This window comes from Vulpes lagopus, chromosome 8 (assembly GCF_018345385.1).
Source record: "Vulpes lagopus strain Blue_001 chromosome 8, ASM1834538v1, whole genome shotgun sequence".
Classification (NCBI taxonomy): Eukaryota; Metazoa; Chordata; class Mammalia; order Carnivora; family Canidae; genus Vulpes; species Vulpes lagopus.
In genome coordinates, this window is record NC_054831.1 from 125,174,422 (window position 1) to 125,246,510 (window position 72,089).

At 37.4% G+C, this 72,089-nt stretch overlaps 1 protein-coding gene and 1 long non-coding RNA gene across 6 annotated transcripts; both read left to right on the forward strand.

Moving 5' to 3' along the window:
• Window positions 1-236: 236 nt before the first annotated feature.
• Window positions 237-32,177, forward strand: HNRNPR (heterogeneous nuclear ribonucleoprotein R). Of its 5 annotated transcripts, none has more exons than XM_041766313.1 (11): window positions 240-393; window positions 3,718-3,886; window positions 6,165-6,283; window positions 6,922-7,029; window positions 10,206-10,319; window positions 19,364-19,540; window positions 21,124-21,259; window positions 23,726-23,940; window positions 28,176-28,325; window positions 30,632-30,753; window positions 30,894-32,177. In XM_041766313.1, the coding sequence occupies exons 2-11, from the start codon at window positions 3,730-3,732 to the stop codon at window positions 31,504-31,506; spliced, it is 1,911 nt and encodes a 636-aa protein (XP_041622247.1). In that variant the 5' UTR covers window positions 240-393; window positions 3,718-3,729; the 3' UTR covers window positions 31,507-32,177. The 5 variants fall into 5 exon arrangements, with proteins under 5 accessions (XP_041622250.1, XP_041622247.1, XP_041622249.1 ...); XM_041766315.1 differs by having other exon boundaries at window positions 241-393; window positions 23,735-23,940; XM_041766314.1 differs by having other exon boundaries at window positions 241-393; window positions 3,721-3,886.
• Window positions 32,178-43,875: 11,698 nt separating this feature from the next.
• Window positions 43,876-64,877, forward strand: LOC121497427. Its single transcript, XR_005989458.1, has 3 exons — window positions 43,876-54,855; window positions 58,057-58,111; window positions 63,983-64,877. It is a non-coding gene; the product is annotated as an uncharacterized LOC121497427 (long non-coding RNA).
• Window positions 64,878-72,089: the final 7,212 nt, after the last annotated feature.

The window sequence follows — 72,089 nt, forward strand, 5'->3', positions numbered from 1 at the left end:
GCCCGGCGCCCCAGCCGCCTCGCCTCTCCCCGGGGCTCCACCACCGACCCCTTTGTGTTCCTGCCCCCGCCCCGGAGGCGCCCCAGCCGGCGGCGCTGAGCTCCCTCATTGGCTCAGCCGACGGCTTCGGCGATTGGCTCCCCCGTCGTCCAGCGTGAGCCCCTTGTTCTCGTTCCGATTGGGCGGCCGCGCCGCCCCTCAGGCCGCCGCGCGACGTGATTGCCCGGCCGCTCGGAGTCCCTGGAAGCAGTTCCGGGAAACCCCGCGTGCTGCCGGGATCGCGTCTCTGTCCATGAGGGGGGGAGGGGGTGGCGCGCGCGCCATTTCTAGTCGTTTTCAAAGCGCCTCGCGCTGATTCTCACGGGCCCGGCCGGCGGCCCCAGCTCTGCCCTGGTGAGTCTCGCGCCGGCCCGTGGGGGGAGGGGCCGGGAGCCCCGATCCGACCCGACGGGGGCCCAGCCCGGGCTCGGCGCCTCGGCCCCAGTTTCGTTTTCGCTCCGAGGCCCCAGGGTGGGGGTGGGGATGGGCTGGGGGCGGCCTCGGCCTCGTCCGGCCGCGCAGCGGAGGGCCCAGCCCCGCCGAGGCGCCTCCTCGCCCTTGCTCATCCTGCCCCCGCCCCGCCGGCCCCCGGCCCCCGCGGCCCGGCCCGCCGGGCGCCCTCCGCGCGGCCTGCCGGGGCCCGCCGCGTTTTTCCCGCCTCCGCCCGCCGCTCCACGCGGCCGGCCCCGTCCGGCGGCCTCGGAAGCCCGCGCGGCCCCGGGGCTGCCCCGCTCCGGGCCCGGAGCCGCTTCGCCGTGCTGCCCGCAGGCCGAGCCGCGAGGGGGACGTGCTGCCGACCGGGACGGGCCCGAGGGGTGGGGTGGGCCGAGGGCGGGATGCACACCCCGGGGTTACCTGAGCCGCCAGAAAACTTTTGTGCGAGCCGGAGCCCGAGGGCCGATTCGTGTAGGAAGCCTCCCTCCCCTCCCCCACTCTGCATGCTGCGAGCCGAGATTTGAAGGAAAAAATGACTATTAGAGGCCGTGAAACTTAGGCTTCAGGCGGCGCCTGAGATGCGCTGATTCCGAGGATGTCAGAGGCGCACTCCATTGGAGAGGCGATTCTTTTTCTTCTGACCGTGTTGCCAAAAACGTGAAACTTAAGGCCGAGGGGTTCTTGGAAAGGTTCAGCCCTTTCACACTGAGCTGTGAGATTTCTGCTGTCCTCGACAGAGGCTGAGTTTATGCCTCCGGAGTCAGTCGTAGGATAAGGGCTTGACGCTCCTGACCCATGAGATGACCGTTACCCTCCATCTCGTTGGTTCTTTTAAAGCCCGACTCTTCATACGGAGAATTTTGCACAGAGGTGTTCAGAAGAAGTCAGGGAGGGGCCAGTGCCGACTCCCCCCCCCCCCCCCAAAAAAAAAATCTCCCAGCAGCCCTTTAAAAATCTCATTTAAAACGTCTCTCTCTTTTTTTTTTTTTTTTTTTTTTTTTTTGCAAAAATGCTTAGATCAAATGACTCCAGTCACAGGATATTTGCTGCATCCAGAAATATGGTTTGGCTGTTGTGGCATTGTGTTCGATTGACACAAGAGTTTTAAACGTTCTCCAAAAAAAAAAAAAAAAAAAAATTATTATTTTTTAAATGAGCACATTGTATTTGGCTTGAAGAGAGAGGTTTTCCTTGATCTGAAATCTGAAAGGTTTTATTTTCTGGAATCTAATTATTTTATTTTATTTTATTTTTTTGGCTGTTGTTAAAGTTTACAAACTTTTTGACAATTTCAACCCAATTTCACAATCAACTTGTAGGAGAGCCTTTGCAACGAAATGGCAGTCATAAATATTTCTGTCTTGTGCTTAATACACAACTTGTCTTTTTGCTTTACACATACTTTAAAACAAAACAAAACATACCACCTTAGCAGGTGTTCATTGAACTTTCCTGTTAAAAATTTGCTTTCTTTCTGTGACTCATAGTATTCCCAGGTGCCATACTGTAAGGGTCTTGTGATACTGAGAACTTTTGACTTCTGATGATCTTACGGTTGTATTTGGGGGTGGGGGAGCGTGGGAAAGCAGAACTATATGTTCACAAAGAGATTTTGGACTTTAGGGTGCATCTCTATAGAAGTAGGTTGTGTTAATCAGTTAAACGTATTCATCTTACACTGTAAGTAGTTTCTTGATGAAAAGTGTGCCAGTTTCGAATGTTTTCGTTTTTGCCAGTTCATCAGAATTTGAGGCTTGCCTTGAGAAACATTTCTCCACCCAAAGTTTAACCAGAGTCTGCGTCTGTATAGACAGTAGTGGGCTATCAATCTTAATGTTTTGTAATCATAAGAAGTCATGATGTTTATCTTATTTCCAGAATAACCCTTTCTGCATTTTCCTCTCTTCCTTCTATTACCTCCTTCCCCTCAGTCTTCCTCCCTTTTTCATTAACTTCAGCTAAGTATCAGTGGACTTTGAAATGAAAAGTTGTTTTAGGTCAGAAAACTGCACCTGGTGCATTTGCACAGTGGTTATAAGCAATCTGGAAGTGTGGTTATCTTGCGAGTTTTAGTGTTTTTAGGAAGCTTGTATTTTCCTTATAGCTCAGTAGGTACCTTGAGATTCATCAAGAAAAGTCGGCTTCTTCTTGAGATCCACCTTCATGTCCTCTATTTCAATATTTGTTGCAGTGTCTTTATTCTGCTTATTATCTTCATCACATTCACCACAGACAAGTGTACTTTAATTCTCTGTCTTTTGAGGCAGTATGGAGACTGGCCTTGTATGGGTTTTTTTTTTTTCTTTTTAATCTAATCTCTCTCTTCAGGGAGTTGGTCCATTTCAGCATTGTATACAGGTTGAACATACAAAATAATTTGGGTAGGTTGATCTGAGACATCTGACCTAAGTTTACCCTAACTAGGTAATGTTTGTTGAAACTATTTGGAAAAAGTTAGCTGTCCATTCTTCAATATGTTTTTGCAGCTTTATTTTACTGATATGAAAAATTCAATATGTACTTTTTTTTTAAAGAAGCAACCTCGATTATAGCTCACTTTTTATTTTACGTGGACTTAAAACAATCGTTTAGCTTTTAAACTTGGTCATTTTTTCTTTTAAATCTGTGAATGGGAATAGTGAATTAATTTTAGAGCAAAAATTAATGTCAAGTTGTGTGTTTTTTTTGTTTGTTTGTTTTTAAGTGAGGCGGAGAAAACCCAAACCACCAGCATGTTGAACTAGAGACAGCAGAGCATTTATCTCACACCTACCCTAGATTTGAAGCAGAACTAGGAAAATTTGAAAGTCCTTAAACTTTGACTGAGTGGTCTGTGGGCGTTCATTCTGTTTCTAAATCAAACTTTTAAAAACTGTATAAGAATTGAGAGCTGATGGGCTTTTTAGGATTTTGTGGTGATTTGTTGATATGCTTGTCAGGACACAACAGCTGCTTTTGTTAATCAGCAATTCTACCTTCAGTGAATTCAAGCTTTTTTTTTTTTTTTTTTTTTTTTTTAACCCTGTGTACATGAAGTTCCTTAAAGATCTAATGCTTCCATGTACATTTTCTATGGTTTTACAGGATGCAAATTTAGGTCAGATACATCACAAAAGGCATATAATATTATTTTGATAGAGTTTATTAGCAGCATGTATACAAATTAGTTTAGATAAATCATGCATTGTCCTACAAAGTAGTTATTTCTGGCTTAATGTAATATAGCTCCTGAATTTTTTCCAGCAGCATAATAAAATGGCTAATCAGGTGAATGGTAATGCGGTACAGTTAAAAGAAGAGGAAGAACCAATGGATACTTCCAGTGTAACTCACACAGAACACTACAAGACACTGATAGAGGCAGGCCTCCCACAGAAGGTGGCAGAAAGACTTGATGAAATATTTCAGACAGGTATAATATGCATTTCTTGTTTCTGACTGGTTATGAAAGTGAGGGCAAACCACTTTGAATTTTATAGATTTTTTTTTAAGGTTAAATAATACTGTTTCTGATCTATGTAGAGCTGAATGTTTGTTACTTTCCCTTCATGGAGGGCATATTGGGTTTGACTTTGATATTCTTATTTCATTATTTTGAAGCCTTCTTAGTGTTGAATATGCAGTCTTAGTTGTTTTCAGAACAGTACATCAATTTGTCTTAGATTTACCACCAATTAAAATGTATGTTTCCACATACCAAATTTTACGTTGTTTTCTTAATTCTAAATCAGTCATCATTTTGCTTTTACTTTTCTACTTTTAGCTTCTTAAAGTGATTGTTAAATCCGCTTAGGTCTGATTAGGTGGCATAATAAGAGGACTGGTTAGACCGTATTGTCTGAAACGATAATAAATGTCAGACTCCTTGAGAGCTTGTGGCCTGTCTAGTTCCTAATAGACAGAAATCCACATCTCTCAGTAATCTGGAAGTGTTCGGTTTGTAACAGCTGCTTTTTAAAAAAAATCTCGAAGTCCTATGGATAAGTGCTTAAGCAAATTTGAATATCTTAATATGGTTGGTTGTAAGTGGTTTGAAGTTTTAAAGAGGGAGAGAAATATTTACCCTTAGGGAGTGTTGTTCATAAATAAATGTGTCCTCCCCCTTTGGGGCCATAGATGGAAACTTTCTTCCTCTGTGTTTTGTGTGCCTATCCAGATTCTGGGAGAGAGTATTGAATTGTCTCACAAATGTGTCTTAAGTACTGTAGTAACAAATGTCTTTTTTTTTTTTTGTCCTTAAATTTTTTCAAATCTGAGAAGCTTAGGATAATTTTAGACGTTAAAATGACTTTCTAAAAATGACTCCTGGGTGATGGTTCCATTTGAAAAATCAGTCCTCAGGAACTTTCTGTGACATTCTGCCATAGAGTATTGGCAGTGATTTGCTCAGAGATGCTCTCTTGTAGAGTGTTTTGTTATTGATAAGAGGCTGATGGTTTGGGTGTAGGGTTGGATTGACAGAATGGATTGATGGGTGTCCTGAGTTGTGGCTTTGGGTGGTGGTATGGAATTTTGAAGTAAGAAAACTCCAAATATTTAGGCATGCTCATTTTGAGCTGTTAAAACAAATCATGGCAACATTTTCTTAAAGTAACTTTACAAATGGCATTACAGTTTAAAAAAAATATTTATTGTATGGAATAAAGTTCTTTTTGGCTTTATCAAAATGGAGTCACTTTTGATGTTAGTTCATATGGAGTTGGGGTTTTAATCTGCCAAATATTTCTATTTTACATTGGATCAATTCTGAAATATATTCCTTAGAGAGAAATACAACAGAAACTTAACAGACTTAAGAAATTACATTTTAAACTGAGTAGATGTTCTGTGTGCAGTTAATATACTATTATGAATAGAATGCAGTGCAAATATTTTCTGTATAGTTTACTTGTAAGTCCATAGTAAAGTTCTTAATGCCATTTGAAGAAAAGTCATTATTGACAGTGTTGTGAATGCCACAGCATCTTTTAAACCTCAGCTTGACACATCAGAAGAACAAAAAAAAAAAAAAAAAAAAAAGCCTAAAAATACGACTTTCAGAATTGATTAATCAAGCTGCACTTGCATTTGTAGAAGAGTTTAAAATTATGCCTTTCCACATTCTGATTGCAGCAAAGTAGATGCTTAGATAAATGCATTTCATTTTCTCTTTGGTGCTAAGGAGGGAAAGCCTTTGATACCTTTTGGAGAGTGGAAAGAATTATTTAGTACAAGTGGTTTCTCTTTTTCTCCCACCTCTTGTGTGGTTAGCAACAACTACAACAGTCCATATAATTTGAAGATTGATCCTTGGGGAATATAGTGTATGCTTACCATTCTAACAAATCAGATTTTGTTATATTAATCCTTAATCTGTAGTACACTGTGTACATCAGATTTAACTTCCAGTTTTTCAGGAGGGGAGGGGAAATGGGACTAGGATTTTTGTGGGTTTTTTGTGGGATGTGGGGATTGAAGTTCATGTTTATAGGGCTTGAAATTCATGTTTGACATTTTATCTTTTACTTTCATATTTGTACTCTTGACGTTTCTGTAGAGTAGTTGTATAGCTGCCTATATGCATATTAAATGAAACCCTAGTTTGTTAGTAATAGTGCTGAATATAACAATTCTTGGTTAAGCGTTGATAGCACAGTTTAGGTTATCCCCTTTGTTGCAATAACATTACTCCTTTTCAATTTAATTTTTAGGATTGGTAGCTTATGTCGATCTTGATGAAAGAGCAATTGATGCTCTCAGGGAATTTAATGAAGAAGGAGCTCTGTCTGTACTACAACAGTTCAAGGAAAGTGACTTATCACATGTTCAGGTAAGGCTATTACTAGAAATGCCTTTGAACACTAATGATCTGATATTACTTTACCATTACTTTTTTCCCTGAAGACAAGGGATTTTTGTTTGTGACCACCTCTGCTTCTGTTTAAAAAAAATTAGTTTAAAGAAAAAAAGACCCACTTACAGCAGAGTTCTCAGAAACACAACTGTAGAGTAAAATCTCACCTTACTTTTTTGCAATAAGTTACTTTAAAAACTTAAAATCGAAGTCGGTTTGCTGATGGTTATTACTAGGTTTTTATGGATTTAAATTATTCAGATTTTAAACATTTTTGGGTTATCTGATCTTGTTTATTATCTTGGAGGAAAATAATGTGGGTAGGAGGAATTGTTTTTGGAATGCCTGGCAAATATAGGCCAGATGCATTTGAATATCTGCGAGTGGAAGACTGTTTTGCCAGTGTGGAAGGTAAGCTCCCGAGGTCTTGGCTATCTTACTGCTGTCTGCTCCAGTTTCTGGCACATAGTAACCACCCACCAAAATACTCGAGTGAATAAATGAGTAAATATTTTGTTAAAATACTGGTCTTTTGAAATTATAAATTAATTATATATTTGACCCTTCAGTGACTCCTGGTGATTCTTTTTCATTGAATTACTTGCCTGTTCTAGAACAAAAGTGCATTTTTATGTGGAGTTATGAAGACCTACAGGCAAAGGGAGAAACAGGGGAGCAAGGTGCAAGAGTCCACAAAAGGACCTGATGAAGCAAAGATTAAGGTAAAACTTGACTTGGGTAGTTGTAATGATAATAAGTTTAATGATGAGATTGAGTGTTTCTTTTCATGTTTCTTAGATACAGTTTTTATAGTTCCATTTTTTTTAAGCTAGTGCATGGAAATGAGATAATTTAAGGAAAATTACACAAGAATTTGGGGGAGCAAATCTTGAATTCAAATTCTTCAGTTGTATATTTGGCAGAAAACCCTAATTCAGACCCTGGCTTCATTACTTGTTCTGGCTATGAATGAATGATACATGTTTATTGATGATTCTGATAATAGCTTTTTAGATTAACTTAGTCATGTCTCTTGGTTTGGTTGTTTCTAAGCACTTTCTCTCTCTTTTTTTCTCTTTTTGGTAAAGAGGTGTTTTATAACTATTTTTCTTCTTCTGAATTTTTATTTACCTCAGTTTCATTATTTGTAAACTGGACATAGGAACAGGTACCTATTCCCATAGAGTTGTGAGGATTAAAGCAATTAAGATATTTCAAATGCTTAGAGTAATGCCTGGAATGTGCAAGAACTGTGTAACTAGCACCAATTTCTATTATTATTATTTAGATAAGCTGTTCTGCAAGGTAAAGGTAGGGCTTTTGGTGAAAGACCAGTGAACCTAATTCCTTATTTAGGTGGATATTGATGTTTTGCCACAGTGATAGACTTTTCAGATTTAAATAGCTATTTAATGAAGTTGTTTGTACTGTTTTGTTTTGTTTTAGATAGGAAATAGAACTTGTAGTTTCTGTCATATAATAGTTACATAGAGCTCCTTTGTACCTTTTCCCCTCATCTGTAAAATGGCATAACCCATTCTTATATTTTTATTTTTTATTTTTTAAAATATTTTATTTATTCATGAGACAAAGAGAGGCAGAGACACAGGCAGAGGGAGAAGCAGGCTCCATGCAGGGAACCTGACGTGGGACTCGATCCAGGGTCTCCAGGATCACACCCTGGGCTGCAGGTGGCACTAAACCGCTGCGCCACCGGGGCTATCCCATTCTTCCATTTTTAAAATAAATATGTGAAAATTCTGTTTGACATAATAGTTTTTTTTTTTTTTTTTTTAAACTTAATGTATTGAATAGGCCTATGTTACTTCCCTAAAGCTGGATCTTTGCTTTTGGTAAGGTATATATTGTATGTATGATACATGTATATTAAATTTTAGACAAGTAATGTGTCGAAATGTAATACATAGATGTTGTGTGTATATTCTATATTAGTAATTTCTGTGCTTAAAATTAGAGCAGCTCTTTTTGTGTCAAAGTTAGAAAAATAGAGAACCCTAAGGTGACTCTGGCATCTCAGGGTTTCTCCAAAGATACTTTTGAAGGCACTAAACTTGGTGATGTCTAATATCTCTTGTTGCTTTGACATTGTGTATAAATCTTCCTCATCTTAGGATGGTATTATGTCCAGATAAACCCACCCGAGGTTGATGAAATATCCTAAGTTGAAAGTCTACCTAATAACACTTAACCTGCCAAACATTATAGCCTAGACTACCTTATTATTATGTTTTTTTAGCCTAGACTACCTTAAACGTGCTTCAAACACTTACATTAGCCTATAGTTGAGTGAAATAACCTAACGCAAAGTACATTTTATAACGAAGTGTTGGATATCTCTTGTAGTTTATAAAGTTCGGTACTGACAGTGAAAAACAGTGGTAGGTATGGATAGAGAATGGTTGTAAGTGCATTGGCTGTTTACCCTTGTGGTTGATTGGGAGCTAAGCCTGCCTGCCATACCCCAGTGTCACGAGGGTATTGTCCTGTATATTGCTAGCCCTGGAAAAGATCAAAAATCAAAATTTGAAGTGTGATTTCTACTGAATGTGTATCACTTTCATACCATTCTGAAGTCGAAAAATCATAAGTTGAGTCATCTAGCTGGTTAGGGACCATCTAATTTTTTAAAACATGAAGTATAAAATTCTTGCCTTTTTAAGTAGATTTCATTTTTTTTCCCATTGTGTCTGCTCTGCGGGCCTCTCAAGGGGCAAGAGCTTTTCTTAGGGAAGAACTTTTCTCCATTCTCTCCATTCTCCTATCTCTATCAAGATATCTCTTGATATCTAATATAATGTGAAGAAGGTTGGTAATCCGGAAACATTAAGGTTTTGTTTTTTGAAACCTGAGTATACTCATTTGATAATTGGCAAATATTTTGAGTCTGTGTCGTGTGAGAAATGTGTCTGGTTCTTATAGAGCTATAGATGCAGAAGGAGTACGAAACAAAAGGATTAAACAAAATAAAGGTTAAATTACTTGACTATAATATAAAGTCATAGGAAGATGTGAGCAATAGTGAATGAGAAGCTGCATAAAGGAGGTAGGACTTTGGATTTTTTTTTTTAAAGATTTATTTATTTATTCATTCAGAGAGAGAGAGAGACAGGCAGAGAGAGAAGCGGGCTCCATGCAGGAAGCCCGATGTGTGACTTGATCCGGGGTCTCTAGGATCACGCCCTGGGCTACAGGTACAGGCAGCGCTAAACCGCTGCACCACCGGGGGCTGCCTGGACTTTTGATTTTTTTTTTTTAATTTTTTTATTTATTTATGATAGTCACAGAGAGAGAGAGGCAGAGACACAGGCAGAGGGAGAAGCAGGCCCCATGCACCGGGAGCCAGATGTGGGATTCGATCCCGGGTCTCCAGGATTGCGCCCTGGGTCAAAGGCAGGCGCTAAACCGCTGCGCCACCCAGGGATCCCGACTTTTGATTTTTTAAGGGTAGAGAACATTTTATTTGAAAAGAATCACAAGTATGGTATGTAATGGGAACAAGTGAAGGAAGGCTTTCTCATTGAAATAGAGAAGAACGCAAAATGAGGAATAATGAGTATATAAGTATGAATGGGTAGCCTGGGGCCAGCTTATGTCACATTTAATAATCCTTGCCCCATTTTTCTGTTCTCATTCATATGAAAAAGCTGTTGCGCGCTTAGAGATTTAATATGTCTACAGTTGTTTCCATTAAATATATGGAAAGGAACAGTGAAATGAAGTGGGAGCAAAATGTGTGAGTGGTACCAGTATGAATTTTGACACTATTTTATGTAACTAAGATACATAGCCTAAGATGTTGGGGTATCTTTTGGAAAAGATTAATATACTGATGTGTGATACAATATTCAAGTATAAACAGATGCATCATTATCTTTAGGCATTGCTTGAGAGGACTGGCTATACTCTGGATGTAACCACAGGACAGAGGAAGTATGGGGGTCCTCCACCAGACAGTGTATACTCTGGTGTGCAACCTGGAATTGGAACAGAAGTAAGTGTTCTTCAGCTGCTTGCCAAAATCTTTCTGGTTTGTAAATTATTCTGTCTATTGTGTGATGGAGAAGAGTACTTGATTCTTTTCAAAATTTAGCTATAATTATTTTCTTTGGATATCCATTTGTATTTTACTGTAGTCATAAGCAAGAACCATGTGACTAGTAGATACCCAAACACTTGGTAAAGGAATGTAGAGTTCTTGGAACGGGTTGCTAAAACCATGCAAACAGCAACCCTGTTTTAGGTGCTGGGGTTGAGGTTACTAAGGAGAAGCGGTTACTTTATTCTGTTTTTGTTTTGTATCAGTAATTTTGAACAGTGCTTGTCCTCCCTCCTTGGCCTTCCCCCCATCACATAAAGGGTACTCAGTATTTGCTGAGAGATTTATTGATGAAATTGGGTTACACAAGGGAAGGATGTAGAATCAGATAAAAGTTCAAGCACATTGGTCTGAGCAAAGATGCAGTTTCTCCTCCATCTATGCCTTTATGAAAGTTTCTTCATACTTTGTTAGTCAAGTCTACTTTTTTTTGGTCTTTTTTTTTTTTTTTTTTTTTTTTTTTGGAGTTCAATTTGCCAACATATAGCATAACACCCAGTGCTCATCCCATCAAATGCCCCCCTCAGTGCCTGTCACCCAGTCACCCCAACCCCCCGCCACTCCCTTTCCACTACCCCTTATTCGTTTCCCAGAGTTAGGAGTCTCTCATGTTCTGTCTCCCTCTCTGGTATTTCCCACTCGTTTTCTCTCCTTTCCCCTTTATATTCTCCAAATGAATGAGACCATATAATGTTTGTCCTTCTCTGATTGTCAAGTCTACTTTTTAAAGATTTATTTATTTTAGAGAAAGAGAGTGTGCACATGCACAGGGGCAGGGAGGGCGCAGAGAGAGTCCCAAGAGACTCATGCTAGTGCAGAGCCTGACGCAGGGCTTGATGTCACAACCCTGAGATTATGACCTGAGCCAAAACCAAGAGTTGGACTCTTAACTGACTGTACCACCCAAATGCCTCACCAATTCTAATCCTTTAAATGGTCAAAACTGTGCTAAAATATAAATTTACGGCAGGGTCTTTTCTGATCTCATGTCTTTCTTTTTTTTCTTTTTATTTAAAGATTTTATTTATTGAGAGAGAGTGCAAGCAGGGGGTGGGGCAAAGAGGGAGGACCTGGGATCTGTGAACCATGCAGGCACTCCTGGTCTGGTGTCTTTCAGGTAGCCAAAAGCAGAGATTATTATTATTATTTGTAGTTTGTGAGTAAAGACATCACCAGTTAACAGCACTTTTTAGATTTATATCAGAAATAATTCCAGTGTATTCTCTTTATATAGAGTTTACATTCCTTGGTCTTTGTTTCCTGAAATTCTTTTAAGCATTATTATAGTTAATATTCCAATTCTCAATATTTATCAGTATTAAAGGAGACTCAGAATTTTTATTTTTCATGATACTTAAATCAGCTACATATTATTGTTTCGAGTCTCTTAAAAAATATTCTAAATTACTTAATGTTCCATAATTATTGGTATATTGGTAGAGTTGGAATTGGAAGGCAAGCCATCTAAGTTTGTTAAAGGAGCAAATGTCATTGAAACATAGTATACAATAAATAGTATTTTGGTCTCTCTCTCTCTCTCTTTTTATTTTTATATTATTTTTTATTTTTAAGTAATCTATACCAAAGTGGGGCTCAAACTCACAACCCTGAGATCAAGAGTTGCACTACTGACTGAGCCAGCCAGATGCCTCAAGCCATCCTTCGTTTTTATTTTATTTTTTATTTTATTTTTATTTTTTATTTTTATTTTTTTATTTTTATTTATTTATGATAGTCACACAGAGAGAGAGAGAGAGAGAGGCAGAGACACAGGCAGAGGGAGAAGCAGGCTCCATGCACCGGGAGCCCAACGTGGGACTCGATCCCGGGTCTCCAGGATCGCGCCCCGGGCCAAAGGCAGGCGCTAAACCGCTGCGCCACCCAGGGATCCCCCCATCCTTCATTTTTTAATGTTCTGCTTAGATTTTGAACTCTTGCAGATTTCATTTACATTTTAGTTACTTTTAAACAATATATAGTTCAACTTTCTTACTCAAACTATGCCATATGTATTTTTTTCAAATGGTTTTAAATTGTTTGCTTACTTAAACCCTCTTATAAAATAAATTAAAAATGGAATAGTCTTATTTCTTTAGTTATAAAATCCTTAGGAATAAAAATAAGTCTGTGTGATATTGTTAATGTTCTTTCCAATGTCCAGCATAGCCTGGTATAAAATTAGTTGGGTGCATCTGTTTCATAATTATAAAAATAAACTTTTTTAGTCCATTAGATTTTTTTTTTTTGTATTTTTTATTATTTCTTTATTCATGAGAGAGAGACAGAGACATAGGCAGAGGGAGAAGCAGGCTTCATGCTTCGGGGGAGCCCGATGTGGGACTCGATCCTGGGACTCTAGGATCACTCCCTCAGCCGGAAGCAGACGCCCAACCACTGAGCCACTCAGGTGTCCCTTTTAGATTGGTTTTATTAATGAGCTCATTAGTGGAGACTTTTTAAGAGTTTTAAGTTTTTATTAAGATTTTATTTATTAGAGCACAAGCTGGGGAGAGAAGCAAAGGGAGAAGGAGACTTTCCTCTGAGCAGGTAACCCCACGTGTGGTGCTATCCCAGTAGGACTTGAGCCAAAGGCAGATGTTTAACTGAGTGACCCACCCCTGGAGATTTATCTTTGTTTTATATAGATAAGAAACGAGTTTGTTAGTGCTCTTTTAAGATTTCACTTAAAGCATTTGAACAATTTAATAGAACAAACTATTTTGAGTATCCAATTAGAAACAAAGTTGGTATCCTAATTGTAAAATATGCATATTTTCTTATGTTGCATTGTCTTTTTAGGAGAAAGATGCTTTTTCCTGTATGTTGATTATTGTGGCATACAGCAAATAACTTTGCAGTGAAATCCTATATGAGCCTAAACCACTCCAATCAAGCAGTTTGTTACAACCAAATCTTAGTGTAAAGGTTTGGATTCTTCCCATTAAGTTAAATTCTAGGAGATTTGGCCTATACTTTTTGGAAATTTTTTGTTGAAAGTTTTGGTTTTTTAAAGATTTATTTATTTTAGAGAGAGGGGAGCAGGTGTGCAAGTCGGGGAGAGGCAGAGGGGGGAAATCTTCAAGCCCACTCCATGACCCATGAGATCATGACCTGAGCTGAAACCAAGAGTCAGAAACTTAACTGATTGAGTTGCCCAGGTGCCCCTAAAATTAAAGTTTTAAGAAATCAGAAAAACAGGTTTTTCATATACTGGGTTGCTAATTTAATAAATAAGTTGGTTTTAGTTGGTGTCATTTTTGATGTAGTGAGGTTTAAGTTTTGTTTTGTTTTTTTTTTTTTTGAGGTTTAAGTTTTTGTTCTTTATATGTTTCACTAGTCATGTTTTAAACGATTTTATGTATTTATTTGAGAGAGAGTATGAGAGAGCATGAGTGGTGGTGGGGAGAGGGAGAGGCAGGCTCCCTGATGCAGGGCTTGATCCCAGGACTCTGGGATCAGGACCTGAGCCAAAGACAGACACTTAGCTGGCTGAGCCACCCAGGTGCCCCTATACTCACTAAAACATTTTAGCTCTTCAGTTGAGGAAGTTAAAATTAGTGTCAGTGCTTGAGACTGACAAATTATGAGAAGACCAAGGTTTCATCTTAGTAAAATCTGTAAATTAACCCTATAAAGGAGCACTTCTTTACAGAAATTGTTTCTAAGTATTGTCCTGAGATAAGAAACATACAAGAAGAAAAAAATATATAAGAAAGATAGGTATTAATTTTGAAGGTATTTTTGCATGTCTGGGCCCTCAGATATAGTTTGGTTATGGTATCTTTGTATTCTTCAGCTGGCACTATAAATCTATTTTGGTTAGCAGCCTCTGCTTTTATTTGTTTCCATTATAATAAGAAATTTTTATTTTTTAAGACTTTATTTATTCATGAGAGACACGGAGAGAGAGGTAGAGACACAGGTACAGGGGGAAGCAGGCTCCCTGCAGGGAGCCCGATGTGGCACTCCATCCCGGGTTCCTGGGATCACGCCCCGGGCTGAAGACGGCACTAAACCGTTGTGCCACCCGGGCTGCCCAAGAATTTTTTTTTTTTTTTTAAATTTATTTATGATAGTCACAGAGAGAGAGAGAGAGGCAGAGACACAGGCAGAGGGAGAAGCAGGCTCCATGCACCGGGAGCCCAATGTGGGATTCGATCCCGGGTCTCCAGGATCGCGCCCTGGGCCAAAGGCAGGCGCCAAACCGCTGCGCCACCCAGGGATCCCCTAAGAAATTATTTTTTTAAACTGCCTATCACTGATGTTTTGTAGAGGAATTCGAAGGAAATGATAGATTGAGATTTAATTCTTTGGTATTTTAACTAATGGAAGTTTTAGAGAACCAGTGTATTTAACAGAGTTGTAGAAGTATATGACTTAGTAGTACCTGAATTGAATTATATATAGGGAAGAGCTGCTGTGTTTGCAAAATAGCAAATAGGAGCTGGATAATGGAAGAGCCCTAGTAGATAGATACTCAAAAGACTAAACTGCTGCCTCTTTCCTTCCAGAGCCTCAGAGGGCTTTCTCTATTACTATTAGAGTATTTGATAGTAGACAACCAAAACTATTTTCAAGCTCTGATGCTTAGTGAGTAAAGAAAGAACTGTTGTTATGGTATTCATTAGATTCTGTTCTAATAGAGGCAGGGGGAGACTTACCTCTATATGCCTGAGTGCTTACTCTGAACAGTTCATACAGAGCCAAAATGGCTCAGGCATCAACAAGTTAAGAAAAGGAAAACATTTCTATTTTGTTTTAGTTAATTAAAAATTGAGCTTAGAAACTTGAAGGAATGATGCTTAGTTTTGAATACTGTTTATTTTTAGCCTTTTTAAGTTATTTAAGTGTCCTGTGTTAAACTGATCTTGAAATGAAGCCATATCCTGCTTCTCAGTAAACCAGTATTTTTAACCTGTTTTTTCTTGGACCCCATTGATTATAATATTGTTGACCGCAGATTTGTCGGTTTTTTTCTTAAGTAAAACAGTATTCTTACAGGGAATCTGTAAGTTAGACTTGTAACATTCAAATGATACTTTATATATAGAGTGCAAGGAGCTGGCTCTTATGCATTTTTTTTTTAAGATTTTATTTATTCATTCATGAGAGACAGAGAGAGAGAGAGAGGGGCAGAGACACAGGCAGAGGGAGAAGCAGGCTCTATGCAGTGAGCCCGACGTGGGACTTGATCCCAGGTCTCCAGGATCAGGCCCCAGGCCAAAGGCAGCGCTAAACCGCTGAGCCACCCAGGCTGCCCCTAAAGTGTAGATTTGAACCCAACGTAACTTAAAACTCAACTATTTCTCAACATCCTTCCTACTTTCATAGTTATCAACCTGTTACTCTATGCTGCCATCATCCCATGCCTGGATTGCCTTGTGAATCTGACTGGTTCCCCATAAAATCTATTTTCTACCTAGCTGCTAACCTTTGAGAACATGTCATACGTAGTCATTGGTCAGTTTAGAACTCTCCTATATCTTCCCAACACATTTGGAATAAAATGCAAACTCCTAACATGGTGTAACTTTATCTGGCCACTGTTCTCTTTCCCAACACTGTCTCCCATGTGGACCGTTTTTTCCCAGTCACTGTCCTGTTTGCTGTTGATCACATATATCAAGTGTACTTCCATCTTTGTGTAGTTGTTCTTTACCTTTGAATGCTCTTTCCTCAGATTTTTTACTTAATTTTCTGCTCTAGGTCTCAGTTCAAATTTACCTGTTCAGGGAGATTCTCCTAATTAAAATACAACCTCTTTTCATTATTCCCTTTCCTTTTATTTTTCTTAGCCTTTAATACCTCTTGAAATCATATTTATTTTTTAAAACTTTTATCTCTATATATAATGTATAAGCCTCATGAATGCTTAGACCTTGTTTGTGATATTCACTCTATCACTAGAACTTAGAAAAATACATAGCATATGTGTTCAACACATACAGGGAATTCCATGTTTCATGAAAAGTTTGGACATGTTCTATGAGTAGTTTGGAAGTTAGTTCCTGTATAAGCTAGGTATTATTTATTGGAACAACTTCAAGCTGATATTTAGAAGATTAATTGGGTATGGATAGGAATGGGAGGGATTTAAAGTATCAGAGATTTTTGTTTAAAGTATTATTTCCTTGATCATCATGAGGGATAGAGGGAGCAGCAGAAAATTAGGTTCTCCCAAGAGAAATGAGGAAATCAGAGAAACTGGTTGACAAGGGTGGGTTTTACTTATTTTGATTTTTATTTTTTTTTAATTTTTATTTTATTTTATTTTTTTATTTTATGATAGAGAGAGAGAGAGAGAGAGAGAGAGAGAGAGGGGCAGAGACACAGGCAGAGGGAGAAGCAGGCCCCATGCACCGGGAGCCCGACGTGGGATTCGATCCTGGGACTCCAGGATCGCGCCCTGGGCCAAAGGCAGGCGCCAAACCGCTGCGCCACCCAGGGATCCCTTTATTTTGATTTTTAGAAAAAAGAAACATTTGTTATAGATCTATTATGTCTATGGTAGAATATTTAGGAAATATTACAGAAAATAAAATTCATTTTTTCATGCTTTGATAAACCCATTATTAGTATTCAGATACACATTCATATCTATATGTACATATCTATATTAAACAAAAATTGGCATTGCTACTTATTGATGATTTCAGGTAAAATGAGGACAACCAAAGTCAGTTGGAAGTATAAAATCAGGTCTTTGGATGTTGTAGGTATGAGAGATGACTGTATAGATATAGATTTGAGGAATGTATATGATCCTTTTAAGTGAAGGAAATGAAGGAAACACATGGAAGATAAGGAGGAACATGAAGACTATTATTAGGTAAATAAAAGAATCACCGTAGAAAGGATAGAGAAATAATAAAAGGTGAAAAGACCAGGCTAGACCAGGGGTTCTAAAAATTGAAGAGAAGAAAATCTTTAGGAGGCAGCATCACCATTGTTAACACTTATGGAGAAGACAAGATGAGACTGAGGAAGAAAAAACTTGAATTTAGTCATTTGAAGTTCATTAGTGACATTTGGGCATACAGCTTAAGCATTAGAGGAAGAAGCCAGTGTTCTAGTAAAAGTGAGTGTAGATGCCAAGGGCCCTCCAGAGTGAGTTTTTGTTAGAAAGATGGTTCTGTAAGGATACCGCACAGATGATGCCTTAGATGTCTTTTACTTCTTTGTAGCTACACAGTGCTAAGGATATGGTAGATGTGTTGGATAACTACAGGAGTGAAATAAAACAGACATGACCATGTGTTCAAAGCATTTGAAAGTGAAAGAACAGATAAATGAACAAAGTAAAGGTTTCTTGTTTGCATATTGTTGTGTTATGGGAAATTTGGCATGTTTGGAAGGATATACTGAGCAAAATAGGGGAGGTGAAGAAATAAAAGTTGGCAATTATTTCCAGAAGAATGTGGTTAGAAGAAATGGGCTTAGCTGTTATGGTTATCAGAAACTTAATATCCAGTAATATTTGGGCATCTTTTGGATTGCTGTGTCATTAATCATTAGGTCATTTTTCAGAATATGAAGTGTTGATGTAGAGGAGTTTCACCATAATATTCATCTCTAATGCAGACACTGACTTAATCTTTATGGCTGTGTTTGGGGGCACCTAGGTGGCTCTGTCAGTTAAGTGACTCTTGGTTTTGCTCAGGTCGTGGTCTAAGGGTTGTGAGGTGGAGTCTGGCAGACTCCCTGCTCAATGAAGTCTGCTTGAGATTCTCTCCCTCACTTGCTCTCTCTCTCTCTCTCTCAAATAAAGAAATAAATCTTTATTTATTTATTTTTAATAAGATTTTATTTATTTATTCATGAGAAGCAGACAGAGAGGTAGAGACACAGGCATAGGGAGAAGCAGGCTCCATGCAGGGAGCCCAATGTGGGACTTGATCCCAGGACCCCAGGATCACGCCCTGGGCTGAAGGCAGAGCAAAACCGCTGAGCCACCCGGGCTGCCCAAGAAATAAATCTTTAAAAAAAGACTGTGTGTAGATTGCAAATGTTTTAACATAAAAGATCATCTTTAATGTTGCCGACATGATGGAAACTTGAAGAAAATTGTGGTCTGATATTAAATACTGAGAACGTTTTTGATTGTTTAATTCTAACATTGTATATTATAATTTAATCCTTATTACATATTTTTTTTAGTAATTTTTTAAAGATTTATTTATTTGAGGGGGAGAGAGAGTGTGCATGTAGGGTGGAGAGGCAGAAGAAGAGAGAAACTTAAGCAGATTCCATATTGAAGCAGAGCCCATTGCAGGACTTGATCTCATGACCCTGAGATCCCAATCTAGCTGAAATCAAGAGTCAGATGTTCTGACTGTGACACCCAGGTGCCCCTAGAGTTTAAAAAACTTGAGGAAGACCACTTCAGTCTTTATTCAGTTACTGTTTATAGGGGCACCTGGGTAGCTCAGTTAGTCAAGCGGCCTCCTTTAGCTCAGGTCATGATCCTGGGATTGAGCCCCACATAGGGCTCCTTGCTCAGGGAGGAGCCTGCTTCTCTCTCTCTCTCTCTGCCCCTCCCCCCTACTTATGCTCACTTGCTCTCCCTCTCACCCTCATTCTCAAATAAATCTTTAAAAAAATAACTGTTTTTATGAAAATGCAGATATATTTCCCAAAGATACGTACATGCCATTTATTCTGTGTTATTGTGAAAAAAAGGTAAACTATAAAAATAAAAAATTTAGTTGTACAGATTTTGCACACTCACATTAGTTTCCATTTTTCAGTGTGGAATATTGTTCTATGTTAATGATCCTGAGGTCATTATAATAAATGTTAGAGTTAACTCCTAAAGATATAAATTGTCCGCATTCCTCCTTAGCTATCTTTGTTCCCCTAGCCCCTTAGAAGTAAGGTAGTTCGGCTTTATGGCTACAAAATGCTTACTTTGGGATTCTAATACCGAGATTTTATTTCAGGTGTTTGTAGGTAAAATACCAAGAGATTTATATGAGGATGAGTTGGTACCCCTTTTTGAAAAGGCTGGTCCCATTTGGGATCTACGTCTTATGATGGATCCACTGTCTGGTCAGAACAGAGGGTATGCATTTATTACCTTCTGTGGAAAGGAAGCTGCCCAAGAAGCTGTTAAACTGGTATGTGATAAACAAATACCCACTGTCTAGTGGTAAATCACCTCAATTAAAAATGTTTGCAGTTAACATTGTTTCATTTTCTTTAGTTTTTGCTTTGAATGATTAGATGTTGATACATTTGATATGTGATCTTTGTTCTATTTTTCCTGATTATAAGAGTAAAAAGGAATGAAAATACCCAAGAAATAATGTGTTAGAGAAAATCTCCCATAATTTGAGTAAGTTATTTATTAGATTGGTTATATCTAAAGTTTCTTTTGAATATTTGGCTTCTGCAGTTCCCTCTTTAGATTTCAGGCAAAAAAGATATGAATTATTACTGTTAAACTTTAGGACAAGATTCTGAAAAGTGTAATGAAGGTTGGGATGGATTCTGGGGAACATAACTGGGTGACAGTGACTCTTAGTACACAATTCAGGAAATGATTGAGACTATTTTTGTTACAGCCTAATAATCATAGTTTATTTTCTAAGTTTTTGCCTGTTCTATCTTTTGTTTATAGGCCCTTCAGTCTTCTCTGTCTTCACTCTTTCTCTCCTTTTTTACTATTTGAGAGGCCCATCTTCTGTAATCTAGTAATTTCCTTTTACCCTTTGTACTTAATAGTATAATAGTATTAGTAGTAGTAGTACGTTGTAACAGAGTTGTGTAAATTTCTTCACACCTGTATTGGTACTACCATCTCAGTAACTTAAAATGACTGTCATTGTTTTTGCATACTCTGCATACATCTAAAAGCCTCACTTTGTCTAGTTCCAGTCCTTCTAAAATGGGTACCTCTTTCACCAGGGCTTTTGGTTTCATTAATCACTTCTCAATTAGTTCCACTTCTAGCTTAACCCAGATTTTAGTTTTTATTAAGAGCTTTTGCTTCCAACTTGTTTTTGTTGAGAAGTTTTCAAAGCTTTATTTCCTAATTTTTGGCAACACATGGATGATTTTTATTTTTTAATAATCATGTATCTTTTAGTAAGCTAATGGGTAAGTGATGTTAAAGCCTAAGAAGCTAAGGAAACTACCACCACCACCATAGTGATTTAAAGAAAGCCTTTTTTCTTTCCTGTCATTTCATATGATTTTGAAGGTATTGTGTTTGATATGCAGTTTAAAACTTTTCATGTTTACATTCAGAACACTGTGTTTTGTGTAGAATGTGAAATTTTTCTGAATTTCTCTTTATTGATTATACATAGTTATTAACTCTTCATTGTTATTTTGCTTTTGGCTTATCTGTATCTAATTTTATCTCTAAGGACCTTGAATGATCAGTCTTGAGTACTTTTTCTGAAATTCTCTGGAAAATTTTTCAGATAGATAGCATTGAAATATGACAATAAGATATTTTTAAAAATAAAATGAATAACTGAGTCATTTATGTTCAGAAGAACAGTAAAAGTTAACTAAGCTGAGAGACCATAACAAGTTTTAAAATACACATTTATATAATGGTAAGCATGAGGGAACTCGGTGAGTTTGTGAAGCAAGAAGTGTTTGACCTTAAATTGTTAAATTTTTTAGATTGAGATCAGTTGTCCTGAGTTTGGGATGGTTGTGGGGTATCTGGTTCTTTTCTTCCCTGCAGTGTGACAGCTATGAAATTCGCCCTGGTAAACACCTTGGAGTGTGCATTTCTGTGGCAAACAACAGGCTTTTTGTTGGATCAATTCCGAAGAATAAGACTAAGGAAAACATTCTGGAAGAATTCAGTAAAGTCACAGGTAAAACAAAAATGTATTTAGTAGAAGTTAGTTTTGGGAGATCTGTGGTACTATTTACAAGTACAGAAAAAGGAGGTATATATTAATCTAAAAATTCAAATCTTCAGTGTCTAAGTTGCCTCCTTTCTGCTTTACAGTGGTTTTGGTCTAAGCATGTTCCATTATATCCCTAATTTATTGGAATGTCCCTGTCTGTACCTTCATTAATCTTTAGGTTTTGCCAGAGTCTTTGTCCTGTAGCCCTCCAATGAAGGCTTCCTGACATCCATTGTGCTTTAGGGCCAAGAGGATAAATTTTTATCCTCCTTTCTGTTACCTTGTCTAGATCAGATTTTTCAAAATCTCCAGTTCTAAATCCATGGAATTGATTGAGAAGTGCATTTTACATCACAGGTCCATATACATTTATAACTGAAACAAAATTTATCAAAACTGTACTTTCACGATCTGGCGTAATTTTTCCTATTCCGTTTCATTTTTTTTTTTTTTTTTTTTTTTTTATCGTGGATAGAGATTCTCTGATGCTAGCTGTGGTTTAAAAAAAAAATGAAATACTGATTTAGACCATTACTTGCCCTCATAAAAAACACGATTTTGTCATCCATATACTGTCCATTCTCTTTCTTTGATGCTGTCACCTATTGCTCTTCTGGATTCATCTCCCATTAATCGAAGATTGCTTTTGGCTCATAGTCTTTCTCTTCTGCCCTAAATTGACTTAGTAGTACCTTTGAGATGTAAGTGGATGGACCGTCCAGTCCCCTAGCCTCCTAGTTCTAAGACTACCTCATCTCCAGTTCTTTACTTCAGCTCCCCCACATCCAGAGAACATTCTGGAGCTTGCTGCCAGAGATTCTATCCACTCCAAAATCTTGATTTCTAGTGTTCTCCTTTGTAACCACTGCCACCATCCATCGCAGTTGTGTTGGGCACATGCCTCTAATAGTGCAGTTCTTTGACCTCATCACTTTATTATCTGTCAGCTTCTTATTGGCTTCTTATCCATTTATTCATTCCTTCAGCAGGTATTTATCCAGTGCCTATTAAAGTGGTGGCATTGTGCTGTGTGCTGGGATGCAGTGGTGAATAAGATCTATTTTCTGCCCTTATAGAGCTTACATTCTGGGAAAGGAGATAAGACCAAAAATTAAATATTTACACAATGTGGTAAGCACTGAGAAGAGGGAAATAAAGGATACTTAGCTGGAGAATAGCTACTATCCCTGTTTTGATGGTTATGGAAGGCTTTTCTGATAAGATGACATTTCCAGCAAGCCCTGAAGAATGAGGAGGATGTAGCATATAAAGAGCAGAGGGATATGCATTCTAAGAGAGCAAGATGTGCCAAATCTCTGAGGCAAGAAAGAACTTGATGTATTAAAGCAACTGAGAGAAGGCCAGTGTTGTTAAAATTACTGTAGAATTAAAGGTAGAATTAGATGAAGTAGGCAAGGCTTTTGTGGACCTTTTAAGGAGTTTAGATTTTACTCTTTTAGAACAAGAAGGTATTTAAAGATCTCAAGCAGGGAGTAACATCTGTTTGATGTTTTTAGAATATTATCCCCACTGCTATATGGATAATGGTTTAGAGGGGTTTAAGTGTAGGAGCTAATCAAGCTAATCACTTAGTATCACAGTAGTTCGGACAGAAGATTGGACTAGGGTAATAGCCGTGAAGGTGGAAAGAAATAGATGGGCTTGAAATTGGGTAGGGGAGTAAAGGAAGAATCAAGAATGAGTACTCAGTTTCTTGCCTAAGAGCCAGGGGGTGGTTCTTATTATTAGATAGGAAAGTAGAGAAGACAGATTTGGGGAGTGGTGACTGCAGTTTTGGACATGTTAAATTTGAAATGTCTTTGAGTCTGGGCTTGAAATAAAATGTAAGCATTCTTAAGGATATAGATAGCTTTTTTTTTTTTTTTTTTTTTTTTGCTTTTTAAAAGTACAAACTAGCTGATACTACCAAGAAAGAACATATGTGGAAAGATGAGAACACAAGACTAAGACCAGAGGGACACCATTATTTAGCAATCGTTTTCATTCTTGGTAAAAACAGTAACTTTTAAGTTAGTCCAAGGATAATTTTTGATCATGATTACTTGGTTGAATGTAAGTTCTCTTGAATTTATATTTATAACTTGGTTTTTAAATTCCTTGGTAGTATTTTCATAAATTTTTAAGGTCATGTTATATCAAACACTCTAAAACATGGTAATATGTTACATGTCAGAATACAGTAACTGGACCTGTTTAGGGCTGTATCCTCAGGACCCTGAAAAATTAAAAAAGAACATAAAATACTGTTTTACAACTTATATCTAACAATGCTGATTTAATTGTCTACTAGGTAATTAGGGAATCATTTTGAGGCTTCTTCAGTATTTTTTGCTCTTCGGCAAATGGATTTAGGTCTGCCTAATCGCTAGATGTGTGGTGGATGCTTTTGGCTTATATATCTGGCTGTTGGTTTAACAGAGGGTTTGGTGGACGTTATTCTCTATCATCAACCCGATGACAAAAAGAAGAATCGGGGGTTCTGCTTCCTTGAATATGAGGATCACAAGTCAGCAGCACAAGCCAGACGCCGACTGATGAGTGGAAAAGTAAAAGTATGGGGAAATGTAGTTACAGTTGAATGGGCTGACCCTGTGGAAGAACCAGATCCAGAAGTCATGGCTAAGGTAAATGCAGTTGTTTGGGCTGGGGGTGAGATGGTTATTTAAATTTTGTGCTTCATGGTAAAGCTCAACTTTTAGAAGTTTCATGTTAAATATAGTTCTTGATGTTAATTCTAGGATGTACTTTTTTTTTGTTGTTGTTCATGAGAGATGCACAGAGAGAGAGGCAGAGACACAGGCAGAGGGAGAAGCAGGCTCCCCGCAGGGAGCCTGATGTGGAACTTGATCCCGGGATCACGCCCTGAGCCGAAGGCAGACGCTCAACCACTGAGCCATCCAGGCATCCCTAGGATCTGCTTTAATACCAACTTAACAGTCTGTTGGTATCTAGAAATTTCCAAATCATCCCTTTTTCCAGAGATTAAATGTACAAAAGGAACTGAAATGAAATTCCTTTAAGTATTTCCATATACACTGAGAATGTGTTTAGTGCTAGGTACTAGGAGGGCTACAGAAGTTTAAAAAAGTCAAGACAGAAGTAATGTTTTTTGGGGGTTATGAAATTGTAATCCTCATCGACCATCCTTTTATTACATGGCCATTGATTATATTTTATTTAAATTTATGGCTGATTTTTTTTCTTTCTTTTTTTAAATTTAATTATCATGTTCCCTTAGACTATTGTCTCCATGAACAAAGACAAAGGGTTATCATGCTTGCTATTATGTGATAGTGGCAAAACATACACAGTGGCAAGCCTTATATTTGCATTGCTACAATCTTTGGTAAATAATGGTGCTATGAGTCCTGATTGTTAGGCTTACCTCTGAGTGACTCCTCAGAGTGAAGAGATTCATCAGAGTTGCATCTGCTGTTTTAGTGAGATTTTTAGTATTTGGTGTGTCTCTTCCCTTGATGAGGTAGCAACTCTCTGATGACCATAAGTTAGTGGTTGAATTCTCCTAATCTGAGAAGTCTTTCTCTAAAGCTTTTTATTCCAGGTTCTGAGCAGGTAATCTTCACTCTAATTAGTTTGAAGGAGAGCCGCAGTTTATGCTAGTGTGATCTTTTTATAGGTAAAGACATCTTTGGGTTGAGACAAGATCCACTGAGAAGGAACCAGAGAAGGGCCTAGATGTGCTGCTCCTTGTCTTTTTTCTTGTATTCCTTGATTAGATTTGTGTTAAGGAAAGGGACTGGGAATTTAAATAGTATGTATTTATTTATAACTTGATTTTAATTCATTTGTTTCTTCTAATATAATTCGACTTTGGACAAACCTATTGAACTTGGATGTCCTCTATTTTATTGGAGTTGGATAAATCTCTTAACCCTTACAATTTTGACCTGCCTTATAGAAACTGAGTAGAGTTTGTATTGCTTTTTCTGTAAAAACATGTTTAAAAAAGCATAGGTATATTACACGTTAGATGAATAAAATTTCCAGAAAACCAGTGTAGCTGGTGGTTTGTTCATCAACACTATCCACGTACCTCTTAAAACCTTTCAGATTAAATGCATCCTAAACTTCTATAGGGTTAGAAAACGTCAGCATTTTATTCCAGGAACTAGTCTTCCTAGATTGTAAGTTTCAGAATGAAAAGGGGCCTTTATAAATAGTATGTTTTTGTTTCTTCTCTGAAAAAAAAAAAAAAAAGAATAAAAGATTTGTATTGAATTTTTTGGAAAAAGTAAATAAACCAACCGAAGCATGTGAAACATAGAGTTTGACCCCTATGACAACACTGTAAAAATAAAGGGGGTAGAGGTGGAGGTGGACAGTGTTAGATTTTTCCCGCCGTTGAATTAATACCTTCCTCCAAGTAATTTTTATTCATATACTCCTTTATCTGAGGCAACAGTTCAGTGGTATGTTAATTTTTTTCTTTGAATAGTTCCTTAGTTTAGAAATCAAAATTATGTAGAAAGGTATAGACAGAGAAGTCTCACTTCTACCTCACTCCGTCTACTGTATTCCCTTATCTCCAATACACACCCAGATTTAGTAGCCTCTGCTTTATTCTTTTAGTGCTTCCTTCCTTACTTAGGCAGATACAGGCAAATATGAGTATATATTCTTACTTTCTGACTTTAAATGATGGTTACAGGTAATCTGCATTCACTGATCTATATTTTCTTTATTCGTTATCCTGGATCATTAGCTCTGAGGAAGTATACCATTATTATGTGTACCACTAAGAAGTGTTTCCAATTAAATTATGACACTGCTTGCATGTCACATTGGCTGGAAGTTGGATCCCTATTTCAGAGAAGTAAAAAAGGGAAAAAATGTCTTAGTAACAGTGTATGTTGGCAGCCTCTTCATATCCACTCTTAGAGCTCTTCCTCATTTTTTTATGGCTACATAAGATTCCACTGTGTGGATGTACTATACTGTATTCAGCTGGCTGAGCATTGGTTTGTTTTTAATCTTTTATTATTACAATACTGTAATGAATGAGCTTGTGTCCTGTCAAGTTACTAAAAATGCAGATATACCTGTAGGATAGATTCTCAGAGATAGAATTGCAGGCCACAGAGTACATGCATCTGTAATTATTAAGATATTGCCATATTCCCCTGTACCATTTTACCCTCTCACCAGCAAAATATAAGAGGCCCACTTTCTTCCTCATCCTTATCAAAATAGTTTGTGATCATATTTTTGGATTTTGCCAGTCTGGTAAACCATCATAATTTGCTTCTCTTACTGTGCATGGGTTTAAGTTTTTAATATGTTGAAGGGTCATTTGTGTTTCCTTGTGTGAACCTTGTATTCATGAATTTTGTCTGTCTTTCTATTCAGTTTTCCATTGAGCTGTTTCTTATTTTCTGGAGCTCTGATAAAAAACAACAACAACAAAAAAAAAAAAAACAAAAAAAAAAACAGATTAACTCTTTGTGATAGAAGTAATTTGTCTTTGGCTCTACTTCTGGAATGTTTTTGGCATGTGAAAGCCATTTATTTCTAGTAGTTGAATTTTATTGCTCCTTTATATAATAGATTTTTTAAAAAGATTTTTTATTTATTTATGAGAGATACACAGAGAAAGAGAAGCAGAGACACAGGCAGAGGGAGAAGCAGGCTCCATGCAGGGAGCCCAATGTGGGACTCGATCTCGGGTCTCCAAGATCACGCCCTGGGCCAAAGGCAGGCGCTAAACTGCTGAGCCACCCATGGATCCCTATATAATAGATTTTAAGTCACAAAGCCTTCCTTGGAGTAGTTATGTAAAGGAATTACCTTTATTTTTTTCTAATATTTTTCTCTCCCCATCCCCACCCCTGCCCACCCCTTTAAAATTTTTGATGTATTTGGAGTTTATCCAGGTGTATTTTGAGATATGAATCCAGCTTTTTTTGTTTAGATTTTAATTTTCAATCTTTTTAAAAGATTTTATTTATTCATGAGGAAGAGACACCGGCAGAGGGAGAAGCAGCCTCCCCATAGGGAGCCCAATGGGGGACTCAATTACAGAACTCCGGGTTCACACCCTGAGCCAAATGCAGATGCTCAACCGCTGAGCCACCCAGGCGTCTCTAAGATTTTATTTTTAAGTAATCTTTATACCCGGTGTGAGGCTCAAACTCATAACCCTGAGATCAAGAGTCACATGCCTCTCTGACTGAGCCAGCCAGGCACCCCCCCCCAACTTTTATTTTTATCCAGGTGAACATTATAGTTTGTTATATCTGGTAGGGCTGGTCTCTCAATTTTGTTATTTTTTTTTCCTATTTATTTTTTCATATGAACTTTAGAATTAGCTTACTCAGTTCTAGGGGAGCAGAACTGCAAAACATGTTGTTTTAGTTGATACTTAGGGACCTCTTAAGTTTGTGGATTATGTGTCGGTTCCTTGAAGGTTCTGTTTACAGGGTTAGGTACTTTAATGACAGCAGGAGAAGGAACCAGAAATCTATGTAAATTGGTAACTGACAGAGTAATTTTCTTGGAAATTTTTATATTTTCTGTGATGCACATTTATTATTAATTTTTAAAAATTTTATTTATTTATTTGACAGAGCATGAATAGGCAGACTAGCAGGCAGAGGGAGAGGGAAAAGCAGGCTCTCCAAAGCAGGCTCTCAGTAGAGAGCCTGATGTGGAGCTCGATCCCAGGACTCTGGGATCATGACCTGAGCCAAAGGCAGACTCTTAATCAAATAAGCCACCCAAGCGCCCCTATTTAATGTTTTTGAGAAGGAAGGCCTGCAGTGAGGATAGGAAGAAATACTTTAATGTAAGACTTCAGCTAAAATTAAGTAGCCAATGCCAATTTGTGTATTTGTTGTATTAGGTGAAAGTTTTATTTGTGAGAAACTTGGCTACTACAGTGACAGAAGAAATACTGGAAAAGTCATTTTCTGAATTTGGAAAACTCGAACGAGTGAAGAAGTTGAAAGATTATGCATTTGTTCATTTTGAAGACAGAGGAGCAGCTGTTAAGGTAGAGATTTTGAAATTTTGCTTCTTGGTATTTGAATTTTGTTGTTGAAACTTGCAAACACATAAAATGACTTTAAAAACTGAAATAAAATTGGTTTTCAGCTTTTGCCGAACTCTGGAACTTTGTTTTAATAATCTGTGAAGTGATAGTAATGTAACAGGTAAGACTTTGTATTTCAAAGCCTGATTATTACTAACTGGGTTTGTGATTTCAGGCAAGTTATTTTTAATCTCTGTATTGTTTTTGTAAGCTTAAGATTTGATAGCATGATGCCCTGGAAATACTACAAGATACAGTAATTAGGTGCTGTAAATGATAAATAGGTAACAAATCATACTATAACTACTTTGTTTACCATAGTTTGTGGACCTGGAAAGATCCAGAGCAGTGTACATAACACACAGCACAGCCTATAGAATTCAGCAGATGTGTTCTGAGACAGTGGTTAGTTCTTTATAAATTTGTCTTTCTTCAGTCATTTCAGAATTCTTTTTTTTTTTTTTTTTAAGATTTTATTTATTTGAGAGAGCGAGAGAGAATGAGCAGTAGGGAGGGGTAAAGAGGGAGAGAGAGAGAGAGAGAGAGAGAGAGAGAAGATTCCCTTTTGAGTAGGAAGCCTGATTCGGGGCTTGATATCCCAGGACCTGGAGATCATGATCTGAGCTGAAGGCACTTAACTGACCGAGCCACCCAGGCGCCCCCAGAATTCTAATAGTATTAAATGTGTTGCTGGTTTCAGTAGTTGGTGAGAGATATTTGTTGCATATAGTAGTCCATTTGATGATAGAAATGAAAATTGTGGAAAAGTATTTTCATGTGGTGGCTAGAGTATAAAACCTGAATATATGTGCTGTTTTCTGCCAATAATGATCAGTATAATCTCCAATGGATTAAATTTCTAGTTTCTTGTTCCTCTCACCTTTCTTGGTGAGGGGAGAGAAGGCAAAACATTAATAAGAGCTGTTTTATGTATTTGGGGAGGTAGGTTCAAAATCCTCAGTGTCTCAGTCAGGCCTTGTCCTTTTTCTTCATGGTCTTGTGGAGTGTTGCCCCCTTTAATTTGAGCAGTTTCTGTTTTCTGCCCAGGGTATTTGCTTTATAGAATCTTTGGCTAGTTAGAATTTATTGGTTTGTCTTTTGATGAAAGCTAATTAGTGAGACAGCATTGCTTACAAAATTCACAGTGTAGTGCTGAATTTAATGTTAGTTTCTGAAATTGCCAGTGGTATGAAACACAGATAACTAATTTATACCTTCTAAGTATTCCTATTCATTCCGTTGTTACTAAATAACCGGTTGCCTCTAATTGGAAAGAAGTATAAAAACTGGTAGGGTAGTGAAGTCTGAAATTACAAAATGTCTCAGCAACTGAGAAGCTTCTGTGGACTTATTTCATTGCTTTAGGTGAAGTAGCCAAAAGCTAAATGTGGTAAAGGGGAGCAATTAGCATGTAGAGGAGAACTGATACAATCTTTGTCTAGATGCTGGTAGATAAGTGAATGCTCTATGGATAGAACATTTTATTCTGTTTGTCCAGAGAGGAAAAGGTAGTGTAGGGAAATAGAAAGAAAGGCTGTGGGGAGGAGGTGTGATATTTTGTTACTGAGTTACTTGAACTTGGAAATATGGCAGAGGCTGTTAGGTGGAACAACATATATAAAGGAGTAGAGCATAGAATGCTTTTAATGATTACTTTTCAGGGAGCACTCCAGTCTTCCTTAGTCCATGTCTGTTCTGGGCTCTGCTCTTAACTGTTCAGGTTAAGTATGCTCTAGGTGAAGTGTTGTGGGGGAAACCTAGGCATTTTTTGGTCCGTGTCTTGTTCAGTTTCACTGATAATCTCAGTGACCTCATTTGTCTTTCAAATCTTTTAAGATTTTTGTGAAAGAGCAGTTTCATATTTACATGTTGAATGCCATATTTTTATTTAAAAATTTGAGTCCTGAAAAGTTTGTGTTACTTAAGCACTTTTCCCAGATGTGGATTTGCTTCTTTGGTTTGGTTCAGCTTTGCAGGGTTAGTTATTTGGAATTAAGGAACAGTGATAGGTAACTCTAGAAGCCCTTTTATCTTTCTAAATAGTGGGACATGAGTTCTGTTTTGAATATAATTTACACATAAGTAAGATGGAGAAAAATAAGTATTTTGTATTTTTTTCTTCATGGCTAGATTTCTTTTGCCAGTTAAAATAGTTGTGAAATAAATTGTTTATTAATTGTATTAAATGCCACAGATATGTTTATGTAATTATGTTTTAAAGCACTGTCTTACTTGCAAAATAAATTTATTTTTACAATTTTATATAGGCCATGGATGAAATGAATGGCAAAGAAATAGAAGGGGAAGAAATTGAAATAGTCTTAGCCAAGCCACCAGACAAGAAAAGGAAAGAGCGTCAAGCTGCTAGACAGGCTTCCAGAAGCACTGCGTGAGTCTACATTTTAATAACTACATCTCTGAACAAAGAATAACTTGGTAATAGAGATCAAGTTAATAAAAAAATTCAGGAATAGTCTTGAAGTAAGCTAATTTGTTTTTTTCTCTTTTCTCCCTTTCCTCCATTGCTAGGTATGAAGATTATTACTATCACCCTCCTCCTCGTATGCCACCTCCAATTAGAGGTCGGGGTCGTGGTGGGGGGAGAGGTGGATATGGCTACCCTCCAGATTACTATGGCTATGAAGATTACTATGATGATTACTATGGTTATGATTATCACGACTATCGTGGAGGCTATGAAGATCCCTACTACGGCTATGATGATGGCTATGCAGTAAGAGGAAGAGGAGGAGGAAGGGGAGGGCGAGGTGCTCCACCACCACCAAGGGGGCGGGGAGCACCACCTCCAAGAGGTAGAGCTGGCTATTCACAGAGGGGGGCACCTTTGGGACCACCAAGAGGCTCTAGGGGTGGCAGAGGGGGTCCTGCACAACAGCAGAGAGGCCGTGGTTCCCGTGGATCTCGGGGCAATCGTGGGGGCAATGTAGGAGGCAAGAGAAAGGCAGATGGGTACAACCAACCTGATTCCAAGCGCCGCCAGACCAACAACCAACAGAACTGGGGTTCCCAACCCATCGCTCAGCAGCCGCTTCAGCAAGGTGGTGACTATTCTGGTAACTATGGTTACAATAATGACAACCAGGAATTTTATCAGGATACTTATGGGCAACAGTGGAAATAGACAAGTGAGGGTTTGAAAATGATATTGGCAAGATCCGATTGGCTCTAGATCTACATTCTTCAAAAAAAAAAATTGGCTTAACTGTTTCATCTTTCAGTAGCAGTTTGCTGCCATTTGTATTGGGCTGAAGAAATCACTATTGTATATATACTCAAGTCTTTTTATTTTTTTCCTCTTTTCATAAATGCTCTTGGACATTATTGGGCTTGCAGAGTTCCCTTATTCTGGGGGTTACAATGCTTTTATCGTTTCAGGCTTCATTTTAGCTTCAAAAACAAGCTGAGCACACTGTTAAAATCATGATTTTGCAGAACCTTTGGTTTTGGACAGTTTCATTTTTTTGGATTTGGGATAGACTACATAGGAGTATGGAGTATGCTGTAAATAAAAATACAAGCTAGTGCTTTGTCTTAGTAGTTTTAAGAAATTAAAGCAAACAAATTTAAGTTTTCTTGTATTGAAAATAACCTATGATTGTATGTTTTGCATTCCTAGAAGTAGGTTAACTGTGTTTTTAAATTGTTATAACTTCACACCTTTTTGAAATCTGCCCTACAAAATTTGTTTGGCTTAAACGTCAAAGCCGTGACAATTTGTTCTTTGATGTGATTGTATTTCCAATTTCTTGTTCATGTAAGATTTCAATAAAACTAAAAAATCTATTCAAAACATTACCTATTTCAAATTCAATTGTGTCCTAAAACATTATTTTATTCGTAATCCTTGCAAGGAATATTGTTTTCAAATTATAACTGCCTATGTGAGTGATCAAATTCATGCAAAATTTCTTGTCTATTCCAATATGCATCGTGGCTATCAAACTGAGGATTAGTCTAAATTCTAGTATTTATTACAAATAGCACTTTATTGATTGGTGTTCTCTCATAGTCTCTTCTAATTTTGAAATTTTATCCTTTATTTTTATAAAACAGGTTCAAAGGCTTTGAACATTCTTGCAGGCATTGGATAATTTGCGTTAAATAAAATGGGGTTGGGGAAGCAGACTGCAATTTATTTTGACCCACATTCTTTCTATAAAGGATAATTTGTTGCCTGAAGACCTTATTTGCTGGATAAATGAATGTATAACAGGAAAAAAAATGTTAGAACTGTGGCGTCAATTGCACTGCGGATTAAACTTCAGTTTTAGTATACGTGATTGTGACTACCATTTCAGTCTTGGGTTAGGAATATAATTTCTTACTGCTACATAAATTTGCTCTGAGAAGCACTTATATGCCTTATAAGAAAGGCTTAAAAATATCCACTAGTCATACTTCTGACTTTTCTGTTAATATCTCTTTTATTTTATTTTTTTTACTACTCTCCTGGCTAAAGTTTTTGTTGGCCGAGTTATAGCATCTATTTCCCTGTTTTCTTTAGAAATTTGGAATTATTGTAATGACAGTTTTACTTGAGAATAAGAGGAACAAAAGAATCCATACTTTACAGTGCACAAAAAGTCTGGATCATTTTCAAATTACCATAAAATTTTCCCTTCCGTTTTACTCCTAGGTGGGGCTAAAATGTTTTTAAATTATAAAAATAAGCCCCTTAGGGAATAATTAAAATAGGCACACCTTTATTTTGTGTTTTGTTCCTGTTTGGTGTCTTTTATGACAGCAGTAGATTTCAAAATCATAATTCCTTATGAGCATGCTTAGATTATATTTTGGGTTCCATGGCTTCTCTTTTGATTTCAAGTAAGAAAATTAGTATTTACTGATGAAAATCTGTATCTCATTTCTCTTTTTTAAAAAGTACATTTATTACATAGTTCGGTAAGTTAACAGGCCCTATTAATATTCCTTCTGTGTTTTTGGAAATTCACAAAGGAATTATGTAGTCTGTTGTATGGTAGTTCCAAATTAACATGGGTATCTTAACTTGGTAAAACTTACATGCACTTGTTTTTCTTCTGCCCATGTATGCAAGTAAAGACACCAAACATTTTTTAAATGCTGCTTTTGAACTTTGAAAATACAATTTGTGGTTAGAAGTATAAGCCTAAATTGGATTTAAATAAAATCTTGAGTTTTCTTGGAAAGAAGAAAGCATCTATAAGTAAAATTTGATTTATTTGTATTTCTTTAAAATTAGATGTTACCAGCTACAGAGTTATCAGGAAGAAAATTAGGAATGGGAAAAAAAGTGATTCTGAAAAAGTAATTGATTGTGCTTCCCCTACCCATCTTAAAATATAAAGCCTAGCAAAAACATAAGACTAAAACTTGGGTTCCATGCCAAAATCCTTTCCTTTAATTGCAAATAATATTATACTCTGACTGATGAAAATATGTCTAAGAGATGTCCCTCTAATATTGCTTTATCGGTTTTTTTGTAGCTATTTTATTTCCTAGAAAAACACAACTTTTTGAACATTAAGTCTCAGTTTAGTGCCTTTTCCCTTGTTGAGATCTTGTAAACTATTGCTGTAGCAGCATTCAGAGAAAACAGATTCAAAACTTAACTTTTCACAGAAATAAATCTAACAATCTAATACATAAATCTGAGAAATGTCCATGTAAGAAATCTTTATTTTAGATTTTCATTAGGTATTTTATCTTAGTGGATTTTTTTAATGAGTTTTGGGAAATTTTATTTCCTGCTCTTATCCCATCTATTTTGTTCCCCAACCTAATTCATTTTCTTTTACTTATGAGCCTGCTACAGTAACATGTGTTAGGAAATATATTTACTTCATATTGAGGCCAACCTTTTCTTTGTAGGTACCCTAAGACTGACCTAAATATACCCCTTCCCCATAATGAAATGCTAATTTTTATTTGATCACTCATTTATAGCAGTTGCTTAAATGTATGTATTTATATGACGGTGTTTTAATTTTTTAAAAGCAAAAAGTTCTAATAAGTTGCCAGATTTCTAATAAATCCAAGTTTATTTGATCAATTGATATGGAAATTGAGCTACTATGGTTCTGTAGTTAGTTTTTTTAAGCAAAAGAGTTCAGCATAATTGTTTTTCAGTTTTCTTAGTTGCTGGGGTTATTCTGCATAAGAAAGCCCAATGCTTTCTTTTAATAGACAATTTTTCTCTCATTTGAAATCCGACTTAGGAGGTGAACCCTTTTTTAAAAAAGATCAGCATGCATCAAAATAAATTCTATTTTAAATTCCAAAAGAGAAGGGACATAAAATTCCATTCCTAGCATAAAGCCACATAATATTCTGGAAACTCATTACATCATTTGCCTCCTGCCCATTTGGATAATCATACCTACGTTTTATTAATTGTGTATTATTTGTAAAAACCAAAACCCCTCCAGTAAATACTTGCTATAAGGCTATTATTTGTCAATTATAAAGACTTCTACATATGTTAAAATTTGCAGTTTTGATTTTCCAAAGAGAATTTTATTAATACTGAGCTATCCAGTATTCTTAAACAAAACCAAAGTGTGTGGAAGAAATGTTAATATTAGTGTTGTCCCTTATTATGCAGCATCTCTTAAGTGAGCAGCTAAGAAAAAGCCTTATAGAAAGAGTGCACTGGATTTATAAGTGTGTTTATGTTTCTCTAAGAATGGGAGCTTCTGTTAACTTAGTTCTGAGTAAGCCGGTGGATTGGGTGACTGACTAGAGAATTCAGAATGACAAATCCACTAACCAAATGTGTTTACTTTTGCACTAGAAGTTTGTGAATTAGTTCTGATTTTTGAAACAAAAGCATCAAGCCTTAAAAATACTGCATATTTAATGTATTGTTCAGTGATTAATAAAAATATTTAATTTGAAGTAGTTACTGTTAATCTTTCTAGCATAGATTTTTTTCTTTTTAAATATATATGCATATGTATTTTTTATTTAGAGGTTACCAGAAGCTCTAGGTTTTTTTGTTTTGTTTTGTTTTTGTTTTTTAACCATTTTCAGATGTTATCCAGAAATCTGCAAGTGTACTTTTCCTGTTTTAACTCCTTCCTTTTATCACCTGACTATCAGGGAAGCGAGGTTGAGGCTGCCCTGACCTGACATGTCATGATGTCGACTTGCTAGGTGGGGTTCGCTGGGGACGATAACCAGTGGAATTGTTGGTAAGAAATTTTTTTTTTCCTATTTTTTTTTTTATCAGTAGTGGGGCATTAAGTGTGGGAGAATGCCCATATTTTATAAGTGGGCATTTATGTTGGCCTTGTAGACAACTAAGACTTTAATATTAAATAATTTTGTTCTTAATTAGGAACATATAATAAGTACTTCATACTTTTTATTCTCAAATTACAGTTTAGCAGGAAAGGTCTGCAAGTATGAAGTAATAAAAATACTCAGGGTATATTTTAGGTGATCAATAGACACTTTACAAGATAGATTCTAAAGTCTCTTATACAATAAATTTGTTTCATTTTACTATGATTTCAGTCCCTTTAATATCTTTATTATATTTGCATTTTTATTGGGTAGATTAACACAATGCATCATAAGAGATGTTTATTGCAAGATGATACTAGTAAAAGTAGAAAGGTGTTGATAAGAATGGAGGATTTAAACACTAGGAGAAATTATTTTTTAAATCTTCCCCCAAAATTTAACATTGTAAAATGAAACTTTAAAGTTCTAGCAATTTCACAAACAGAAGGCTTGTTTTAAAAATACATTTGATATAATGACTTTGGGTCAAGAGGACATTAACAAAACTAAATATTAGAACCTTGAAATCGCAAAACCACAGATCTGTTAACAACTTGTGTTTTGTCTGAAACCCAAGATAGCTGTTGGGATTAGTAGGTATTGGTCCAATTAGGAGTCAATTTTTAGATGATTACTAAAGACTAAAATCTCTCATAGTAGAAGATTCCATGTTAGTAAAGAATAAATCAAAGATATTAAATTTAATAACTAAGCATTTCTGGCCATAACATATAAAAAAAGTATTATGACATAATCAATGATTAAAAGTAATTATGAATAATGCCTGAAGAACTTCTTTAATATTCTTACACCTCCTTTGTTGAATGTATCAGTCTAGGGAGAATCTCTTAGGTGTTACACGTACTAGTCAGTATCCTGAAATCTTTTCTGTAAGCTTGCTGTAGACTACTTTGCTACAAATGTAATTATACTTTAAGAATTGCAGTGATTGCATCATTTGGTTGAGGTACTTGTTTCTCTTCTGACACATTTTATGTGTGTACCAGTTATAGAAAAGATTATAAAGATTGCACTAATAATGTGCTCTTTGGAAAGCTTGATAGTAAGCAGTAGGAACACTCAAGTAGTTCTGAGGGGTTCATCTAAGTTAAGGAAAATGCAGCACAGAGTCTAGTTGCTGGGTTTTATATACTAACAACAAAATGGGTTTCATGGGATCAGCAAAGGGAGACATTGTGGGGTGGGGGGAAAGCTTAAATTTCCTCAAATGTATACAAGGGCTTTCATTTTATGTAGTAACTTTGTCAGGATCCCATGAACATTGCTTTTCTTGATTTTTCACTTAGAATGGACAAAAGGGACATCTCTAGCCTGTTCAGTAACATAGGTAGAATTGTACTTTAACAAATCTATTAAGATATTTAGTACTATGTTATAAGGATATTTCTATAATTGAGCTGAAAGCTCCTGCGAACATTACATTGCTATATGCATACAGTAATATGATAATATTAAAATAGGAACATTTGCAAGACCACTTAATCAGCAGTTTAATAAAAATCATGCTTTTGGTACAGTGTTCAGGTACCATAACTGTATTGGAATATTTGTACAATGTTAAATATTTTTAATAAAATCTAACATGCTCAAAATGTTGTGTTGGTGATTTTGGGTGGGGCGTGATGGTTTCAATTGTGCAAAACAGATTCAGTAGTTCTGTAACTGAGACTTTTGTGGTCAAATGGAGTTCCTGTCTTCAAATTCAGTACTAGGTATTGGGTACTGGTTTGAAGGAAGGCAGTGAAGGAGTGGGAAGGAGTAAAAATAAAAGGGCTGAACTTGAGGGGGCCTCTTAAAGTGTCAGGAAGTAGCTTTACTGGGGATTAGCCCTGGGCCTACAGGTGTAAGATGAGAATGTTGGCTTTTGGCATAAAAGGTTGCCAGTCAAGTTTTTCTGATGAAATTGTGGCATATCCATTTGGGAATGATCCTAGAAAACATACAGAGGTGGGAAAAGGGAAAACACTTAAACAGTGCTTTCAGTAGCCGTCTTACTCATAACCCTGGTGTTCTTGACCCCTTGACATAACATGCCAGCAATTGAAGACATGACGAGGGAATATTTGAGGACGGTTTTGTTGGAGAATTTAGATGCATCATTGGGAAAAGTCTCCAGTATGCAAGAAGTACCGTATTGAGGATGATTTCTTAAAATGTTATAAGGGTTTCTGTTTTCATACTGATCCCATTCTCTGGAGGAGAGCCCTAATACAATCCTTATTCTTTGTGAGTTCTCCTTTGAGGCTGTACTTAGTTCTTTATCAAAGAGGTAGAAGTTCTGCAACTCAGTGGAAATTTACTTGAAGAAATGTGCTCATTTTTCTGCAGACTGTACCATTAATAGCAAAAAAGACCTAGGAGAAATGTGATAGGGACCTAATGATTTATAAACAAATTAATAAACTCTTCAGAAAGAATAGCAGTATATTCTGTTCTGTCTCTTTTGAATGAAGACTGTTAAATAAATGTGAGCTCATAGGGAGGAAAAAGTGGTTACCCTACTGTTTTTCCCCCTTCTGTTTTAAGATAAGAGAGCATACAAAATACTTCTAGGTTAGCATTTTCCAGAAAGATTTTATTTGTTGTTTTCCTTTTGTCTGAAATCAACAGATCATTCACAGAGACAGGAAGGAGTATTTTAACAGAAAAAAAATATCTAAATATGGTCCCCTTTAGGTATTGACAGAGCTGGAGATGGGGACAGCTTACCTGATGTATGGTGTGTTTTTTCCAAAAATAAGAGCAAGTTGCATTTGACGATCATTTTAAGCTTAGTATTTTATATTTTAAGCTATTGGCGTCTTTTGGCTCTACCTGAAGCCCTGAATTTATTAGTTTATTTTTAGAAATAGATTTTAGTATGTATTGTCAGTGGTGTGTATTATATTCACATAGTGGAATATTTTCTGCCTATAGCTATGAAAAATAATCACATTTCTGTTAACTGAGACTTGAAATTTGTGACTCAACTCATGATCCATGTATAGGCATTTCCTCAAAAACTAACAAGAAAAAAAAAACTAATAAGCATAGTGTGTTGTTCAACTATTTATTTAAAATTCCCAGAGGGTGTGATTTTTAGGCCCAGCTATCCATTTATTAAGAGAGCAGGAGGTTAAATAAGTCATAAAATTGTGCAACTCACGTCATGCCTTTAAAATAACATGAGGTTAGATCACTTTAAAATTCTCTTCCACAGGGGTAAAGGGTGAGGATCAGTATTGTCAAGGACAGTAACACTGGGAATGGGGGGAAGAACTCACCCGCAGTTTTCAATATGTAAGAGGGAAAATATTTCCTTAAATATGAAAATACTGCATTATTGAAGATCTCATACTGTATCAAGCACTTTTTAATAGAATTTGGAGACAAAGATGTGCCTATACTTTTTCAGTACTTGAGCCAGTAATCCTTTAAAACTGTACATTTCAGTTGTCCAGGTTTTTAAGTAGCTCAAAAGCAGTTCATATGTTTTTAAAAGCCACTACTATTTTTTATCAGCTAAATCACTATTTTTGAAATTTTTGTATTTTTACATTGATCAAAATATCAAAACAAATTGTTTTCATTTGAACCTATTGCTTATAAAAAGGGGTTTTATATATTTTGCTGAACGAATTCAGGTTTGGTCAAAGCAACTTGTGTATACTTCAAGTTATGATATAACTAAATACTTTTGGTTAGATGATACATGTTTAAGCATTGGCTGGTCATATTGAAACATTCCATGCTTCCTGTTATGGAGCAGAACCTTACCTGATTAGTCCTATTTATGTAGAGTTTGATGTGGAAAAATTTGATCTGTCTAGATAAAACCAATAATTAATATTGTTATTAAAACTTTTAAAATAATGAGTAATATAAGTTTGTTAGTTGTAATGTTGTTTCTGTTTGACTTTCCAAAATGTGAAAAAAAAAAAGTAAATGAGACCATTTGTTGTGTTTGTCAAAATAATTTTGAAAGAACTTCTGATGATTTTAATTTTCTAGTTAAAAACTGTTTAGGTCACAATTTATCATTCAACATTATTTCTCAAACTTCATTGTGGATGGAAATCAATAAATTGATTTTATTTATTCATGGAAGAGGCAGAGACACAGGCAGAGGGAGATACAGGCTCCCTTTGGGGAGCCTGATATGGGACTCAATCCCAGGACTCCAGGATCACGCCCTGAGCCCGAAGGCAGACGCTCAACCCAGGTGCCCCGGGGATTTATTTTTTTAATCCAGATTATAATTCAGTAGATTTGAGATGGGGCAAGAATTTGCAGTTCTAACAGGCTTTTAGGTGATGCCAGTGTCCTAACTACACTTTGAGTAATAGATTATTTCACACTCCCTGCAGGATTCAGAGTAGACCTTAATATAAGAGGTATCAGCAATAGATGTTTGCAGGATCTGGTTGGTCTAGTTGGATCTAGTTGGGAGATAAAAACTTTTGCAAAGGCCACCACAAATATGAATAGTGTTAAGGATCCAGAGGAGTTTAGGAGCATTGTCCTCAAGAAAATGAAGTGAGTGTAGAAAAACAGGCTTTAATAAAGCATTAGGGAGTTGGTGGAAAATAGCTCCGGGAAGGAAAAACCAAAAATTAGGTTGCCGAGGAAATGGCATGGCATGTTTATTTAGGAATTAGATCAGAAAGCAGGTTACAAGAGTCATGGAAGATAAAATAACTTCTGAAAGCTTAGAAGGGAAAGTTGATAGATTACTAAAAAATACTTATGTGGTTTTATTTTTCCTGAAATCTCGAATTCTGAGAGAAAAAATATGGTTAACATTTAGTAATTAGATCAAAGTAATCTGGTGGTGGATGGTGAAAAGCTAAAGCAGATTAAGCAAGAAAATCATTAAAGGTGACTTTAAAAACAATTTATATGGATTAAGATCGACAGATGGGAAATGCTCGTGGAGAACAGAAATGGCAGATGTATCCATTCTTTATATAGAAGGGCTAGAAGGTAGATAGTCTCTGATGTAGCAAAATACCTGATTTTCAACTCTAAAACTTGGTTTTGAGAAATAAAAATAGATAAGGTATAGAAAACAAACAGTCTACTGTTTCCTTTCCTTAGCTAAGCTTTTTTTCATGGTAGGTTATTAATACCGTAGTGTATGACGTACCAGGTACTGTGCTAAAGAATTGCCTTACGTTGTGTGTTATGTAATCAACAGCCCTTATTTTTTTTTTTTTTTCAACAGCCCTTTAAGGTAGGTGGTATTGTCCCTGCTTTACACGTGAGGAATTCAGAGATTGAGATTATTTAATTTGTTATATGGGGCTAGTGGTTCATCTGTCTTACGAAGTGGCAAAGCCAGGATTCAAAACCTTTTCTTCCTAAGTGTACACTCTTAACTATTGGGTTAAAAACAGGACTAATAATGTGAAGTCAGAATTCAGTGTTAAATTTTATGTTTACTTTAAAATTTTTACTTTTCAAAAAAATTTGTTAAAAGCCCTTTAAGCCTAAAATAAGGCCAACCTCGTTTGAATTTAAGATGATTTAAAATAATTTGTCCTGAATTAAAGTGGATTGTTAAAGTGTGTTTTTATGTATGTGTTACGTTGGTAGTTCAATTATCATTTGCTTTTTCATCCATCATCCATAAAAATTTAGGCTAAAACGTCATTGAACTTTGCTGAGAAAAGCTAGTTTTGACTTAGGCAATATAATTTTTAATGTTATATTTTAATATAACATTTTAATGTTATAATTTAATATAATACTTGTTTTAATATAATACTTGTTTTAGAAAGAGGTGCCACTGTCCAAATTAAAATTTTTAAATTTCACCTTAACATATTTTATTCACAAAATCCAAATTTATTTTTATTCTTGAGTTCTATCTGTACTAGTATTTCTTTCTTTTTTTCTTTCCTTTCTTTCAAGTAGGCTCCACCCCCAAGGTAGAGCTTGAACTCAGGACCTGAGATCAAGAGTCACGTGCTCTAATGACTGAGCCAACCAGATGCCCCCATATCTGTACTAGCATTTAAGCATTTTTAAAGTATTGGCATATTAAGCCATTTCCATCATCTAATTGATTTCAGCCCTTCTCCATTTTTCAAGGACTTGGTGAAAGAGTTTGTTAACTTGACTTACCTGACCTGTGTGTGAGCCTGCATGCACAAGAATACAAAATTACTCATAAAAATAACCAGTATGGTTACTTTTTATGGTGGTGTGAAGAACCTACTTCACTTATGCCTTTTTTTTTTTTTTTTTTTTTAAAGATTTTACTTATTTGAGAGAGCACGAGCAGGATGAGGGACAGAGGGAGAAGCAGACTCCTCACTGAGCAGAGAGCTCAATGTGGGGCCCTATTCAGTGCTCCATCCCTGGACTTCAGGATATTGACTGGAGCCAAAGGCAGATGCTTAACCAACTCAGCCACCCAGGTGTCCTAACTTAAGCACTTTTTTTTTTTTTTTTAACTTAAGCACTCTTAAGTTTAAACTTAAGCACTCTTTTCTCCCCTGATATGGAAAGAAAGGTGGCCTTAGAACATTTTTCTAGATAAATTAATAATGGTTTTCGATTATTCCAGGTATTTTCTTTTCTGCTGTTCTATTTCATGAAAATTTGAACCATATAGGAAATGTATGTCAGTAGGTACCGGTAGTTTTGTTAAAAGCCTGTTAATTCTTAACTGTTAATATCTTGCTTGTAGACTTCTGTGTAATTTGATCCATTGCTTAAAGTAATGGGTATTTCAGGTTAGAATTAGGGATTCTCTTCATCAGTCCTGAATTTAAGGACGGTCACCATGACAATAATGTGACACTATATATTAGGGAGGAGCCTAAGGCTTATTTACCGTGCCTGACTTCTCAAGTCATTTCTTTGAGTTTATAACTGATCAATTTTTGCAAGATTAGTTTTGTTTGGTGTAGACTAAATGTCTGCCAAAGGGAGATTATTAATAATGTGAAATAGTATGTTAATAATCTGGCCAATGTCCATTGCTTTCTAAAAGATAACATTTATGTATTTTAGTGTTGCTTTTATTTTAATCAGAACAGTATGTTAAAGCAACAATAAGTTCTTCTTAAAATTTATCCAAAGATTTTTGTCTAGGGCAGAATATATTTAAGTGTCTATAGATGGATATAGTAGCCTGAAGAAAGAAGTTTGAGAACTAGTCTACCAGCTGAACACTGAATGTAAATTCTCAGTATATAATTTATGTGATCTTGTTTCATCAATAAACATTTGAAAAAATGTCTAATTCATATAAGATAGCAAACCCAAATTAAGGTGGGTTCTGGTGTTGAAAATTCTTAACTTTCATCTTATTTTATTAACGTAATATGTTTTTTAACCTTAAAAAGAAGATTGCAAAAATATGTACAACAGTTGCTAGTTATTTCTCCATAGTGTAAACTCTCAATTATAGTAAGAACTACCAAAAATTCCCATTCTGGATTTTGCCCTTGAAAGGTATTATAAAAGTAATTAACTTGGGTGTTTTTTTTTTTTCCACCAGAAAGTACAGTAACATCTCCATCAAGTTGTTAATGCTTAAGAAGGGATATTAAATGGATTGATTTTGTACATCCTTGACCAGATCTAGATTGTTGGCTAAAAGTCAGATATTTATTAAAAAGATTAAGTTTAGTTTATACCTAACGTTGATAGTTGATTCCTGTGTGATCTTTTCATTTCACAACCATTGAGTGTTTTTGTGCTAGGAGTTAGGAATATAATATTAGTAATCCATGATTAAAAAAAAAAAAAAGTAATCCATGATTATTATCCTCAAAGAATTCAGTTTAGATTCCTGGAGCCAATAATCTATAAATAATAGTGACAGTCATCAAACCAAATCTTCTAGAAGCACCATTGGAAATTTAAAAGCTATTTTGTGTTCCTATTTCAGGTCATAATTTGAATACATGAATAATGCGTATGATTTCAGTTACTCCTGGAAAGCAGAAAAATTTGTAAATTGTGTCATGATTTTTTTTTTGTTTAGCTAATTAAAAATAAGTTTAGTGTCGACGATATGATCAAAGTAACTTGATTTTTAAGAATTTTAAACTATACAGCCCAATTTTTTTAAAAAAGTGTTTGTTTGTTTGTTTGTTTATTTATTTATTTATTTATTTATTTATTTATTTATTCGTGATCGACCTAGAGACAGAGAGAGAAAAAGAGAGGCAGAGACACAAGCAGAGGGAGAAGCAGGCTCCATGCCGGGAACCCAACGCGGGACTCGATCCCTGGACTCCAGGATCGCGTCCTGGGCCAAAGGCAGGAGCTAAACCGCTGAGCCACCAGGGATCCCCTACAGCTCAATTTTTAATTAAAATATAAAAATAGATCGGTGAGGTGACTGAATGTGAAAGAACAAATGTGAAGGTAGATTTCTTTATATTTTTATTTTTCCATTGCTGAAAACTTTAAGCCTTTAAATGAGAAATGTCTGCTCATAGTTGAACAAATAAAATTCTTGAAACATCTCTTCCCTCCCTAAAAATAAACAGACAATACTGCTTCATGCAAATGGGATAGATTTACTAAAAATAACTTTTTCTCCATTCCCTATAACTCATAAGGTTCCTTATGAGGGCAGGCTGTTTTCATACTTCATTATGTCTTTTGAAATTGGTTAATCTAGTGTCTGATAATACATTTTTTTGGTCACAGGATTTTTTTTTTTTTTAAGATTTTATTTGTCACAGGATTTTAATGCACTTGACAGGAGTGACTGCTGAGGTGCTTGAGAAAGAAAGAGATGATGGCTTCTTTTCAAAAAAAAGACTCTGGACTACATGTCTCATAAAACTATATGGTTTAACTCACCGGCTTACCAACCTTTACAGCATGCAGCCTCTTATTTTTCACTCATGAACATTTTCTTTTCTAAAAAGTTCTCTAAGGCCTATAACTGCCAGCTGGAACTTCAGTCAGCAAGCGAGAACTGAAGTTAACATGTTGGCCTGGTTATAATCTTAGTCAAAAATAAACTTGACAGAAGAGCTAATACTGAATATCTCCAACGGGCTGTCCTTGTTTTAAGTTATTTGAAATTAAAGTATAAATAAGTGTGGGAATGGAGGTGCCGAGATACTTTGGTCTAAGACCTAACCAGAAGTAGCCAATCTGGTACTGGACCCAGGTCAGGCTGATGGTAGAGCTTTTAGCCACAGCCTATACTACCTTCTGGATTTTACCTGCTCTTTGCTGTCTTACTAGGTAAATGTCATTAGGCGTCTTTGAAATACAGACTAAATGGGATACTGTTAACTAGTTGGTTAAACTGGTAGTTCCCCCAGCTCAGAACTGTAGATGGGGCCAAAAACTAGTTTTAGGAATAAGAGCACAAGAACTATTTTGTATTGTGATAGTAAAACTACTGATAGCCACTGAGTAGCTGTGAAACTTCCCTTTGGAAATACGTGCTAACAGTATAGTCTCCATTAATCAAACAATGCTTCTAAAACTTGTGTATGTTTTTTCAAACTACTCTTTTGTCCTTGTGACACAACCCGCAAACATCTAGTGATTTGAGATTTCCTTTTACCGGTTTTAAAACATCTCCTACTAGAGTGTTTCAGGATTTGTCTTAAATTACTTTTAATAAAATGGAGCCAGGCTTGTTGGTATTTTTATCTGCAATCATTATGATTTTACATGGAATTCAATTTTATTGTCTTAACTTTCTTTCCAGATTGGAGTTCTTACTCTTTGAAGGTAAAAGCCACTTTATTTTTGTAAACACTTCTTAGTTGCCCTGTTTTTGTGCCTTCCCTGGCTTTCTTTTATGTCTTGGAAGTGGCTACCTGAAGGTCATGAGGTATGCTGGGTGCATACATAACCATGGCTTTGTGTAGTGTTGATTATCCCTCTCCCCCTTTTTTTTTAACACCTTTCTGATTACTTGGAGTTCTCTTTCCATTTGTGTGTGTGTGTGTGCGTGCGTTTTAGAAGTGAGGCATTACTGTTTCCATTTCACTTCATAGCTCACATGATTGGCCTAGGCTAGGGTTATAGATAAAGCTAGAGCAGAACCAGAATTTAGGTCCTGATAGTTTTCCTCTCACTTTGATTCCTGGAGAAAGAAGCGTGTGAGTATCCTTAAGCAAAGTTCAGTGGCATCCTGATTGCCTGTTAACTTTGGAAAATTGTGTTCTCTACTAGTAACAGCCTATGTATGTATGTATGTGTGTGTAATACATATGTACACTCACATGCTAGTAGATAAACAATTCAGCAGTATCAGAAGTGGGATTTACTTAATGACTTGGAAAGTATCTGTCACAGTCAGGCTGGCTCTAGTTAAACTTAGCACCAGGACGCAACTTCTGTTCCAGATAGATGGCTGAAGAACTAAAGTGCTTGTGATTGCTTTGGGGCTCCATCCAGGTATGCTCTGCCCAGAAGATTCATAATCACAGATCATTTTCATTGCTTTTTAGTCCAAACCAGTGTGCTAATGGCAGCAGTGACCTTTCTGTCATTTTAGTTGCCTTTTTTCCTTACCGCTCTTGATCTTGTTTTTGAGGCAGACCTCAAACCTTCTCTGGCTTTTGCTGGCTTGGTTTGATCCACACTTGTGTAAATTTCCTTGTCCCCTTGTAATGTCCCCTTGCTGTGTCTTTTGTCCCTCTTTAGGAACTTCAACCACTGTTAGGACTACAGTATTTTATATCTCTGACCCCAGTCTTTCACTGTCATGTGTACCTCCAGATCACAAGAAACTTGATAATATTGAAAAATAGTTGCCAGTTTGTGTTCATTTAATAGCCGCTTAGTAAGTACATATGTTCCTGCCCTGTACTGGCATGGGGGATATAAGATAGACATCCAGCATAGGGAACAAAGCCTTAGAGTTAATGTCTTTGGACAGCACCTCTTGATCTTACAAGTTGCAATCTTAATGGTTCTTCTATTAGATTTTCTGTTAATCAAGTCATGCTTATTCTTCCATGATGTTTTTTCTTTAATTTCTCTACTCATTAATCTATCTACTCTAGGGTGGCAGTTCTTAATCTTCTAAGAGAATGACTTGGAACCAATGTGGGAAAAGATACCAGACCAGTCATAACAATTAAGAGTTGTACTGTAATATTTCAGTTAACTGGAATACTTCTATTAAAAGATTCTAGGAATTCAGCAATACTTCATAAATGAATTGTATTTTACTAATTACAACAGCCTTTACGTTCAGATCTAGATGGTAATTTTGGAGGGCCACTTTTATGTTAGATAATATTCTGGGTACTAAAAATAGAGCAGTGGGTATAAGAGAGTCTTCTCCCCTTTTGGAGCAAATGTTCTATTAAGGGAAGAAATACACATTTAGTCTGCTTGACCAACCCCCAGGTCCAAGACTTAACGGTAAGGAAGCATAGCTCTGTGATTTACAAGTCAGTTCCTTAGATTGTGTCACCCCTTATTAATTTTCCTCAATCTCTCCTATTACTCTCTTTGTCCTGTACAATTGCCATAATTAATCACACAAACACCAACAATCCCATTAGGCCATGGGAACAAATCTAAATTCTTGAAATTTGAGGCCTTTCATATACTTGGCTTCCATTTCGGACCTTTTATTTCTTTCCTAATCTGTGATTCTACATAAACCTTTACTGTTAGCTTGAGGAAGGTTATACTGCCTTTGTCCACCTCACTTTTAATTAATCAGTTAATTAAATTATTTTGGATTATTCCATTTTCTCTTAGGAGACTTGGAATACATGGTGGAACTATCAAAATTGGCACATACTAAATGATTTCTAGACTCCAACCACAACTCCAAGGAGCATTTAGAATTACTTAAATGGCAGTTTGACAAGATTGTATTGAACCTTGTTACCTAGGTACTGTGGGTAACGATATGTAAGTAGAAAATGCAGAGGAGTCCGATTTAATCATTTGGGTAGGAGAGTTTGCTGTCAGGTTTTGAGGTGAACCTAGTGACTCAAAGGGTTTCCTTGCTCTTGTAAAGGACATGTAAACCAGACAGTAGAAAAACATCCTAGTTGGCCACTCCTGGCCTAAAAATTGCACAGGTGAGTACATAGATTTTCATATGTTCTTGTGTTTTCTGAAAGGTACTGTGATGTTACTGCAGTAGTATCATACTACAGGTGAAATTGTTTGAAGAGATTTTTACTCTAGCCATGGTGATAAACTACTTTAGATGAAGTCAGTTAGACTTGCCTGTGTATGACATCTGTGTTCCAGCTGTCTCTTCCTGGGGGAAGTGCAAAAGAAAACCTCGATATTTTGAGCTTTGACTTGATACCTAATCTAATACCCCTTAACATTAGTATTAGTAACTCCTGAGTTACATAACTAATATCAGTAGTATCCCTATTTTATCAGTGGGAAAACAGGCTTAGCCAGGGTTGTGCAGCTAGTTTGTGATAAAGCAAGAAGTAGAATTAGACTTCCTTTCATTTTCATCTTTCTCTACAAGTGTGTATTTAGCTTTTTAGAGCTAGAGACAATCTTATGTTAGATTTATTGTGGGGGAGTTTTAAATAACAAGTTTAAAAGAACAAAAGGTTTATTCTAGCATATAAGGTTTAAATTTGTAGAAACAAATTTGCTATTGTGTGCGTCTTTTGCCCTGCCCTCAGCACCATAAAAGATTTCCTTTTCCACGTTTTGTGATTCATGTTTGCTTCTGCACATATACAGAAACTTCAGAGGAAAGAAGTTAACTTTGTACTTGCAGATATAACCTGGTCACTTTGATTATCCCTAGAGCAATCTTGAACATTCTGTTCATTCATTTACATGCAGACACACTGCATATGGAAGGGCACAGTGCCTACCATCTCCTGATACCAATGTCAGTCATTGGTGCCAGGCAAGAAGAGGAGTGACACCTTCTATGTAGGTCTGCTGCTTCTGTGTAAAGACAGCATTTTAAAGAATTTACCTAAAAAGCAGTCCTGAAAGTTAGGTATCATTAAATACCTTCTTAAAATCTGGACTCAAATTCCAGCCAGTCAGGGAGAGTCCTGCTTTTGGTCTTGCAAAATTGAAAATAATAGCCAATTTAAAAAAACAACAGATGACTGTATGCTTTGTGCTTAGTGCTAACAGCATTTTTAAGTGCCTACTGCATGTCAGGTACTTGTGCCAAGCATTTTAGGGCAGTCTTCTGTAATATTACAACTTCACAGATGAGGACACCAAGATGCAGAACGTTTTGTAGTAGAACCATGATTCAGATACCCAGTAATGGGTTGTTGAAACTGCAGTGTGGTAATATTGTAGAGAGTCCCTGTTTCACTTTGTTTCTGTTTTAAGTTTGGTGTTTCTCTCTCCACCTCAGCTTCCCTCTACCCCATGGTCTGTGTTGGATTTTCTCTAAGTGATTTTTGTTTGTTTTGTTTTGCTTTTATACTTTTTCAAAGGATTTTAGCATCTTCAGAAGTGGAAAACTAGGAATTTGCTCTTAAGTTTAAAGATTTTATAAAAGACTTAAATAATTATATTTAATTAACTTGTGTCTTAAATTTTTTCATTTTGAGTTACGTTATTTAGTGGGAGGGCTATTAAAGTATTTCTCTGCCCATGTATGATATATTTTAGATTTCACACATTTTTTCCTGGATATTTATCAGGCGATGGTGTAGAGGTTTGGTAAGTAATACAGTTTGATTTTGTATGTCTCAAGGATTCTCATTTAGTCACATAATTGAGTTTCCTTTACTTGGCCTTTTCCCCCCTGGTGATTCTATTTGTAGTATTAACTGAAAATCCTTGTGCTAATGCTAATTTTGGTCTTTTTTTTCACTAGCATGTATTGGAGCACTCAGACTTGGAGAAGGACATAGGTAAAAAGTATAATGGAACATTTTCTAAAAATTAGGGTTATGAAATCTTCAGTTGCATACTTGGCATATTCAACATTAAAATTATTTATAAGACAATTTAAATGGTATAGTTTTTGCCAGAATGATTATGGGTATTTTGATTCTCTTTTATTTTATAAACATAGCATCAATTTTCTTAATCCTTAAGGTCAGTAAAGGCGATCTCATGTTAGAAATCGTTTAACAACTTTGAAGTATTTCACCTTTGTGTGAAATTTTATACAGGACTTCAATTACTTACAGAATGAATAGCACACAGTAAAACACATTTTAGATTTATCAGAATCAGGCCTTACTGCTGCTTTGTCCCAAATACTTCCTGCCACCCCCAGAACCTTCATTGGGTTTTTAAGTTAATTTGATGACACCAAAAATGTTAACACATTAATTTTCATCAAGTGTTCTTTGAAAGCTAGATACCTGCAGTTTTTTAGTTTTAGTTTTTTTTTTTTTTTTTTACTTGAAGTTACCTGAAGTTTGGTTATACTCCATTTATTTGTAGTAGAACTTTGTAGTGAATGATTTAGAAGGACTAGGTTCTTCTGCAAAGTCAGAGAGAACATGAGTTTCTGCATGTGCATAATATATACTATCTCTTTTCCTACTCTGTCTTGATAATCAAGTCTTTTAGGAACAAGGCTGATGGCAATCTAGAAAAATTTGGAACAAAACTGTAAAAAACGTGGTGTTCTGCATCTCATTTATAGTAACCTATAAAGAAGGTCAGATTGAGAAATTCACCCATTAGTCCATTGAAGAATTTAATTTAAAACAAAACAAAAACTAGTAGAAAGGAATCAAAGATTGTTAAGGCATCTTTGAAAGTATTTTGTCATCATTTGGGAATCCATCTGGTATATAAACATTTTGTATGTTCAGTGGATTTTTAGGAATTAACCTATTTCATAAAGCAGGGAGAAAACTGTTAATTCAAGTGTGTCTATTGACATTTGGAAATACTGTGTCCATTTATTTCTAAAAATGACATTCCAATTTATGTAACAGTTGCTGGCAGAATTCATTTGAATCTAGATTTTCTAACTTCTTTGCTTTAACACTGTTTTTTAAAGTTTCCTGAAGATTCAATTTAATTGAAAAACGGCTTGAAAAATGGAGCTGTGTGTTGGTATGGTAGTGTTTTCATGAGAGAGTGCAGTAACTGACTTGCCAAGGATTAAAAGATAGTTATACATTTAAGATTTCTTTTCCTTTGAAGTTTGGGCTAGAAATTTATAGCCTTTGGCTCATGAAATAGCAGCTTCTGTACCTACTCCTACATCTCTACCTAAGGGAAAGGGTCACTCAAAAATAGCCTCCATTCACCTTGTCCTTTATAATCTGCCAGTGACCTTGAGTTCTAAGGTTCCCTCTTAGAACCAAAGGCAAGAAATAAGGGAAGAGAGTGCTAATCCCATAAACTTTGCAGCCTCTGAATTTAACCCTTTGGGTGATGTACATGAAAAGTAATGTTTTTTACAATAGATCTGCCTCTAGTTTCAACACTGATTTTTTTTTTTCCCTGAAATTTCCAAGAGCTTAGCTTAAGGTCTTTCGAAGAAAATGGAGGTGAAAAGCCCTTAAATGTTAGAAGAGAATTATGCAAGGAAAATATTTTTCTAAAAAAAAATAATAAAGAGGTTAGAGGGAAAGGAGTAAGGTTAGCATTAGGTAGGTAGGAAATGATACAAATAAATATTAAATCTATAGTCTGGTTTTGTTTTCTATATGGTTTACTTAACAACTAACATGAAATGAGTGTTTCATTCCCTAAGCATGCAGTTGGGGAAGAATGGGAAGCCAGCCTGGAGGCACAAATTTGCAGCAGATAATCTGAATCAAGGTAGCAAAAATGCTTCTAATGCATTCAGTTCAAAAGCAACAGCCTCTTCAAAAGAGAAAACCTATAAATAATCACGAGTCTGATCACCTTCACCATCACCTAACAGATTGGATAAGACTTCATGAAGGGTATTCTTTTTTTTTTTTTTTAAGATTTTATTTATTTATTCATGAGAGGCACAGAGAGACAGAGATGGAGAAGCAGGCCCCATGCAGGGAGCCCTATGTGGGAATCAATCCTGGAAGTCCAGGATTATGCCCTGGGCCGAAGGCAAGTGCTAAACCCCTGAGCCACCCAGGTGTCTAATGAAGGGTATTCTTGATGGCTTTTAGACTGTAGGAAAGTATGTATGGAAAAAGAAGTTACACTCAAGATTTCTTTATTTCTGGCTTCTTATTCTCCTAATATAGTGAACACTTCACAACTAAAATAATCTTAACACTTTAACATAATCTTTTAAAATGCATATTCATGAGCTGAGGCTGCAGTGATCTCCCATTTTGTGGGCACAGTTTACACGTGGCAGTTCGTTAAATTCTTATGTCCAGAGCATCCCCAAACTGGGGAGATTGTCTCTCTTAGACTTGGTGGCTGTTTGCCTCAGTGTCAACAAAACCTAGCCTACAGATTTTTCCCTTTGGTCTTGAGCCTGAATTGAGAATCGAGTCAAGAAATAAGTGGAAGTGTTGGGACAAAGCCAGCAGCTATACTCAAAATACAAGTCAAGTATTTTGTTCTGTTTTGTGTCGTTTGAAAGACGAGTTATTGAGCCCACCTCAGTTAGGGACACTGAATATTGGGTTTAAATAAATAATGTTACTCATTTTATATTTTGAAGTGAATATTTGAAGAAACATGCAGACACTTAGAAAGTTGGAACTAGATTTGTTGCAGGCCAGAGAAATAAAGCTGTGAGATTATATGCACCTTTTTTATGTGGGCTAGCTGATAACCTTGGAATTTACTTCCAATGAATGATGAAAATACCTGTGAAAACTTATGAGAGGACTTAATACATTTTCTCATGTCCAGTGATCAACTTCATATAAACCAGGCATGAAGAGAAACAAATAATTAATTCTGCAGATCACAAAGTTCATTCTGTAAAACGAGTATGATGGAACAGGTATAATTACATTTCTTAGAATCTTCCTTCCTAACCCCCCTGCCACTTACCCTTTGAGTCTCTAGGGACAGTCGAGAGGTCAGTCAGGCTCTGATTAAGCATATTAAGTTACATTACAAGATTTTAAATACAGAACTGTTTAGTAGGATAGGACTTAGAACTGACCTAGAAGGTAAGATAAAATACAAACCTTGGAATTTGAGAAATCTTTGCTACTACACCAATAACAAAATACTAGAAACCAGATTAAGAGCAGAGGTCTGGTTTAACTGCCATCTCTTGGTTTAGCAGATCGAGTCTGGGATGTGTCTTACCCTCAGCAGTATTTTATTTTGCCTTATTTCCAGATAGAAGTTTAATACTGGTGTTTTGCCAGTTGTTGGTTAGCTTTGAACAGCGTCTTGCTTCAGAAACCTAACATGCACATTTTGTCTTCCCTTTGAATGTTTTTTAACTGCAAACTAAGAAGTGTTAAGCCCAACATTCACATAGCTTGTTCTCAAATTATTTTACTTAATTTCTCTGGTTATTTGAAATGGTGATTTGCCCCCTTCCCTCCCGCCCCTGCCTCTGAAACTGAATTTTGCTTTTTGTTTCTCTCTATAAAGTGAAAACATCCCTCTCATGCTTTGCTACTAGAATCTAACATCAGGAGCAGTTATTGCCACGTCTGATTTTCATCCATGGATTTTTTCCGGGATGGAAAGCTCATTCAAATCTAATGTTTAATAGGGTAGCGTGAACAAATTCACTGGCTTTCCTTTGTGTCTGGCGAACACCTAACCATCTTTTATATTCCTTATGCTTCTGGAATGCTGGTCCAAAAATAGAAGTTGTGGGCAGGAAAGAGGGCACTTTGGTCATGATTTGGTAAACATTTTGAGGTTTGTTGGTTTTGTTTTCCTTAAAAACAAACCTAACTCTTCAGGACCAGGTGTGTTCATTATTCTTTTTTTTTTTTTTAATTATTATGTTTATCATTTGTGAATTAGTTATTCTGCCCTAGTCCTAAAGGTAGTTTTATATGCTAACCTTTGTTTTGCCTTTCTAGCTGCTAAGATAGATAATGATTATTGCAAAGTGCACGTTTTTAAATGGTCTCCAGTGCCGACTGCTGAGCCAGTGATGGAATGAGTACATTGAGGAAGAATGTGTCATTTGGAATCCAGGACCATTCAGCAAGAATAACTTCTGATATATGGTCAGAATACTCAAACTCTTACGGCATATTGATGGCTTTCTCTCCCATCCCCCTAAAAGCAAGTTTTATTGGCCTGAATTCTAATCTAGCTATTTCTATTTCCATTTCCAAAGTAGTGACCTAGTTCTGTCATTTTGGGGTTGAAGTGTCCGTTTGTGAGTAAAACAAACATATTTAATGATTTACAGGAAGCAAATAAAAAAATTGATTGTAAACTACTTGAAGTGTAGAAAGTTTTGATTTTCAGTTTATGATTCTGCAAAGAATAAAGACATTTCTTGGTTAATTAATTCCACATGAATTATTTAATACTTTTTCCCTCTTATCTAGTTAATACTATTTTTCTATAACTGAGAAAGCAATTGAGGAATAAGCCTTTGAATTTAAAGCTTGTACTAATGACAGAGAAAGTTCACCTTTTTTCTGATTTAAGTGGTATATAAATATCAATTTCAAATTTGACAAATTAGAAAATCATTTAGAACAATTTGGCATTATTTTTTATTCCCATTGTTAGAACTGTTTTGCTTTACATTTATACTGCAAAATAAATCAAGGATACAGGCTCATACTAAAATGATCACCTTGTATTTGGTCTTCATGGGAATTATGATTGATCGATTGATTATAAGCCCTCTGGCCAATGTGGAGCTTGAAACCATAACCCTGAGATCGAGTCACATGCTCCACTCACTGAGCCAGCCAGGTGCTCCTTCATGGGAGTTATGCGTTTTTTCACTCAACATTTACTAAAGGAATAAACAAAATTTTAGGCTGTAGTAGTGAACTAATTCCCTTTAGCTTGACTGAGCTAAATTTCATTAAGGAATAGAACATTTAATTCACTTCCACATACTTTAAGGTATGACTCATCCCTTTTGAAGTTATGAGACTCAAAACTACACCGGAATCACTTAATTTATGTCCTTCCCTGTTTACTGTGTCTGACCTTCAAGATTTCGTGACTGATGCTGAAATGGAAGCCAACCAGTGCAGAAATTTGGGGGAAAATGAACCTGAAGAATGCAAAGGGAAGTAGGAATTCATTTCTAGCATTCCCAAACCTGCTTTGTCGTGTGAACTCCACTGCAGTCAGAGGAAAAGAACTGAGTTCATGGAAATTACCAGCTAAGCCTTACATCTTCTTTAATGTTTTTAGGAAATATTCTGAAAAGGTAAGTGAGATGTCTCTTTTGAAGAAAGACTCTTAATGCGGTATTTTTAAACTAATTGTTCCATATTAGTAAAGATAGTTTCCTTATTCTGAGCTTCAAAATGTCTTGTTCCCATTTGGTTTGGTTCTCAGTATTGTGGGGGTGAGGCTTGTTCCAGCCAACGTGGAGCTTTTCTGTTTCTCAGCAGTGAAGCTGGAACTTGGGTTGAAATGTACAGAGTGCTGATTTTTGTTGTTTTGTGCTCAAATTCTTTCTTGAATTGTTTTATTGTAGTTTTAATTTTATCCCTTGCTGTATCTATAGAAAACTTGGCAAGTTTTCAGAGTTACTACCAGAACTACATTTACATTATATGCTGTGAAATAAGAGTGCCCAATTTTGGGCTTTTATAGGTCTCCATTAACATTCACCTCTATTGGTTTTGTAGATAATTTTCAAATTCCTAGGACTAAATTTGTTTCACATTCATTACACATCAATGATGTGGCATTGTGCCAGACCCTGAATACAAAGATGGACTAGCACACAGTACATGTCTTTTAGAAGCTCATTTTTACCGATATGATACAGATGGAATTCTAGTGAAATAGAATTTCCTAGTGAATAGGAATTTCCTATTTCTAGGAAATAAAAGTCTAACAAAATAAAGCTAATTTCATTTCCCCATCAACAGTCCACTCTAGCTTGTGAATCTGGATATGACAGGTTGTATTTGAAAGATCCTGTGCATGTGTGCACTTGTGTGTGTGTGAGATTTGCAAAACACTTCATATGTATTAAGTACTCTTCTATACATTTATTTTTTTAGATCCTCAGAGCTATCCTATGAGATGAATGCTATTTAAGGCAGAGAAATAATTAACTTGCCTAAGTTTGTACACCTGTGATCTAGGACCAGTATTAGAACCCAAACATGCAGATTACAAATCTTGCACTCTTAATTGGGGTGTAATATTTATATGGAGTACCTGGCTGTGAGTACCCACAGAAGATGCCATTTTTTTTTTTATATATGTATAAGTAATCTCTGTGTCCAACATGGCACTCAAACTCTCATGACCCTGAGATCAAGAGTCACTCACTCTACCAACTTAGCCAGCCAGATGCCCTAAAACAATCCAAATTGTTAATGAAAAATTTGGAAAGGAAAGTTCAAATAGCCCCCTCCCCCCCCCCCCCAGAGTATGCACACACACAAAATTGAAAGAGTAGAAACCGAGAAGAGGATCTTATCTCAGTTACGTTTTATTTTTTTTTTCAGTTATGTTTTATATTCAATACCTATTGTCCCTCGGGTTTACCCCTTTTTGGAATGTGTACATTTTCTTTAGCTGCTAAATCATGGGAAAATATGACTGCTGAGACTTTCGTAGGATTCTTTAAAAAATAGATTAGGCTTCAGTGCAGATGTAGAAAAGTGCTCTGAGAACCCCAGGTAGGTAATTTACGTCCTGTTGTATGCATAGTTTATTTGAAGCTTCTGCACCTCTACCCCTTTTGTTTTATACTCCTGTAAATCTGATTTGACCTTTAATAAAGTGTTTTCTGAAGTGAGTGTTCTTTTGGTCTCATTTCCTATTTGGCTGTGTATCTCCTTTGGTCACCTGCTGTATGTCGTTGCCACCCCTTTCAAAATGCTGGTTTAAAGTAAGAGCTACTATATACTGCTACTGTTGAGAGTTATAAAATCTATATGCTAGGGTTTTGCTCTTGGCCCAATGCAAGTGCCACCCAGTACTAAAACATGGCAGATTTATAGAGGAGAAACCAGATATTATAAAATGAATGTGAACAGTGGTTGAATATCTGAAGCGGTTTTGACAGGAAAAACCTATCCTCGTGAAATCAAGGTAATTATTCCATGATTTACTGGAGAAACAAATTTGATCCTATTCTAGATCAGTGCTTCTGAACCAATGCGTATGTGAATCACCTGCAGATGTTATTAAAACAGATTTTTATTTAGTAGGTCTGGGGTCAACCCAAGAATCTGCATTTCTTTTCTCAAATAAGGTTTATTGAAATAAAATTCATGTAAGATTCACTCCTTAAAAATGCAGTTTCATGGGCTTTTATTTTCAAGCATGCTGTTAGCAACTATCACTACTGTCTTAATTTCAGGACGTTTTTATCATGCCAAAATAGAAACCTTGTATCCATTAGTAGCTACCCCCATTCACCAAATCTGCTGCAAAATCTCTGGCAACCACTAATCTACTTTGTCTCTATTTACATTTCATATAAATGGAATCATATGTTTCATGGACTTCTGTAACTGGTTTCTTTCATTTAGTATGTATTGAGGGTTCATCCCAGTTACTTGTATCAGATCCTTTTATCTTTTATGGCTGAATAATATTCCATTATGTGGACATAACCACATTTTTTTGTATTCATGAGTTGATGGGCATTTGGGTCATTCCTACCTTTTGGCTATCATGAACCCTGCTGCTGTGAACACTTATGTACAAGATTTTGTGTGGACATGCATTTTTGTTTTTGTAAGGACTGGATTTTTAGGAGTGGAATTGTTGGGTCATATGGTGACTTAAAAAAAAATAATTGTGGTGGGCAGCCCTGATGGCACAGCAGTTTAACACCGCCTGCAGCCCAGGGTGTGATCCTGGAGACCCCGGATCAAGTCCCACGTCGGGCTCCCTGCATGGAGCCTCCTTCTCCCTCTTCCTGTGTCTCTGCATCTCTCTGTGTGTCTCTATGAATAAGTAAATAAAATCTTAAAAAAATAATAATAATTGTGGTAAGGACACTTAATGTGAGGTTTACCCTCTTAAATTTTTTTAAGATTTTATTTTATTTTTAAAGTAATTTCTACAGGGTACCTGGTGGCTCAGTGGTTGAGCATCTGCTTTTGATTCAGGATATGATCCTGGGGTCCTGGGATCCAGTCCTGCATCAGGCTCCTCGCAGGGAGCCTGTTTCTCCCTCTGCCTGTGTCTCTACTTCTCTCCCTGTGTTTCTCATAAATAAATAAATAAAATCTTAAAAAAAAAAAAAAGTAATCTCTACACCCAGTGTGGGGATTGAACTCATGACTCCGAGATCAAGATTTGTGTGCTTTACTGACCGAGCCAGCTAGGTGCTCCAACTGTCTTAATTTTTAAGTGCAGACTGCAGTATTGTTAATTTCAACACAGTGTTGTATAGCAAATCTCAGTCATATGTTAACTTTAAAATTTTCAGGAACTGCTGAACTGTTTTCTAAGGTGGCTGTACCATTGGAGAGTCGGCATTTCTGGTAAGCTTCCAGGTGATGCTGAATTGCTGGCTCTAGGTCACATTTGGGCATCTATCAAGTAAACAATTGGTGACATGAACTTAGTTCTACCGGCAGTGTCTCATCAGCAGCAAGGTGTTTGGCTTTCACGAGGCCTTGGTGACTCACTGCCTCGTTTCTTCTAACATCAGGCAATGAGCACCTGAGCTTATTCCTCTAGCCTTTGAACTCTTGATGTAAATTGATACACATCTGATCTTGAAGAGGGAAGAGAATATTCATTTTTAGTTTAAAGGCAGCTCTAGGGATCCCTGGGTGCCGCAGCGGTTTGGCGCCTGCCTTTGGCCCAGGGCGCGATCCTGGAGACCCAGGATCGAATCCCACGTCGGGCTCCCGGTGCATGGAGCCTGCTTCTCCCTCTGCCTATGTCTCTGCCTCTCTATCTCTCTCTCTATGACTATCATAAGTAAATAAATAAAAAATTAAAAAAAAAAAAATAAAGGCAGCTCTAAGTTGAGAATGCCCAAATAATTGGGAGAATACTTTTAAAGATCTTTGATAGCGTTCTACAAAATTTCTGGGTGGCTCTTCAATGTGTTAATGACAGTATTTGGGGGAAAATAGATGAATGAAAAGAATGAGAGGGTGTGTACATTCCCTTCTAGTTGAGTTCCCTAAGTTCAGTCCCTGTATTCACAGAACTAAGATTTGACCTATATTGAGAGATTTGGATTCTGGGCTTTGGTTTGCAGTTTGATAGGGAAAACCAGGTGGGCAAAAAGCAAGTACGATGCCAGAAAGGGAGCCGAGTCTGGCCTAAAGATCTGTGGGAGGGCAGCCCCCGTGGCGCAGCGGTTTAGCGTTGCCTGCAGCCTAGTGTGTGATCCTGGGGACCCTGGATCGAATCCCACGTCGGGCTCTCTGCGTGGAGCCTGCTTCTCCCTCTGCCTGTGTCTCTGCCTCTCTCTCTCTCTCTCTCTCTCTCTCTCTCTGAATAAATAAATAATCTTTAAAAAAAAAAGATCTGTGGGAATTCAGAGGAGGTAGGTTGATGCTGGAGATAAGAGGTGGTAGAAATTAGAAAAGATTTCTTGGAGATGATGCTTGAAGTAAGCCAGGATTTTGGAAATAGAGGTGAAGGAGCTAGGTGTATTCTAGCTGCTGCAGCAGAAGGAACTAAAATATTGAGGTCATAAATGGTAGCCTGTATACCAGCTATCTTACTGAGTAGCTGCCATATGCCCAACCATGTGCTGTGCTAAGCCTTGCGTAGACTATAAAGGAACAAAACAGGACTTCTGCTCTTGTAATTAGGGATCAAGTAGGAGATGTCAAGAGTAATACAATGTGATCTGTATGATTCTTGGAATTGGCTATTAGTTCTGTTTAGCTTGACTTAGTGGTGCCTGCAAAGGAAAGAATAGGAAATAATGGATGTAAAAAAAAAAAAACATGTTATTTACTGCCTTCTGCTTTGAATGTGTGGTCTGGAAGTCTGAGCATGTGGCTGGTAGTAAGGGGAGAGATGAGCAGTCTGGGTTTGGGGTTCATTAGTGCCTGTGTGGCTCTCAACTATGATCATAAATTGATGGCTTTCGTGGAGATACAGGACATTTGGTCTGGTCCTCAATCTTTTTTAAAAAATGAATTACCTAATATATTCTAGGGCCCAGCTTCTATACCCCATAGTTGAGATTGTTAGCTGTCCCACAAAGATTGATTGATGGAGTACTTTTTAAAAATAACTTCCTTTGACAGATATTTCAACCTCTTGGCTATTCACAACCTCTCTCCCTTAAAGATCATGAGTTGTATTGAGTAGGTTTTCATGTGTCGTGGGGTTTCTTTGTGTATTGCTGCACTGCAGACCACCCCGAAATTGAGTGGCTTGTTTATTAGAATGTAATTTAAGGTTAATTATAGCTATAGACCTCGATGTTTATACTTCAAAAAAACCTAAAAAATTAATGAGCTAGTGGTCCAGTCTAAGGAGGAGGTATTTATAAAGGTAATCCCATATTCATAACATTTATACTTTTTGATGCCAGTATAAATGATCTTGTGGCCACTCAGTGCAGGCTTGAAGCTGAGGCATCCTTGTATTTATTACATTCCTGGGATTTCCCTCCAGTATGAATTCTTGCATGTCAGTAAAGACAGTAATCACTGACAGATTTTTCAGAGTTGATAATACCCTCGTAGGTTTTGCATTCAAGGAGGGTTCTCTTAATGTAACAGACACCATTAAAAGCTTTCCTTCAGGGCAGCCCCGGTGGCGCAGCGGCTTGGCGCTGGCTGCAGCCTGGGGAGTGATCCTGGAGACCTGGGATCGAGTCCCAAGTCGGGCTCCCTGCGTGGAGCCTGCTTCTCCCTCTGCCTGTGTCTCTGCCTCTCTCTCTGTCTATGAATAAATAAATAAAATCTTAAAAAAAAAAAAAAAGCTTTCCTTCATTCTTTATATTCATAAGTTAACTTGCAGTGGAAGTTCTCCCAAGTTTCCTAAGGAATGTGGGAAAATGGAAGACTTTCTAAGCTGATGACATTCAGTAGGACTTGCTCTCCAGAATGAATTGTCATGTTTCTTAAAAAATGAGAGAGGGGCACCTTGGTGACTTAGTTAAGTGTCTGCATTCAGCTCGGGTCGTGATCTCAGGGTTGTAGGATCGAGGCCTGCATCAGGGTCCCTGCTCAGGGGGGAGTCTACTTCTGCCCTGCATGGCTTCTCCCTCTCTCTTTCATGGATAAGTAAAAATCTTAAAAAAAAAAAAAAAAAAAAAAATTCAAGGCTTTCCCACCTAAGAGTGTTACCATCGTTTACTCAGTAATGAGAATGCTTGTGCTTTAGGGTTTTCTCCATTCCTTATATAAAGTGCCAAACTTAGTTCAGAACAAACATTTACTATCTCATATAGCTACGCCAGGTCAAGAATCCGAGAGTGGCTTAGCTGGGAGGTGAGAAAGTGGAGTAGTGAGGAGTATTCTTCGGCTGGCTAAATGAGGGAACAGGATAGCTAGAAGGGAATAGAGGGATGAGGTGGGGGGGGTGCTTTAAGATTAGAAGGGCCTCCTGAGAACAGAAAGGGTTAAAAGCATGGGAGGAGGTGGCCACTACTGCACCAGGGCCCCAGAGAAGAGAATGCATGGAGTGGGAGGCTCTGGTGAAGCAGTGGATCTTGGACAAAAAAGTACATCCTCTGACACTGGAGGCAAGAATATGTAAGTCTGCAAGATAAAGGGCAATTTGAGCATTGCCCTTAATTTGAAACTTGTTTGCTTTAAATAATGAAATTTTCAGAAATAACAGTTCCACTGTCTTTAATATTTTATTTATTTTTTTTAAATTTTTATTTATTTATGATAGTCACAGAGAGAGAGAGAGAGAGAGAGAGAGAGGCAGAGACACAGGCAGAGGGAGAAGCAGGCTCCATGCACCGGGAGCCCGATGTGGGATCCGATCCCGGGTCTTCCAGGATCGCGCCCTGGGCCAAAGGCAGGCGCCAAACCGCTGCGCCACTCAGGGATCCCCCAGTTCCACTGTCTTTATGAGAGGAATGCAGTATTGTTGGTGTCTTGTGACAGCCCTGTTACAGTTAAAATTAATATCTTCAAGCTCATCAGACTGATTAGCTGTGAGGCCTCGGGCATTCCCCATGCCCTCTCTGGACCTCCGCGTTCTCATCACTAGAAACAGGTGTGCTCCCCGTTACTCTGACTAATCCAGCTTGATTGCCTTTCTCTGTGAATATGGTGCAGGCACCCAGTTTGGCTCACTAACTGCTCTTTTTTTTTTTTTTTTTTTAAGATTTTTTATTTATTCAGAGAGAGAGAGAGAGGCGACACAGGCAGAGGGAGAAGCAGGCTCCATGCAGGGAGCCTGACATGGGACTTGATCCCGGGTCTCCAGGATCACACCCCGGGCTGCAGGCAGCGCTAAACCGCTGCGCCACCGGGGCTGCCCTCACTAACTGCTCTTAAGTATGTTTCAGTGATACCTTTCAATTACTCTGTAGTGTCACATTTTACAAGATAAACTCATTTCTAGAAACCTGAATCTCAGCGGTGCTGTGTGACTAGGCAAATTATTGAATTTATCTGAGCCTCTGGTGTCTCCTATATAAAATGTGAAAAGGCTGATACCTATCTTATTTAATCTTGACCACAGATCTATTGTATATGTAAAACATTTATCCTAAAGCCAAGAACACTATAAGAATTCAATAAATGATAGGTCCAGAATCCCATATTCAGTATCTTTGTGGCCAGATGTGTTCAACAGTTCAGAAATTTTTTGATTTTAGGAAACTACCGTGGGGCATAGGTACTTTAAATTGTATATGATATTATCTTTTTGGGTTTGGGCAGCTTCTCAGACCATAGTCCTAAACCATAGTGTTCCATAGTCAATTACATTTAATGTTTCTGCAGGGAAACATGATAAAAAACTATTAAACAGCTTCATGTCAGTTCAGGTTTTGCCTCCAAGTGAATTTTGTGCCAACTTAATTTTTTAAATTCTTGTTTTTCCTAACCTTTTTGTGTTTGGGGATTGCACATAAGGATGATGAACCGGGATCCCTGGGTGGCGCAGCGGTTTGGCGCCTGCCTTTGGCCCAGGGCGCGATCCTGGAGACCCGGGATCGAATCCCACATCGGGCTCCCGGTGCATGGAGCCTGCTTCTCCCTCTGCCTGTGTCTCTGCCTCTCTCTCTCTCTCTCTCTCTCTCTCTGTATGACTATCATAAATAAAAATTAAAAAAAAAATTAAAAAATAAGGATGATGAACCTGTGCCAATCAATCAGCATGTTTATTAAGCCCTACTCTGTGGACAGCGCTGTCTAGTACTGTGGGTATTCCCAACAAAGAATAAGCCTTATTAGTACCTGTCCTCCCTCTGCTCTGTGCTATTCGGGAGGTGCAGAGTAGAAGAACAGGGGATAACTCAATAGAAGACTGGGCAAAAGAGACTTGAATCATGAGTCAGCACATTGTAAAAGATGTTCCAGTGATTACTGAACATAAGGAAAGTGCTTAACTTCATTTGTAATCAGGGAAATACATACCAAAATCACAATGAAATGCCACCCTGATGAGTGGTCGCGAGAAGTCTAATGATGGCGAGTATTGATGATGGAGCAACATGAACTCACACTCCTGGTGGCAGAGTAAATTAGAACAACCCTGTTATAAAAGTTTATCTTTCGAAATCAGGGAGACAAACTGTAAGGGACTCTTAAGTCTAGGGAACAAATAGGGTGGCTAGAGGGGACGTGGGTTAGGGGGATGGGGTAACTGGGTGTGGGCATGAAGGAGGGCACTTGATGGAATGAGCACTGGGTGTTATTTCTTACTGATGAATCACTAAATTATACCTCTGAAACTAATAATACACTATGTTAATTGAATTTTTTAAAAAGTTGGTCTTTAATGTAAATTCGAACACACATATACCCTATTTTCCAATATTGCCACTCCTTACAGTTATAGCCTAGAGGAGCTCGTGCACATGTGTCAGAATACATGTGCAACAATATTATGAAAGACATAAGATTCTGCCTTGGTGTGTGGTGCTTTGTGGTTGTTTGCTTTATAATTATTCATTAATCTCTGTTTTTAATGCACTTGTTTGTACTGGTGTTAATGTTTCACAATCCAAAGTTGGTTTTTGTTTTTCAAAAAATGTATGGATTTTAAAATATATCTTTGAGTCTTAGAGCCAGATCTGTGTCTAAACTTACTATGTGATCTTGAGCAAATCAAAGTCCTTGCAGTACTGTAAGGATTAAGCCAACCTTTCCTATTGCATAATGGTGCTAATAATAATAGAATAGCAGCATCTTTTCATGTACCAGACATTGTGCTAAGCACTTTTTAAGATTTTATTTATCCAACAGGAAGAAAGTACAAGCAAGGGAGCAGCGAGCAGAGGGAGAAGGAGATGCGGGCTCCCCGCTGAGCCTGGGAGCATGACCTGTGCCTCAGGCAGATGCTTAACCAGCTGAGCCACTCAAGTGTCCCTGTGCTAAGCACTTTAAATAAATGATCTAACTTAATCCTTATAATACATCTCTGTGAGATTAATGTTATTAATTTTTTTTAAATAAAGAAATCAAAGGCCCAGAGAGGTTTTCAGCAAACAGGCCTATTCACTTAGTGGCCAGCTCACCAAATTTACTTTTTTTCCCAAACTTTTCTTTATAAAATTTATAGTAAGTCGCTTGAATTCAATAATTTTAATAACTGACCAGTTTTACTTGGCTCACCTTCATTTTTAACTTTAACCAGCTTTTGAAGGCATGTTCTGTGTGTTTCTTCCCTAACTCCCTGCTGTTCCAGCTGCTGCTCTACCCCGAAGGGAACTGGAGCAGAGTCCTCTGCCCTGGGAAGAAGGGAAGAGAGTTAAGCTAGGCCAAGGCTGCTGATCCCACAGATGGGTGTTAACTAGAAGACATAAAGATTTAGGATCCAACAACTCTATGAAGTCGGGTGGGCCAACTCAAAGAGTCATTTCCCAAAATCACTCAATTAGTAAACTGGCATTTCAGAACCCAGGTCTTCGCATTTCCTCTCCCCTTTGGGCATTCCTATTTTAATAAGAAAACTGTTAGAATGTAGAATCTTACAGACCCTAAGAATGGGATTGTTTAAAGGTGGGATTTCCCATGACCTAACCAAGAAAACTACAGTTGATACTTGAACAACATGGGGAGCTAGGGATGCCGACCCTGGCACAGTTTAAAATCTGTGTACAACTTTTGGCCCCCAAAACTTAACTACTAATAGACTTATGTTGACTAGAATATAAACCACATATTTTGTATATTATATACTATATATTCTTACCATAAAGTAAGCTAGAGAAAAAAGTTATTAAAACCATAAGAGAAAATACATTTATAGTATTTATCTTTTAAATACCCTTATTTATTTTTTGAGTAAGCTCGGCCCATTGTGAGGCTGGAACTCATGACCTTGAGATCAAGAATCACATGCTCTACTGACAGGGTCAACTAGGCAGCCCTGTTCTTTATCAGGAAAAAATCCACATAGATGTGGACCCATGCAGTTCAAACCCATGTTCAGTGGTCAACTAACTACAGTCATATGAAGGAAGGTAGTAAGCCTCTTTTTTCTCACCCCCGTCAATAGCTTTATTGAGATATAATTAATGTATAACTTTGTGTAGGTTCAAGGTATACAATGTGTTGATTTGATACACATATATATTGCAGAGTAGTTTCCATTATAGGTTTAGCTAACACCTTCCATCACATTCTATCCCATGATTAACATTTTTGGGCCTTCTGAAATGAGCAAGTCCCTATGAAAACTTATGTTCAGAAATGATACTAGGAACACCAGTGCTATAAAAAAAAGTAGTTCTTCTGTCTTCTCTCTAGTATTCCAGAGGTTCCTTTTACATGTTTGTTGAAAAACTAAAAACAGTGGAAAATTATAAAAGGCTAGCAATCTTTGAAGGCATTGCCAGACTAGTCCCAGCTCTGACCACCAGGTGGCACTATTTTCACTCTTTTGCCAGGTTTTGGTTGCTTTCTAGATAAGAGCTACTTCCACGTGTGTACTATATGCTTATGGAAATGTCAGCTCACAGAAAGTTCCTTTCTTCAAATTTCAAAGATTTGTGTTTTGTTTTCACCTTGACACTCACTGTTTTGAACTTTGTGTGTAAAAGAATGACCATCAGCCTCTAAGTTTTCCAACTATGTATTCACTAGTCACAAGACTTGGATGAGAGGCTCCAACATTAAAAGCGCCCCACTCTAGCTTCCGTTTTGGACTTCATAGCAAAAGACCCTGGTTTCATTCTACCCTGCCCTTTATAGATGCTTCTTTTACACAAGCACCTGTTAGGACAACCATAACCAATTCCAGAACATCAAGTGGCATTAGTAATTTGGTGTTTCAAAAAAAGTTCCTTTGGGTTCCTTTTGACTCCACGATATAGTTCAATAATTTCAATCCAGTTCAGTCAAAATCATCTGCTTTACGAAGCTCTCAAGTACAAAGGTGAGAGAAAAGGAATCAACTTCGGGACAACACTAAAAATCTCTTCTCTCTTCTTTTCCCTTTTTATCCCTTTCTCTACCACCCTTTTCTCATTTGTTTTCTTTTTTCCCTGTTCTCTCATGCGATATGCCTATATGTTTACTTCTAATGTCTTATGAAAATTTCAAGCTTTGGGTAAAGTGGAATTTACAGTGACTATCCTTAAACCAACTACCTGGATTCTGCAATTATTTGACTATATGCTTGCTTTGTATATATCTACGCATCCTTACATCAATCCATCTTATTTCTGTGACCCCTTTCAAAGTAAGTTGCAGACGTCCATACACAAGCTCCCAAATAATTAAGCATATGATAGGCCTTCTGGTCTGTCTGCCAACGTAAATTTTATGGGTTTGCAATGTACTGTATACTTTTAGTGAAGTTTAGTGGAAGTTTCTTTCACTTCATGGAGCTTAAGGTCTTAATTTCTTGCCTTGGTTTGGCCAGCCATCATAATGCTTCATGCAATACTAAGACTCTTTCTTAGCAGAGATCCCTCCTTGGAGCTTATTCAGGATGGTCGGGGGACTGGTTAATCATTCAGTGGTGACCACTTAAGGTTCATTGTCTTTGGCAGAACAAAGTCCTTAATAACCATCCCCACTCTTAACACTTCAGGATGTGTCTTCTCCCACCTGCTGTGAGTTTTCTGGAAGAAGTTCTTATTCCTTCCCACATGGATTAGGGAACAGTGTCTGTTTCCAGAACAGTGTGTTGCTATGGGAACCTAAAGTTATTTGGAGTTGCAAAATGATAGCGAGTAATCAGTGACACAACCTGAAACACTCCATAATTGTCCCTGGAGAATAATAGGGTAAAATGTTTTATTCTTAGATGAGGGAACTTCTGTGCTTTTGTCCTCTGGGGAGCTTTTGGGAGACAGTGATGAGCTGCTGAGAAAGCTGGGGGTTGGGAGAAGGTGGCTTCTGGTGGCTAAGATAGATACCTAGGTATCCCTGGATTGTGTCCCTTAGACAACTCATTTATTCTTACTGAGCAGCGATGGTCTGTTCTGGAAAATGGGCAGTCTAGAGTTGAAAGAGACCTTGGAGATAATCTGATGTGTGATTCTCTGAAACAGATGATGCCTGCACATTTTGTTGGAAAAACCTGTGTAAATGAGAACTCAGCAATGAGGAAGCAGGCCTGTACACACAGTCCTGGACTTTACTGTGCCTTCCTTTCATACAACTCACGCATTGCTACATTACACTTCGGCGGTCCTTAGCATTTTAATCTATATGCTGTGCTCAGGAGAGCCTGTGACTACTGCCATTACACTATGGGGTGGTTAGTAAGCTGCAGTCTGAAAAATGTGATGCTTGCATTTGAGAAGATAGTTCATTTTTCAGAAGATATTTTTAACCCGATGTAGTTAGGAACATTCATAAATGTTAAGGAACAGGTAGGAGATGAAATCAAGAAGCTAATAGGGAAAAGATCTATAGGACCTTCAAGGATGCTGCAAAACTCTTTGAGAGAAATGGGAAGCCAGTAGAGGATTTTGAGCAGAAATAAGACTTCTTCAGGCCATAGCAGCCACAGTGGATGTTTCTTCTGTCTGGATTGCTCTCCATAGATCCCTGGAAAGTTCATTCCTTCTTTCAAGTTTGTGCTTTTCCACAATAAGCCTTTCCTGACTGCTCCACTTAAAACAGTGGGCTGGGGGATCCCTGGGTGGCTCAGCCGTTTCAGCGCCTGCCTTTGGCCCAGGGCGCAATCCTGGAGTCCTGAGATCGAGCTCTACGTCGGGCTCCCGGCATGGAGCCTGCTTCTCCCTCCTCCTGTGTCTCTGCCTCTCTCTCTCTCTCTCTCTCTGTCTATCATAAATAAATAAATCTTAAAAAAACAAAACAAAACAGTGGGCTGGCCTAACTTCCCCTGCGCTTGCATTTCTGATCCCCCTTACCCTGCTTTATTCTTGCTCTCCAGCATTTTATCACCGTTTAATCCATAATACATGATTCACTTATTAGTTATGTCCACTGTTCATTGTGTCCTCCTGCTGGAACACAAACTCAAGGGCAGGGAGTTTTGTCTCTGGTTCACCAAACACCTAGAATGTGTCCAGCGCATAGGAGGCTCCCACATACTTGCTGGAAAGAAAGACGTAAAAGAGTAAGCTTTGATTACATGGGAAATTCAGCTAAATTTTTTTAATTAGTGTTTTTTTTCCCTCAACAAATAAATGGTGATTGAACATGTAGGACAGTGAAGAACCTCTGAATTACTTCAGCAAGATTCAGTTACGTTCTTTAAAGGTGTTTACACACCATGAAAGTACACTCCGGTTTTAGGGATATTTTTAGTCCTGTGGGGGGAAATAAAAGATTTGGGGCCAACTATTTTTGTTATTTACTTTTTATATAATTTCTAACTTACCTGAAAGGTTGTAAAAATAGTGCATGGAACTCCCCATAACATCCATCCACATTCATCAATTGTTTTTGCCCTATTTGCTTTACCATTCCGTGTGTGTGCGCGCGTCTTTCTGCAACTTGAGAGTTCATTGGAGACACTGTGTCCCTAAACCCATAAATATTTCACGTGTACCTTTCAAGAGCAAAGATGTTTTCTTGCTTAACCACAGCACAGTTACTAAAATCAGGAAATTGAACATTGATAGAATACTATCTAACCTACAGAGTGCATTTTGAAATTTCATCAACAATCCCAATAATGCCATTATAGCTATTTTCCCCCAGTCTTGGATCTGAGCCAGGATCACACGTTATATTTAGTCAGTAAGTCTCCTTTAATTTGAAAATGTCCTTTAACCTTTTTTTGGACAAGGTTTTTGAAGTGTCCAAGCCAGTTATTCTGTAGATTACCCCTCGATTTGGGAGGTCTTGGTGTTTCCTTAATGATTAGATTTAGGTTCTCCGAGCATATTTAGCAGAAATACCACAGGAGTGATCTCATATCCTCAGGGCATCATATCAGGAAGCACATTTGTTGGTTTGTCCCAATATTGCTGATGTTAGCTTTAATCATTTAGTTAAGATGGTATCTTCAGATCTCTCCATTGTGGAGTTACTATTTCTCCATTTGAAATTAATAAGTAATTTGTGGGAATATCCTTTGAGACTATGTTACTCATTAAACTTTCATCCACTGGTTTTAGCATATTCCTTTTGTGTTTATTACTTGTTAATCTACTATATAGAAGAACTTTCCCTTTTCCTCTGTTCATTTATGTCCGTGTGGACTCACGGATTCTTTATTTGATGGTTTATAATCCCTTACTGTCATTCATCATTTCATTGCTCACATGGTCCCAGATTTCTGGTCAGCCATTTGCCTTGAAGACAATTTTACATAAACCATAGTACAAATTCGAAGTGTTCAGAAATCCATAGATCTGAGGCCCAATCAATTAACTTCATTTTTTCCCCCATAACCTTGTAATTAAAGAAGAGAGTGATTTTCACAGTCTGAAATAGAAGTATCTGTTTCACCATGAGGTCATCTACAGGTAGATTTTATTTTACTCTGATGCTTCTCTGAAAGTGCAACAATCAGGACCAGCCAAGAGTTTATGTCTTCAGCAAAGAAGGACCATATGTCTCAGAGTCTCCTCTTTCCACCCAGTGGAAAAGAACTGCACTAGGTACTTCAAACTGTTGACACTTTAAAGAATAGTCTCTTCAGTACAGGCTTCTGGTGTCATCACTTAAACACCATGCAGATAATACCAGTGGGCCAATTTGGGATTTCCAGAACTCTTTAGATGAGAAGCAGATGGCTTCATGAGATTGCTAACCTAAGATCTAGATTACATAGGACTGAATGAACTGCTGGAAGATGATTATAGTTTGAAATATTATTGATGTTTTTTTAATGTTCCATTTCCTGGAAATCTGAGGAAGCCTTTTCTCTCTCTTCATAAGCTATGTGTACCACATAACAATTTAGCAGACTCTGCTCTTGCAAACTGAAATGAAACTTTTTTTTTTTAAGATTTTATTTATTTATTTTAGAGAGTGCAAGCGGAGGAAGGAGCAGCAGGGGAGGGGAGGGAGGAAGAATCCAAAGCAGGCTCTGTTCAGTGTGGGGCTCCATTTGACCCCTGCAAGACCATGACCTATGCTGAAACAAGAGTCAGATGCTTAACCAACTGAGCCATCCAGGTGCCCCTGAAATGAAACTCCTAGAAATGGTATCTTAGGGGCACCTGGGTGGCTCAGATCGTTAACCATCTGCCTTTGGCTCAGGTCAGGATCCTGGGGTCCTAGGATCAAGCCCCACATCAGGCTCCTTGCTCAGTGGGAGCCTGCTTCTCCCTCTTCCTCTGCCTGCCACTCCCCTGGCTTGTGCATGCACGTACGCTCTCTCTATGTATCAAATAAAATCCTTTTAAAAATATATCTAATCTCACTGGACTACTACCTTCTCCCTCTCCCCAGAAACTCCTGTTGAGTCTCCTTATTTTTCATAGCAATGTATTATTTGCATGGCTTTTTTTTTTTGGCATGGGTTTTTAAAGAATATATCCTCCCTTTTACCATTCTATGATTGGAAACATTGGTTTGTCATATTTGAGAATGATGCTTATGTAATCAGGTGTGTCCATACTCTTGAAGAAATATAAACCAATACTTTCACTGCCCTCCCTGACACACAGTTTACAGAGTTCCCAACGTTATAGATGAATAAGGAAGGTAGAAAGTAATTTCCTGGCAGGTCCCAAAATCTTTAATATTTGCAGGACTCAAGAAGAGAAGAATTCACTTAAATTTATAATTTTTTAAAGATTATTTATTCATGAGAGACATAGAGAGATGCAGAGACACAGGCAGAGGGAGAAGCAAGCTCCTCAGAAGGAGCCCAATGTGGAACTCGATCCCAGGACCTGGGATCATGCCTTGAGCTGAAAGCAGATGCTCAACCACTGAGCCACCAGGTGTCCCTCACTTAAAGTTCAACCTGAGATCCCTTATGAAAACTTAAAACAAATTTATAATGTCTGTGTGGGAAATTAACATTCTTGCCATACCTGTGTATATAATCAGACCAAATCTTATGAGACCACTCTTCTTTTGTGAACAAGAATAAACTTTCTTTGAAGTTTGTGGGTTTTTTTTTTTTTTTTAAGATTGTATCTCTTCATGAGAGGGAGCGTGCATAGGCAGGGGGAAGAACAGAAGAAGAAAGAGAGACTTGGGCTTGATCCCAGGACCCTGAGATCACAACCCAAGCTGAAAGCAGATCTTAACCAACTGAGCCACCCAGGTACCATATGCAAGGTTTTTTTTGTTTTTGTTTTCTTGATAAAAGAGAGTGTATTAGTTTCCTATTGCTGCTATAACAAATGATTAGACACTTGGCAATGTAAAACAGCATAAATGTTTTATCTTAGAATTCTGGAGAGCCGATGTCCAAACTGGGTCTTGCTGGGCTAAAATCAAGGTGTCAGCAGGGCTGTGTTCCTTCTGGAGACTCTAAGGGAGAAGGCATTTCCTTGCCTTTACCAGCTTCTAGAGGCCACCGTATTCCTTGGTTCGTGACCCCCTTTCCATCGTCAAAGCCAGAAATGGCTGTTGAGTCTTACCAATGATGGCCCCTCTCTGTTCTGACTCCTGTCTAGCACTTCCCCATTTAAGAATTCTTGGGATCACCTGAGGCCCACCCATCTCATCCAGAGAGATTTTCCATCTCAAGGTCATCTGATTAGGATCCTTAATCCCCCCCTCCCCATATAACATGACATATTTATTCACATGTTCCAGGGATTAGGGCGTGGACATATTTGAGGGATCATTCTTCTGCCTACCATTGGGAGAGGCCATAGGAAAACTTTCTGCTGCAGTAAAAAACTGCATTTATCTGGGGCCCCTGGATGGCTCAGTCAGTTAAACATCTGCCTTCAGCTCAGATCACAATCTCGGGCGGGGGTGGGGGGTGGGGGGGGAGGTGCCTGGGATCGAGCCC

Bases quoted from the DNA above. Each gene is read 5' to 3' on its own strand.
- HNRNPR (XM_041766313.1), top strand. From the start codon at position 3,730: ATGGCTAATCAGGTGAATGGTAATGCGGTACAGTTAAAAGAAGAGGAA. The intron at 19,541-21,123 runs GTATGTGATAAA...TCTTCCCTGCAG, and splicing joins CCCAAGAAGCTGTTAAACTG to TGTGACAGCTATGAAATTCG. The intron at 28,326-30,631 runs GTAGAGATTTTG...AATTTTATATAG, and splicing joins ACAGAGGAGCAGCTGTTAAG to GCCATGGATGAAATGAATGG.